We start from the raw sequence: 72089 nt of genomic DNA, 5'->3' as shown, positions 1-72089 counted from the left end.
CCTGACTCCTCGTGAAACTTGATAGGAGTCCCAGGATTCCTGTGGCACGTGGAAAGGGACATTTGGTCTCCCCCCTCAGCTGGAGAGGCGTCCCAATTGCCCTGCCAAGCCTCAAGGAGAATCCAGAGTTGTCCCTTGCAACTAGGCACAGTCCTGACGTCGCTGAACAAACACGTGTGTGGAAGGGCCATCCCCGTCGTAACTCGAGAATATACCCCAGGTTCCCGCCGCAACTCGAGAAAAACCTTGAGACTTCCCGTCGCCGCGAGATGAGGCCAAATTTCCCTGCACTGCGTGCAGAGCAATTCTGTGTTGCACATCACACATGAAAGGAGCCTTGATTTCCTTGATGGCACTCCAGAGAAACCCCAAGAACACTGTTTCAAGGCTAGAGGGAACCTGAGGTCACTGTAGCAACACAAAAGAGCTCCGTGGACGAAAAATCAACTCGAGATGAGAGGTTAGTCCCTGGCTTCGACTCCAGAGGAATACCACCTTACCACAAGCACCTCAAGAGGAGGCTTCTCTCAGCTCTAGGTATGTGAGAGGGACCCTGGGTTTGCGGCCTCAAGTGGAATGGACACCGCGATGCCCTGACTCGAAATAAGGCCGGATATCCCTACAGTGACTTAAATGCAGGCTCGTCTTGCATCTCCCAAGACGAAAGGATGTCTGAATCCCCTGTGGAGACCACAGAGAAAGACCTAGTTCCCCACCTCCTCGCGACCGGAGGCCTCACATCCTTTGAAAACTCCAGAGGTACACGGAGATCAGTGCCTCCAAAGCAGACGATGCCTGACGCCGCGTGAAAATTGATAGGAGTCCCAGGATTCCTTTGGCACGTGGAAAGGGACCCTTGGTCTCCCGCCTCAGCTGGAGAGGCGTCCCAATTGCCCTGCCAAGCCTCGAGGAGAATCCCGAGTTGTCCCTCGCAACTAGGCAGGAGTCCTGACGTGGCTGAACAAACACGTGGGTGGAAGGGCCATCCCCGTCGTAACTCGAGAATATACCCCAGGTTCCCGCCGCAACTCGAGAAAAACCATGAGACTTCCCCCTCGCCGCGAGATGAGGCCCGATTCCCCTGCACTGCGTGCAGAGCAATTCCGTGTTGCACATCACACATGAAAGGAGCCTTGATTTCCTTGATGGCACTCCAGAGAAACCCCAAGAACACTGTTTCAAGGCTAGAGGGAACCTGAGGTCACTGTAGCAATCAGAAAGAGCTCCGTGTACCAAAAATCAACTCAAGATGAGAGGTTAGTCCCTGGCTTCGACTCCAGAGGAATACCACCTTACCACAAGCACCTCAAGAGGAGGCTTCTCTCAGCTCTAGGTATGTGACAGGGACCCTGATTTTGCGGCCTCAAGTGGAATGCACACCACGATGCCCTGACTCGAAATAAGGCCGGATGTCCCTGCAGTGACTTGAATGCAGGCTCGTCTTGCATCTCCCAAGACGAAAGGATGTCTGAATCCCCTGTGGAGACCACAGAGAAAGACCTAGTTCCCGACCTCATCGCGACCGGAGGCCTTACATTCTTTGAAAACTCCAGAGGTACACGGAGATCAGTGCCTCCAAAGGAGACGATGCATGACTCCTCGTGAAACTTGATAGGAGTCCCAGGATTCCTGTGGCACGTTGAAAGGGACCCTTGGTCTCCCCCCTCAGCTGGAGAGGCATCCCAATTGCACTGCCAAGCCTCAAGGAGAATCCCGAGTTGGCCCTTTCAACTAGGCAGGAGTCCTGACGTCGCTGAACAAACACGTGTGTGGAAGGGCCATCCCCGTCGTAACTCGAGAATATACCCCAGGTTCCCGTCGCAACTCGAGAAAAACCATGAGACTTCCCCCTCGCCGTGACATGAGGCCCGATTCCCCTGCACTGCGTGCAGAGCAATTCCGTGTTGCACATCACACAGGAAAGGAGCGTTGATTTCCTTGATGGCACTCCAGAGAAACCCCAAGAACACTGTTTCAAGGCTAGAGGGATCCTGAGGTCACTGTAGCAACACGAAAGAGCTCCGTGGCCCAAAAATCAACTCGAGATGAGAGGTTAGTCCCTGGCTTCGACTCCAGAGGAAACCACCTTACCACAAGCACCTCAAGAGGAGGCTTCTCTCAGCTCTAGGTATGTGACAGGGACCCTGATTTTTCGGCCTCAAGTGGAATGCACACCATGATGCCCTGACTCGAAATAAGGCCGGATATCCCTGCAGTGACTTGAATGCAGGCTCGTCTTGCATCTCCCAAGACGAAAGGATGTCTGAATCCCCTGTGGAGACCACAGAGAAAGACCTAGTTCCCCATCTCATCGCGACCGGAGGCCTCACATCCTTTGAAAACTCCAGAGGTACACGGAGATTAGTGCCTCCAAAGCAGACGATGCCTGACTTCTCGTGAAACTTGATAGGAGTCCCAGGATTCCTGTGGCACATGGAAAGGGACCCTTGGTCTCCCGCCTCAGCTGGAGAGGTGTCCCAATTGCCCTGCCAAGCCTCGAGGAGAATCCCGAGTTGTCCCTCGCAACTAGGCAGGAGTCCTGACGTGGCTGAACAAACACGTGGGTGGAAGGGCCATTCCCGTCGTAACTCGAGAATATACCCCAGGTTCCCGCCGCAACTCGAGAAAAACCATGAGACTTCCCCATCACTGCGAGATGAGGCCCGATTCCCCTGCAGTGCGTGCAGAGCAATTCCGTGTTGCACATCACACATGAAAAGAGCCTTGATTTCCTTGATGGCACTCCAGAGAAACCCCAAGAACACTGTTTCAAGGCTAGAGGGATCCTGAGGTCACTGTAACAACACGAAAGAGCTCGGTGGACGAAAAATCAACTCGAGATGAGAGGTTAGTCCCTGGCTTCGACTCCAGAGGAATACCACCTTACCACAAGCACCTCAAGATGAGGCTTCTGTCAGCTCTAGGTATGTGAGAGGGACCCTGAGTTTGCGGCCTCAAGTGGAATGGACACCGCGATGCCCGGAATCGAAATAAGGCCGGATATCCCTACAGTGACTTGAATGCAGGCTCGTCTTGCATCTTCCAAGACGAAAGGATGTCTGAATCCCCTGTGGAGACCACAGAGAAAGACCTAGTTCCCCACCTCATCGCGACCGGAGGCCTCACATCCTTTGAAAACTCCAGAGGTACGCGGAGATCAGTGCCTCCAAAGGAGACGATGCCTGGCTCCTCGTGAAACTTGATAGGAGTCCCAGGATTCCTGTGGCACGTGGAAAGGGACACTTGGTCTCCCCCCTCAGCTGGAGAGGCATCCCAATTCTCCTGCCAAGCCTTAAGGAGAATCCCGATTTGTCCCTTGCAACTAGGCAGGAGTACTGACGACGCCGAACAAACACGTGTGTGGAAGGGCCATTCCCGTCGTAACTCGAGAATATACCTCAGGTTCCCGGCGCAACTCGAGAAAAACCATGAGACTTCCCCCTCGCCGCAAAATGAGGCCCGATTCCCCTGCACTGCATGCAGAGCAATTCCGTGTTGCACATCACACATGAAAGGAGCCTTGATTTCCTTGATGGCACTCCAGAGAAACCCCAAGAACACTGTTTCAAGGCTAGAGGGATCCTGAGGTCACTGTAGCAACACAAAAGATCTCCGTGGACCAAAAATCAACTCGAGATGAGAGGTTAGTCCCTGGCTTCGACTCCAGAGGAATACCACCTTACCACAAGCACCTCAAGAGGAGGCTTCACTCAGCTCTAGGTATGTGACAGGGACCCTTAGTTTGTGGCCTGAAGTGGAATGGACAGGGTGATACCCTGACTCAAAATAAGGCCGGATATCCCTGCAGGGAGTTGAATGCAGGCTCACCTTGCATCTCCCAAGATGAAAGGATGTCTGAATCCCCTGTGGAGACCACAGAAAGAGACCTAGTTCCCCACCTCATCGCGACCGGAGGCCTCACATCCTTTGAAAACTCCAGAGGTACGCGGAGTTCAGTGCCTCCAAAGCAGACGATGCCTGACTCCTCTTGAAACTTGATAGGAGTCCCAGGATTCCTGTGGCACGTGGAAAGGGACACTTGGTCTTCGACTCAGATTGAGAGGAGTCCCAATTGCCCTGCCAAGCCTCGAAGAGATTCCCGAGTTGTCCCTCGCAACTAGGCAGGAGTCCTGGCGTCGCTAAACAAACACGTGGGTGGAAGGGCCATCCCCGTCGTAACTCGATAATATACCCCAGGTTCCCGCCGCAACTCGAGAAAAACCATGAGACTTCCTCCTCGCTGCGAGATGAGGCCCGATTCCCCTGCACTGCGTGCAGAGCAATTCTGTGTTGCACATCACACATGAAAGGAGCCTTGATTTCCTTGATGGCACTCCAGAGAAACCCCAAGAACACTGTTTCAAGGCTAGAGGGATCCTGAGGTCACTGTAACAACACGAAAGAGCTCCGTGGACGAAAAATCAACTCGAGATGAAACGTTAGTCCCTGGCTTCGACTCCAGAGGAATACTACCTTACCAAAAGCACCTCAAGAGGAGGCTTCTCTCAGCTCTAGGTATGTGACAGGGACCCTTAGTTTGTGGCCTGAAGTGGAATGGACAGGGTGATACCCTGACTCAAAATAAGGCCGGATATCCCTGCAGGGAGTTGAATGCAGGCTCGTCTTGCATCTCCCAAGACAAAAGGATGTCTGAATCCCCTGTGGAGACCACAGAGAAAGACCTAGTTCCCCACCTCATCGCGATCAGAGGCCTCAGATCCTTTGAAACCTCCAGAGGTACACGGAGATCAGTGCCTCCAAAGGAGACGATGCCTGACTCCTCGTGAAATTTGTTAGGAGTCCCAGGATTCCTGTGGCACGTGGAAAGGGACCCTTGGTCTCCCGCCTCAGCTGGAGAGGCGTCCCAATTGCCCTGCCAAGCCTCAAGGAGAATCCCGAGTTTTCCCTTGCAACTAGGCACAGTCCTGACGTCGCTGAACAAACACGTGTGTGGAAGGGCCATCCCCGTCGTAACTCGAGAATATACCCAGGTTCCCGCCGCACCTCGAGAAAAACCATGAGACTTCCCCCTCAGCGCGAGATCACGCGCGATTCCCCTGCACTGCGTGCAGAGCAATTCCGTTTTGCACATCACACATGAAAGGAGCCTTGATTTCCTTGATGGCACTCCAGAGAAACCCCAAGAACACTGCTTCAAGGCTAGAGGGATCCTGAGGTCACTGTAGCAACACGAAAGAGCCCCGTGGACCAAAAATCAACTAGAGATGAGGGGTTAGACCCTGGCTTCGACTCCAGAGGAATGCCACCTTACCACAAGCACCTCAATAGGAGGCTTCTCTCAGCTCTAGGTATGTGAGAGGGACCCTGAGTTTGCGGCCTCAAGTGGAATGGACACCGCGATGCCCTGACTCGAATTAAGGCCGGATATCCCTGCTGTGACTTGAATGCAGGCTCGTCTTGCATCTCCCAAGACGAAAGGATGTCTGAATCCCCTGTGGAGACCACAGAGAAAGACCTAGTTCCCCACCTCATCGCGACCGGAGGCCTCACATCCTTTGAAAACTCCAGAGGTACGCGGAGATCAGTGCCTCCAAAGGAGACGATGCCTGACTCCTCGTGAAACTTGATAGGAGTCCCAGGATTCCTGTGGCACGTGGAAAGGGACCCTTGGTCTCCCGCCTCTGCTGGAGAGGCGTCCCAATTGCCCTGGCAAGCCTCGAGGAGAATCCCGAGTTGTCCCTCGCAACTAGGCAGGAGTCCTGACGTCGCTGAACAAACACGTGTGTGGAAGGGCCATCCCCGTCGTAACTCGAGAATATACCCCAGGTTCCCGCCGCAACTCGAGAAAAACCATGAGACTTCCCCCTCGCCGCGAGATGAGGCCCGATTCCCCTGCACTGCATGCAGAGCAATTCCGTGTTGCACATCACACATGAAAGGAGCCTTGATTTCCTTAATGGCACTCCAGAGAAACCCCAAGAACACTGTTTCAAGGCTTGAGGGATCCTGAGGTCACTGTAGCAACACGAAAGAGCTCCGTGGACCAAAAATCAACTCGAGATGAGAGGTTAGTCCCTGGCTTCGACTCCAGAGGAATACCACCTTACCACAAGCACCTCAAGAGGAGGCTTCTCTCAGCTCTAGGTATGTGAGAGGGACCCTGAGTTTGCGGCCTCAAGTGGAAAGGACACCGCGATGCCCTGACTCGAAATAAGGCCGGATATCAATGCAGTGACTTGAATGCAGGCTCGTCTTGCATCTCCCAAGACGAAAGGATGTCTGAATCCCCTGTGGAGACCACAGAGAAAGACCTAGTTCCCCACCTCATCGCGACCGGAGGCCTCATATCCCTTGAAAACTCCAGAGGTACGCCTAGATCAGTGCCTCCAAAGGAGACGATGCCTGACTCCTCTTGAAACTTGATAGGAGTCCCAGGATTCCTGTGGCACGTGGAAAGGGACACTTGGTCCCCTGCCTCAGCTGGAGAGGCGTCCCAATTGCCCTGCCAAGCCTGGAGGAGAATCCCGAGTTGTCCCTCGCAACTAGGCAGGAGTCCTGACGTCGCTGAACAAACACGAGGGTGGAAGGTCCATCGCGTCAGAACTCGAGAATATACCCCAGGTTCCCGCCGCAACTCGAGAAAAACCATGAGACTTCCCCCTCGCCGCGAGATGAGGCTCGATTCTCCTGCACTGCATGCAGAGCAATTCCGTGTTGCACATCACACATGAAAGGAGCCTTGATTTCCCTGATGGCACTCCAGAGAAACCCCAAGAACACTGTTTCAAGGCTAGAGGGAAACTGAGGTCACTGTAGCAACACGAAAGAGCTCCGTGGACCAAAAATCAACTCGAGATGAGAGGTTAGTCCCTGGCTTCGACTCCAGAGGAATACCACCTTACCACAAGCACCTCAAGAGGAGGCTTCTCTCAGCTCTAGGTATGTGAGAGGGACCCTGACTTTGCGATCTCAAGTGAAATGGACACTGCGATGCCCTGACTCGAAATAAGGCCGGATATCCCTGCAGTGACTTGAATGCAGGCTCGTCTTGCATCTCCCAAGACGAAAGGATGTCTGAATCCCCTGTGGAGACCACAGAGAAAGACCTAGTTCCCCACCTGATCGCGACCGGAGGCCTCACATTCTTTGAAAACTCCAGAGGTACGCCTAGATCAGTGCCTCCAAAGGAGATGATGCCTGACTCCTCGTGAAACTTGATAGGAGTCCCAGGATTCCTGTGGCACGTGGAAAGGGACACTTGGTCTCCTGCCTCAGCTGGAGAGGCGTCCCAATTGCCCTGCCAAGCCTCGAGGAGAATCCCGAGTTGTCCCTCGCAACTAGGCAGGAGTCCTGATGTCGCTGAACAAACACGTGGGTGGAAGGTCCATCCCGTCAGAACTCGAGAATATACCCCAGGTTCCCTCCGCAACTCGAGAAAAACCATGAGACTTCCCCCTCGCCGCGAGATGAGGCCCGATTCCCCTGCACTGCGTGCAGAGCAATTCCGTTTTGCACATCACACATGAAAGGAGCCTTGATTTCCTTGATGGCACTCCAGAGAAACCCCAAGAACACTGTTTCAAAGCTAGAGGGAAACTGAAGTCACTGTAGCAACACGAAAGTGCTCCGTGGACCAAAAATCAACTCGAGATGAGAGGTTAGTCCCTGGCTTCGACTCCAGAGGAATACCACCTTACCACAAGCACCTCAAGAGGAGGCTTCTCTCAGCTCTAGGTATGTGAGAGGGACCCTGAGTTTGCGGCCTCAAGTGGAATGGACACCGCGATGCCCTGACTCGAAATAAGGCCGGATATCCCTGCAGTGACTTGAATGCAGGCTCGTCTTGCATCTCCCAAGATGAAAGGATGTCTGAATCCCCTGTGGAGACCACAGAGAAAGATCTAGTTCCCCACCTCATCGCGACCGGAGGCCTCACATCCTTTGAAAATTCCAGAGGTACGCGGAGATCAGTGTCTCCAAAGGAGACGATGCCTGACTCCTCGTGAAATTTGATAGGAGTCCCCGGATTCCTGTGGCAAGTGGATAGGGACACTTGGTCTCCCGCCTCAGCTGGAGAGGCGTCCCAATTGCCCTGCCAAGCCTCGAGGAGAATCCCGAGTTGTCCCTCGCAACTAGGCAGGAGTCCTGCCGTCGCTGAACAAACACGTGTGTGGAAGGGCCATCCCCGTCGTAACTCGAGAATATACCCCAGGTTCCCGCCGCAACTCGAGAAAAACCATGAGACTTCCCCATCGCCGAGAGATGAGGCTCGATTCTCCTGCACTGCATGCCGAGCAATTCCGTGTTGCACATCACACATGAAAGGAGCCTTGATTTCCTTAATGGCACTCCAGAGAAACCCCAAGAACACTGTTTCAAGGCTTGAGGGATCCTGAGGTCACTGTAGCAACACGAAAGAGCTCCGTGGCCCAAAAATCAACTCGAGATGAGAGGTTAGTCCCTGGCTTCGACTCCAGAGGACTACCACCTTACCACAAGCACCTCAAGAGGAGGCTTCTCTCAGCTCTAGGTATGTGAGAGGGACCCTGAGTTTGCGGCCTCAAGTGGAAAGGACACCGCGATGCCCTGACTCGAAAAAAAGCCAGATATCAATGCAGTGACTTGAATGCAGGCTCGTCTTGCATCTCCCAAGACGAAAGCATGTCTGAATCCCCTGTGGAGACCACAGAGAAAGACCTAGTTCCCCACCTCATCGCGACCGGAGGCCTCATATCCCTTGAAAACTCCAGAGGTTTGCGGAGGTCAGTGCCTCCAAAGGAGACGATGCCTGACTCCTCGTGAAACTTGCTAGGAGTCCCAGGATTCCTGTGGCACGTGGAAAGGGACCCTTGGTCTCCCGACTCAGCTGGAGAGGCGTCCCAATTGCCCTGCCAAGCCTCGAGGAGAATCCCGAGTTGTCCCGCGCAACTAGGCAGGAGTCCTGACATCGCTGAACAAACACGTGGGTGGAAGGGCCATCCCCGTCGTAACTCGAGAATATACCCCAGGTTCCCGCCGCAACTCGAGAAAAACCATGAGAATGCCCCCTCGCCGCGAGATGAGGCCCGATTCCCCTGCACTGCGTGCAGCGCAATTCCGTTTTGCACATCACACATGAAAGAAGCCTTGATTTCCTTGATGGCACTCCAGAGAAACCCCAAGAACACTGTTTCAAGGCTCGAGGGATCCTGAGGTCACTGTAGCAACACGAACGATCTCCGTGGCCCAAAACTCAACTCGAAATGAGTGGTTAGTCCCTGGCTTCGACTCCAGAGGAATACCACCTTACCACAAGCACCACAGGAGCAGGCTTCTCTCAGCTCTAGGTATGTGAGAGGGACCCTTAGTTTGCGGCCTCAAGTGGAATGGACACCGCGATGCCCTGACTCGAAATAAGGCCGGATATCCCTGCAGTGACTTGAATGCAGGCTCGTCTTGCATCTCCCCAGACGAAAGGATGTCTGAATCCCCTGTGGAGACCACAGAGAAAGACCTAGTTCCCCACCTCATCGCGACCGGAGGCCTCATATCCCTTGAAAACTCCAGAGGTATGCGGAGGTCAGTGCCTCCAAAGAAGACGATGCCTGACTCCTCGTGAAACTTGTTAGGAGTCCCAGGATTCCTGTGGCACGTGGAAAGGGACCCTTGGTCTCCCGCCTCAGCTGGAGAGGCGTCCCAATTGCCCTGCCAAGCCTCGAGGAGAATCCCGAGTTGTCCCTCACAACTAGGCAGGAGTCCTGACATCGCTGAACAAACACGTGGGTGGAAGGACCATCCCCGTCGTAACTAGAGAATATACCCCAGGTTCCCGCCGCAACTCGAGAAAAACCATGAGAATGCCTCCTCGCCACGAGATGAGGCCCGATTCCCCTGCACTGCGTGCAGAGCAATTCCGTGTTGCACATCACACATGAAAGGAGCCTTGATTTCCTTGATGACACTCCAGAGAAACCCCAAGAACACTGTTTCAAGGCTAGAGGGATCCTGAGGTCACTGTAGCAACACGAAAGAGCTCCGTGGAACAAAAATCCACTCGAGATGAGAGGTTAGTCCCTGGCTTCGACTCCAGAGGAATACCACCTTACCACAAGCACCTCAAGAGGAGGCTTCTCTCAGCTCTAGGTATGTGAGAGGGACCCTGAGTTTGCGGCCTCAAGTGGAATGGACACCGCGATGCCCTGACTCGAAATAAGGCCGGATATCCCTGCAGTGACTTGAATGCAGGCTCGTCTTGCATCTCCCAAGACGAAAGGATGTCTGAATCCCCTGTGGAGACCACAGAGAAAGACCTAGTTCCCCACCTCATCGCGACCGGAGGCCTCACATCCTTTGAAAACTCCAGAGGTACGCGGAGATCAGTGCCTCCAAAGGAGACGATGCCTGACTCCTCGTGAAACTTGATAGGAGTCCCAGGATTCCTGTGACACGTGGAAAGGGAACCTTGGTCTCCCGCCTCAGCTGGAGAGGCGTCCCAATTGCCCTGCCAAGCCTCGAGGAGAATCCCGAGTTGTCCCTCGCAACTAGGCAGGAGTCCTGACGTCGCTGAACAAACACCTGTGTGGAAGGGCCATCCCCGTCGTAACTCGAGAATATACCCCAGGTTCCCGCCGCAACTCGAGAAAAACCATGAGACTTCCCCATCGCCGAGAGATGAGGCTCGATTCTCCTGCACTGCATGCAGAGCAATTCCGTGTTGCACATCACACATGAAAGGAGCCTTGATTTCCTTAATGGCACTCCAGAGAAACCCCAAGAACACTGTTTCAAGGCTAGAGGGATCCTGAGGTCACTGTAGATACACGAAAGAGCTCCGTGGTCCAAAAATCAACTCCAGATGAGAGGTTAGTCCCTGGCTTCGACTCCAGAGGAATACCACCTTACCGCAAGCACCTCAAGAGGAGGCTTCTCTCAGCTCTAGGTATGTGAGAGGGACGCTGAGTTTGCGGCCTCAAGTGGAATGGACACTGCGATGCCCTGACTCGAAATAAGGCCGGATATCCCTACAGTGACTTGAATGCAGGCTCGTCTTGCATCTCCCAAGACGAAAGGATGTTTGAATCCCCTGTGGAGACCACAGAGAAAGACCTAGTTCCCCACCTCATCGCGACCGGAGGCCTCACATCCTTTGAAAACTCCAGATGTACGCGGAGATCAGTGCCTCCAAAGGAGACGATGCCTGGCACCTCGTGAAACTTGATAGGAGTCCCAGGATTCCTGTGGCACGTGGAAAGGGACACTTGGTCTCCACCCTCAGCTGGAGAGGCATCCCAATTCTCCTGCCAAGCCTTAAGGAGAATCCCGAGTTGTCCCTTGCAACTAGGCAGGAGTCCTGACGACGCCGAACAAACATGTGTGTGGAGGGCCATCCGCATCGTAACTCGAGAATATACCCCAGGTTCCCGCCGCAACTCGAGAAAAACCATGAGACTTCCCCTCGCCGCAAAATGAGGCCCGATTCCCCTACACTGCATGCAACGCAATTCCGTGTTGCACATCACACATAAAATGAGCCTTGATTTCCTTGATGGCACTCCAGAGAAACCCCAAGAACACTGTTTCAAGGCTAGAGGGATCCTGAGGTCACTGGAGCAACAAGAAAGATCTCCGTGGACAAAACTCAACTCGAGATGAAAGGTTAGTCCCTGGCTTCGACTCCAGAGGAATACCACCTTACCACAAGCACATCAAGAGGAGGCTTCTCTCAGCTCTAGGTATGTGAGAGGGACCCTGAGTTTGCGGCCTCAAGTGGAAAGGACACCACGATGCCCTGACTCGAAATAAGGCCGCATATCCCTGCAGTGACTTGAATGCAGGCTCGTCTTCATCTCCAAAGACGAAAGGATGTCTGAATCCCCTGTGGAGACCACAGAGAAAGACCTAGTTCCCCACCTCATCGCGACCGGAGGCCTCACATCCTTTGAAAACTCCAGAGGTACGCCTAGATCAGTGCCTCCAAAGGAGACGATGCCTGACTACTCTTGAAACTTGATAGGAGTCCCAGAATTCCTGTGGCACGTGGAAAGGGACACTTGGTCTCCTGCCTCAGCTGGAGAGGCGTCCCAATTGCCCTGCCAAGCCTCGAGGAGAATCCCGAGTTGTCCCTCGCAACTAGGCAGGAGTCCTGACGTCGCTGAACAAACACGTGGGTGGAAGGTCCATCCCGTCAGAACTCGAGAATATACCCCAGGTTCCCGCCGCAACTCGAGAAAAACCATGAGACTTCCCCCTCGCCGCGAGATGAGGCCCGATTCTCCTGCACTGCATGCAGAGCAATTCCGTGATGCACATCACACATGAAAGGAGACTTGATTTCCTTGATGGCACTCCAGAGAAAACCCAAGAACACTGTTTCAAGGCTAGAGGGATCCTGAGGTCACTGTAGCAACACGAAAGAACTCCATGGACCAAAAATCAACTCGAGATGAGAGGTTAGTCCCTGGCTTCGACTCCAGAGGAATACCACCTTACCACAAGCACCTCAACAGGAGGCTTCTCTCAGCTCTAGCTATGTGAGAGGGACCCTGAGTTTGCGGCCTCAAGTGGAATGAACACCGCGATGCCCTGACTCGAAATAAGGCCGGATATCCCTGCAGTGACTTGAATGCAGGCTCGTCTTGCATCTCCCAAGACGAAAGGAGGTCTGAATCCCCTGTGGAGACCACAGAGAAAGACCTAGTTCCCCACCTCATCCCAACCGGAGGCCTCACATCCTTTGAAAACTCCAGAGGTACGCGGAGATCAGTGCCTCCAAAGGAGTCGATGCCTGACTCCTCGTGAAAATTGATAGGAGTCCTAGGATTCCTGTGGCACGTGGAAAGGAACACTTGGTCTCCCGCCTCAGCTGGAGAGGCGTCCCAATTGCCCTGCCAAGCCTCGAGGAGAATCCCGAGTTGTCCCTCGCAACTAGGCAGGAGTCCTGACGTCGCAGAACAAACACGTGGGTGGAAGGGCCATCCCCGTCGTAACTCGAGAATATGCCCCAGGTTCCTGCCGGAAATCGAGAAAAACCATGAGACTTCCCCCTCGCCGCGAGATGAGGCCCGATTCTCCTGCACTGCATGCAGAGCAATTCCGTCTTGCACATCACACATGAAAGGAGCCTTGATTTCCTTGATGGCACTCCAGAGAAACCCCAAGAACACTACTTCAAGGCTAGAGGGATCCTGAGGTCACTGTAGCAACAAGAAAGAGCTCCGTGGACCAAAAATCAACTCGAGATGAGAGGTTAGTACCTGGCTTCGACTCCAGAGGAATACCACCTTACCACAAGCACCTGAAGAGGAGGCATCTCTCAGCTATAGGTATGTGAGAGGGACCCTGAGTTTGCGGCCTCAAGTGGAATGGACACCGCGATGCCCTGACTCGAAATAAGGCCGGATATCCCTGCAGTGACTTGAATGCAGGCTCGTCTTGCATCTCCCAAGATGAAAGGATGTCTGAATCCCCTGTGGAGACCACAGAGAAAGACCTAGTTCCCCATCTCTTCACGACCGGAGTCCGCACATCCTTTGAAAACTACAGAGGTACGCGGAGATCAGTGCCTCCAAAGGAGACGATGCCTGGCTCCTCGTGAAACTTGATAGGAGTCCCAGGATTCCTGTGGCACGTGGAAAGGGACCCTTGGTCTCCCGCCTCAGCTGGAGAGGCGTCCCAATTGCCCTGCCAAGCCTCGAGGAGAATCCCGAGTTGTCCCTCGCAGCTATGCAGGAGTCCTGCCGTCGCTGAACAAACACGTGTGTGGAAGGGCCATCCCCGTCGTAACTCGACAATATACCCCAGGTTCCCGCCGCAACTCGAGAAAAACAATGAGACTTCCCCCTCGCCGAGAGATGAGGCTCGATTCTCCTGCACTGCATGCAGAGCAATTCCGTGTTGCACATCACACATGAAAGGAGCCTTGATTTCCTTGATGGCACTCCAGAGAAACCCCAAGAACACTGTTTCAAGGCTAGAGGGATCCTGAGGTCACTGTAGCAACACGAAAGAGCTCCGTGGCCCAAAAATCAACTCGAGATGAGAGGTTAGTCCCTGGCTTTGACTCCAGAGGAATACCACCTTACCACAAGCACCTCAAGAGGAGGCTTCTCTCAGCTCTAGGTATGTGAGAGGGACCCTGAGTTTGCGGCCTCAAGTGGAATGGACACCGCGATGCCCTGACTCGATATAAGCCAGGATATCCCTGCACTGACTTGAATGCAGGCTCGTCTTGCATCTCCAAAGACGAAAGGATGTCTGAATCCCCTGTGGAGACCACAGAGAAAGACCTAGTTCCCCACCTGATCGCGACCGGAGGCCTCACATCCTTTGAAAACTCCAGAGGTACGCCTAGATCAGTGCCTCCAAAGGAGATGATGCCTGACTCCTCGTGAAACTTGATAGGAGTCCCAGGATTCCTGTGGCACGTGGAAAGGGACACTTGGTCTCCTGCCTCAGCTGGAGAGGCGTCCCAATTGCCCTGGCAAGCCTCGAGGAGAATCCCGAGTTGTCCCTCGCAACTAGGCAGGAGTCCTGACGTCGCTGAACAAACACGTGGGTGGAAGGGCCATCCCCGTCGTAACTCGAGAATATACCCCAGGTTCCCGCCGCAACTCGAGAAAAACCATGAGACTTCCCCATCGCCGAGAGATGAGGCTCGATTCTCCTGCACTGCATGCAGAGCAATTCCGTGTTGCACATCACACATGAAAGGAGCCTTGATTTCCTTAATGGCACTCCAGAGAAACCCCAAGAACACTGTTTCAAGGCTAGAGGGATCCTGAGGTCACTGTAGATACACGAAAGAGCTCCGTGGACCAAAAATCAACTCCAGATGAGAGGTTAGTCCCTGGCTTCGACTCCAGAGGAATACCACCTTACCGCAAGCACCTCAAGAGGAGGCTTTTCTCAGCTCTAGGTATGTGAGAGGGACGCTGAGTTTGCGGCCTCAAGTGGAATGGACACCACGATGCCCTGACTCGAAATAAGGCCGGATATCCCTACAGTGACTTGAATGCAGGCTCGTCTTGCATCTCCCAAGACGAAAGGATGTTTGAATCCCCTGTGGAGACCACAGAGAAAGACCTAGTTCCCCACCTCATCGCGACCGGAGGCCTCACATCCTTTGAAAACTCCAGAGGTACGCGGAGATCAGTGCCTCCAAAGGAGACGATGCCTGGCACCTCGAGAAACTTGATAGGAGTCCCAGGATTCCTGTGGCACGTGGAAAGGGACACTTGGTCTCCCCCCTCAGCTGGAGAGGCATCCCAATTCTCCTGCCAAGCCTTAAGGAGAATCCCGAGTTGTCCCTTGCAACTAGGCAGGAGTCCTGACGACGCCGAACAAACATGTGTGTGGAGGGCCATACCCGTCGTAACTCGAGTATATACCCCAGGTTCCCGCCGCAACTCGAGAAAAACCATGAGACTTCCCCATCGCCGAGAGATGAGGCTCGATTCTCCTGCACTGCATGCAGAGCAATTCCGTGTTGCACATCACACATGAAAGGAGCCTTGATTTCCTTAATGGCACTCCAGAGAAACCCCAAGAACACTGTTTCAAGGCTTGAGGGATCCTGAGGTCACTGTAGCAACACGAAAGAGCTCCGTGGACCAAAAATCAACTCGAGATGAGAGGTTAGTCCCTGGCTTCGACTCCAGAGGAATACCACCTTACCACAAGCACCTCAAGAGGAGGCTTCTCTCAGCTCTAGGTATGTGAGAGGGACCCTGAGTTTGCGGCCTCAAGTGGAAAGGACACCGCGATGCCCTGACTCGAAAAAAAGCCAGATATCAATGCAGTGACTTGAATGCAGGCTCGTCTTGCATCTCCCAAGACGAAAGGATGTCTGAATCCCCTGTGGAGACCACAGAGAAAGACCTATTTCCCCACCTCATCGCGACCGGAGGCCTCATATCCCTTGAAAACTCCAGAGGTATGCGGAGGTCAGTGCCTCCAAAGGAGAGGATGCCTGACTCCTCGTGAAACTTGTTAGGAGTCCCAGGATTCCTGTGGCACGTGGAAAGGGACCCTTGGTCTCCCGCCTCAGCTGGAGAGGCGTCCCAATTGCCCTGCCAAGCCTCGAGGAGAATCCCGAGTTGTCCCTCGCAACTAGGCAGGAGTCCTGACATCGCTGAACAAACACGTGGGTGGAAGGGCCATCCCCGTCGTAACTCGAGAATATACCCCAGGTTCCCGCCGCAACTCGAGAAAAACCATGAGAATGCCTCCTCGCCACGAGATGAGGCCCGATTCCCCTGCACTGTGTGCAGAGCAATTCCATTTTGCACATCACACATAAAAGAAGCCTTGATTTCCTTGATGGCACTCCAGAGAAACCCTAAGAACACTGTTTCAAGGTTCGAGGGATCCTGAGGTCACTGTAGCAACACGAAAGATCTCCGTGGCCCAAAACTCAACTCGAAATGAGTGGTTAGTCCCTGGCTTCGACTCCAGAGGAATACCACCTTACCACAAGCACATCAAGAGGAGGCTTCTCTCAGCTCTAGGTATGTGAGAGGGACCCTGAGTTTGCGGCCTCAAGTGGAAAGGACACCACGATGCCCTGACTCGAAATAAGGCCGCATATCCCTGCAGTGACTTGAATGCAGGCTCGTCTTCATCTCCAAAGACGAAAGGATGTCTGAATCCCCTGTGGAGACCACAGAGAAAGACCTAGTTCCCCACCTCATCGCGACCGGAGGCCTCACATCCTTTGAAAACTCCAGAGGTACGCCTAGATCAGTGCCTCCAAAGGAGACGATGCCTGACTACTCTTGAAACTTGATAGGAGTCCCAGGATTCCTGTGGCACGTGGAAAGGGCCCCTTGGTCTCCTGCCTCAGCTGGAGAGGCGTCCCAATTGCCCTGCCAAGCCTCGAGGAGAATCCCGAGTTGTCCCTCGCAACTAGGCAGGAGTCCTGACGTCGCTGAACAAACACGTGGGTGGAAGGTCCATCCCGTCAGAACTCGAGAATATACCCCAGGTTCCCGCCGCAACTCGAGAAAAACCATGAGACTTCCCCCTCGCCGCGAGATGAGGCCCGATTCTCCTGCACTGCATGCAAAGTAATTCCGTGTTGCACATCAAACATGAAAGGAGACTTGATTTCCTTGATGGCACTCCAGAGAAACCCCAAGAACACTGTTTCAAGGCTAGAGGGATCCTGAGGTCACTGTAGCAACACGAAAGAACTCCGTGGACCAAAAATCAACTCGAGATGAGAGGTTAGTCCCTGGCTTCGACTCCAGAGGAATACCACCTTACCACAAGCACCTCAAGAGGAGGCTTCTCTCAGCTCTAGGTATGTGAGAGGGACCCTGAGTTTGCGGCCTCAAGTGGAATGGACACCGCGATGCCCTGACTCGAAATAAGGCCGGATATCCCTGCAGTGACTTGAATGCAGGCTCGTCTTGCATCTCCCAAGACGAAAGGATGTCTGAATCCCCTGTGGAGACCACAGAGAAAGACCTAGTTCCCCACCTCTTCGCGACCGGAGGCCTCACATCCTTTGAAAACTCCAGAGGTACGCGGAGATCAGTGCCTCCAAAGGAGTCGATGCCTGACTCCTCGTGAAAATTGATAGGAGTCCTAGGATTCCTGTGGCACGTGGAAAGGAACACTTGGTCTCCCGCCTCAGCTGGAGAGGCGTCCCAATTGCCCTGCCAAGCCTCGAGGAGAATCCCGAGTTGTCCCTCGCAACTAGGCAGGAGTCCTGACGTCGCAGAACAAACACGTGGGTGGAAGGGCCATCCCCGTCGTAACTCGAGAATATGCCCCAGGTTCCTGCCGGAACACGAGAAAAACCATGAGACTTCCCCCTCGCAGCGAGATGAGGCCCGATTCCCCTGCACTGCGTGCAGAGCAATTCCGTCTTGCACATCACACATGAAAGGAGCCTTGATTTCCTTGTTGGCACTCCAGAGAAACCCCAAGAACACTACTTCAAGGCTAGAGGGATCCTGAGGTCAGTGTAGCAACAAGAAAGAGCTCCGTGGACCAAAAATCAACTCGAGATGAGAGGTTAGTACCTGGCTTCAACTCCAGAGGAATACCACCTTACCACAAGCACCTGAAGAGGAGGCATCTCTCAACTATAGGTATGTGAGAGGGACCCTGAGTTTGCGGCCTCAAGTGGAATGGACACCGCGATGCCCTGACTCGAAATAAGGCCGGATATCCCTGCAGTGACTTGAATGCAGGCTCGTCTTGCATTTCCCAAGATGAAAGGATGTCTGAATCCCCTGTGGAGACCACAGAGAAAGACCTAGTTCCCCACCTCTTCGCGACCGGAGGCCTCACATCCTTTGAAAACTCCAGAAGTACGCGGAGATCAGTGTCTCCAAAGGAGACGATGCCTGACTCCTCGTGAAACTTGATAGGAGTCCCAGGATTCCTGTGGCACGTGGAAAGGGACTCTTGTTCTCCCGCCTCAGCTGGAGAGGCGTCCCAATTGCCCTGCCAAGCCTCGAGGAGAATCCCGAGTTGTCCCTCGCAGCTATGCAGGAGTCCTGCCGTCGCTGAACAAACACGTGTGTGGAAGGGCCATCCCCGTCGTAACTCGAGAATATACCCCAGGTTCCCTCCGCAACTCGAGAAAAACCATGAGACTTCCCCCTCGCCGCGAGATGAGGCCCGATTCCCCTGCACTGCGTGCAGAGCAATTCCGTGTTGCACATCACACATGAAAGGAGCCTTGATTTCCTTGATGGCACTCCAGAGAAACCCCAAGAACACTGTTTCAAAGCTAGAGGGAAACTGAGGTCACTGTAGCAACACGAAAGAGCTCCGTGGACCAAAAATCAACTCGAGATGAGAGGTTAGTCCCTGGCTTCGACTCCAGAGGAATACCACCTTACCACAAGCACCTCAAGAGGAGGCTTCTCTCAGCTCTCGGTATGTGAGAGGGACCCTGAGTTTGCGGCCTCAAGTGGAATGGACACCGCGATGCCCTGACTCGAAATAAGGCCGGATATCCCTGCAGTGACTTGAATGCAGGCTCGTCTTGCATCTCCCAAGATGAAAGGATGTCTGAATCCCCTGTGGAGACCACAGAGAAAGACCTAGTTCCCCACCTCATCGCGACCGGAGGCCTCACATCCTTTGAAAATTCCAGAGGTACGCGGAGATCAGTGTCTCCAAAGGAGACGATGCCTGACTCCTCGTGAAACTTGATAGGAGTCCCCGGATTCCTGTGGCACGTGGATAGGGACACTTGGTCTCCCGCCTCAGCTGGAGAGGCGTCCCAATTGCCCTGCCAAGCCTCGAGGAGAATCCCGAGTTGTCCCTCGCAACTAGGCAGGAGTCCTGCCGTCGCTGAACAAACACGTGTGTGGAAGGGCCATCCCCGTCGTAACTCGAGAATATACCCCAGGTTCCCGCCGCAACTCGAGAAAAACCATGAGACTTCCCCATCGCCGAGAGATGAGGCTCGATTCTCCTGCACTGCATGCAGAGCAATTCCGTGTTGCACATCACACATGAAAGGAGCCTTGATTTCCTTAATGGCACTCCAGAGAAACCCCAAGAACACTGTTTCAAGGCTTGAGGGATCCTGAGGTCACTGTAGCAACACGAAAGAGCTCCGTGGACCAAAAATCAACTCGAGATGAGAGGTTAGTCCCTGGCTTCGACTCCAGAGGAATACCACCTTACCACAAGCACCTCAAGAGGAGGCTTCTCTCAGCTCTAGGTATGTGAGAGGGACCCTGAGTTTGCGGCCTCAAGTGGAAAGGACACCGCGATGCCCTGACTCGAAAAAAAGCCAGATATCAATGCAGTGACTTGAATGCAGGCTCGTCTTGCATCTCCCAAGACGAAAGGATGTCTGAATCCCCTGTGGAGACCACAGAGAAAGACCTATTTCCCCACCTCATCGCGACCGGAGGCCTCATATCCCTTGAAAACTCCAGAGGTATGCGGAGGTCAGTGCCTCCAAAGGAGAGGATGCCTGACTCCTCGTGAAACTTGTTAGGAGTCCCAGGATTCCTGTGGCACGTGGAAAGGGACCCTTGGTCTCCCGCCTCAGCTGGAGAGGCGTCCCAATTGCCCTGCCAAGCCTCGAGGAGAATCCCGAGTTGTCCCTCGCAACTAGGCAGGAGTCCTGACATCGCTGAACAAACACGTGGGTGGAAGGGCCATCCCCGTCGTAACTCGAGAATATACCCCAGGTTCCCGCCGCAACTCGAGAAAAACCATGAGAATGCCTCCTCGCCACGAGATGAGGCCCGATTCCCCTGCACTGTGTGCAGAGCAATTCCATTTTGCACATCACACATAAAAGAAGCCTTGATTTCCTTGATGGCACTCCAGAGAAACCCTAAGAACACTGTTTCAAGGTTCGAGGGATCCTGAGGTCACTGTAGCAACACGAAAGATCTCCGTGGCCCAAAACTCAACTCGAAATGAGTGGTTAGTCCCTGGCTTCGACTCCAGAGGAATACCACCTTACCACAAGCACATCAAGAGGAGGCTTCTCTCAGCTCTAGGTATGTGAGAGGGACCCTGAGTTTGCGGCCTCAAGTGGAAAGGACACCACGATGCCCTGACTCGAAATAAGGCCGCATATCCCTGCAGTGACTTGAATGCAGGCTCGTCTTCATCTCCAAAGACGAAAGGATGTCTGAATCCCCTGTGGAGACCACAGAGAAAGACCTAGTTCCCCACCTCATCGCGACCGGAGGCCTCACATCCTTTGAAAACTCCAGAGGTACGCCTAGATCAGTGCCTCCAAAGGAGACGATGCCTGACTACTCTTGAAACTTGATAGGAGTCCCAGGATTCCTGTGGCACGTGGAAAAGGACACTTGGTCTCCTGCCTCAGCTGGAGAGGCGTCCCAATTGCCCTGCCAAGCCTCGAGGAGAATCCCGAGTTGTCCCTCGCAACTAGGCAGGAGTCCTGACGTCGCTGAACAAACACGTGGGTGGAAGGTCCATCCCGTCAGAACTCGAGAATATACCCCAGGTTCCCGCCGCAACTCGAGAAAAACCATGAGACTTCCCCCTCGCCGCGAGATGAGGCCCGATTCTCCTGCACTGCATGCAAAGCAATTCCGTGTTGCACATCAAACATGAAAGGAGACTTGATTTCCTTGATGGCACTCCAGAGAAACCCCAAGAACACTTTTTCAAGGCTAGAGGGATCCTGAGGTCACTGTAGCAACACGAAAGAACTCCGTGGACCAAAAATCAACTCGAGATGAGAGGTTAGTCCCTGGCTTCGACTCCAGAGGAATACCACCTTACCACAAGCACCTCAAGAGGAGGCTTCTCTCAGCTCTAGGTATGTGAGAGGGACCCTGAGTTTGCGGCCTCAAGTGGAATGGACACCGCGATGCCCTGACTCGAAATAAGGCCGGATATCCCTGCAGTGACTTGAATGCAGGCTCGTCTTGCATCTCCCAAGACGAAAGGATGTCTGAATCCCCTGTGGAGACCACAGAGAAAGACCTAGTTCCCCACCTCTTCGCGACCGGAGGCCTCACATCCTTTGAAAACTCCAGAGGTACGCGGAGATCAGTGCCTCCAAAGGAGTCGATGCCTGACTCCTCGTGAAAATTGATAGGAGTCCTAGGATTCCTGTGGCACGTGGAAAGGAACACTTGGTCTCCCGCCTCAGCTGGAGAGGCGTCCCAATTGCCCTGCCAAGCCTCGAGGAGAATCCCGAGTTGTCCCTCGCAACTAGGCAGGAGTCCTGACGTCGCAGAACAAACACGTGGGTGGAAGGGCCATCCCCGTCGTAACTCGAGAATATGCCCCAGGTTCCTGCCGGAACACGAGAAAAACCATGAGACTTCCCCCTCGCAGCGAGATGAGGCCCGATTCCCCTGCACTGCGTGCAGAGCAATTCCGTCTTGCACATCACACATGAAAGGAGCCTTGATTTCCTTGTTGGCACTCCAGAGAAACCCCAAGAACACTACTTCAAGGCTAGAGGGATCCTGAGGTCAGTGTAGCAACAAGAAAGAGCTCCGTGGACCAAAAATCAACTCGAGATGAGAGGTTAGTACCTGGCTTCAACTCCAGAGGAATACCACCTTACCACAAGCACCTGAAGAGGAGGCATCTCTCAACTATAGGTATGTGAGAGGGACCCTGAGTTTGCGGCCTCAAGTGGAATGGACACCGCGATGCCCTGACTCGAAATAAGGCCGGATATCCCTGCAGTGACTTGAATGCAGGCTCGTCTTGCATTTCCCAAGATGAAAGGATGTCTGAATCCCCTGTGGAGACCACAGAGAAAGACCTAGTTCCCCACCTCTTCGCGACCGGAGGCCTCACATCCTTTGAAAACTCCAGAAGTACGCGGAGATCAGTGTCTCCAAAGGAGACGATGCCTGACTCCTCGTGAAACTTGATAGGAGTCCCAGGATTCCTGTGGCACGTGGAAAGGGACTCTTGTTCTCCCGCCTCAGCTGGAGAGGCGTCCCAATTGCCCTGCCAAGCCTCGAGGAGAATCCCGAGTTGTCCCTCGCAGCTATGCAGGAGTCCTGCCGTCGCTGAACAAACACGTGTGTGGAAGGGCCATCCCCGTCGTAACTCGAGAATATACCCCAGGTTCCCTCCGCAACTCGAGAAAAACCATGAGACTTCCCCCTCGCCGCGAGATGAGGCCCGATTCCCCTGCACTGCGTGCAGAGCAATTCCGTGTTGCACATCACACATGAAAGGAGCCTTGATTTCCTTGATGGCACTCCAGAGAAACCCCAAGAACACTGTTTCAAAGCTAGAGGGAAACTGAGGTCACTGTAGCAACACGAAAGAGCTCCGTGGACCAAAAATCAACTCGAGATGAGAGGTTAGTCCCTGGCTTCGACTCCAGAGGAATACCACCTTACCACAAGCACCTCAAGAGGAGGCTTCTCTCAGCTCTCGGTATGTGAGAGGGACCCTGAGTTTGCGGCCTCAAGTGGAATGGACACCGCGATGCCCTGACTCGAAATAAGGCCGGATATCCCTGCAGTGACTTGAATGCAGGCTCGTCTTGCATCTCCCAAGATGAAAGGATGTCTGAATCCCCTGTGGAGACCACAGAGAAAGACCTAGTTCCCCACCTCATCGCGACCGGAGGCCTCACATCCTTTGAAAATTCCAGAGGTACGCGGAGATCAGTGTCTCCAAAGGAGACGATGCCTGACTCCTCGTGAAACTTGATAGGAGTCCCCGGATTCCTGTGGCAAGTGGATAGGGACACTTGGTCTCCCGCCTCAGCTGGAGAGGCGTCCCAATTGCCCTGCCAAGCCTCGAGGAGAATCCCGAGTTGTCCCTCGCAACTAGGCAGGAGTCCTGCCGACGCTGAACAAACACGTGTGTGGAAGGGCCATCCCCGTCGTAACTCGAGAATATACCCCAGGTTCCCGCCGCAACTCGAGAAAAACCATGAGACTTCCCCATCGCCGCGACATGAGGCCTGATTCCCCTGTACTGCATGCAGAGCAATTCCGTGTTGCACATCACACATGAAAGGAGCCTTGATTTCCTTAATGGCACTCCAGAGAAACCCCAAGAACACTGTTTCAAGGCTTGAGGGATCCTGAGGTCACTGTAGCAACACGAAAGAGCTCCGTGGACCAAAAATCAACTCGAGATGAGAGGTTAGTCCCTGGCTTCGACTCCAGAGGAATACCACCTTACCACAAGCACCTCAAGAGGAGGCTTCTCTCAGCTCTAGGTATGTGAGAGGGACCCTGAGTGTGCGGCCTCAAGTGGAAAGGACACCGCGATGCCCTGACTCGAAAAAAAGCCAGATATCAATGCAGTGACTTGAATGCAGGCTCGTCTTGCATCTCCCAAGACGAAAGCATGTCTGAATCCCCTGTGGAGACCACAGAGAAAGACCTAGTTCCCCACCTCATCGCGACCGGAGGCCTCATATCCCTTGAAAACTCCAGAGGTATGCAGAGGTCAGTGCCTCCAAAGGAGACGATGCCTGACTCCTCGTGAAACTTGATAGGAGTCCCAGGATTCCTGTGGCACGTGGAAAGGGACCCTTGGTCTCCCGCCTCAGCTGGAGAGGCGTCCCAATTGCCCTGCCAAGCCTCGAGGAGAATCCCGAGTTGTCCCTCGCAACTAGGCAGGAGTCCTGACATCGCTGAACAAACACGTGGGTGGAAGGGCCATCCCCGACGTAACTCGAGAATATACCTCAGGTTCCCGCCGCAACTCGAGAAAAACCATGAGAATGCCCCCTCGCCACGAGATGAGGCCCGATTCCCCTGCACTGCGTGCAGAGCAATTCCGTTTTGCACATCACACATGAAAGAAGCCTTGATTTCCTTGATGGCACTCCAGAGAAACCCCAAGAACACTGTTTCAAGGCTCGAGGGATCCTGAGGTCACTGTAGCAACACGAAAGATCTCCGTGGCCCAAAACTCAACTCGAAATGAGTGGTTAGTCCCTGGCTTCGACTCCAGAGGAATACCACCTTACAACAAGCACCTCAAGAGGAGGCTTCTCTCAGCTCTAGGTATGTGAGAGGGACCCTGAGTTTGCGGCCTCAAGTGGAAAGAACACCACGATGCCCTGACTTGAAATAAGGCCGCATATCCCTGCAGTGACTTGAATGCAGGCTCGTCTTCATCTCCAAAGACGAAAGGATGTCTGAATCCCCTGTGGAGACCACAGAGAAAGACCTAGTTCCCCACCTGATCGCGACCGGAGGCCTCACATCCTTTGAAAACTCCAGAGGTACGCCTAGATCAGGGCCTCCAAAGGAGATGATGCCTGACTCCTCGTGAAACTTGATAGGAGTCCCAGGATTCCTGTGGCACGTGGAAAGGGACACTTGGTCTCCTGCCTCAGCTGGAGAGGCGTCCCAATTGCCCTGGCAAGCCTCGAGGAGAATCCCGAGTTGTCCCTCGCAACTAGGCAGGAGTCCTGACGTCGCTGAACAAACACGTGGGTGGAAGGTCCTTCCTGTCAGAACTCGAGAATATACCCCAGGTTCCCGCCGCAACTCGAGAAAAACCATGAGACTTCCCCCTCGCCGCGAGATGAGTCTCGATTCTCCTGCACTGCGTGCAGAGCAATTCCGTGTTGCACATCAAACATGAAAGAAGCCTAATTTCCTTGATGGCACTCCAGAGAAACCCCAAGAACACTGTTTCAAGGCTAGAGGGATCCTGAGGTCACTGTAGCAACACGAAAGAACTCCGTGGACCAAAAATCAACTCGAGATGAGAGGTTAGTCCCTGGCTTCGACTCCAGAGGAATACCACCTTACCACAAGCACCTCAAGAGGAGGCTTCTCTCAGCTCTAGGTATGTGAGAGGGACCCTGAGTTTGCGGCCTCAAGTGGAATGGACACCGCGATGCCCTGACTCGAAATAAGGCCGGATATCCCTGCAGTGAGTTGAATGCAGGCTCGTCTTGCATCTCCCAAGATGAAAGGATGTCTGAATCCCCTGTGGAGACCACAGAGAAAGACCTAGTTCCCCACCTCATCCCGACCGGAGGCCTCACATCCTTTGAAAACTCCAGAAGTACGCGGAGATCAGTGCCTCCAAAGGAGTCGATGCCTGACTCCTCGTGAAACTTGATAGGAGTCCTAGGATTCCTGTGGCACGTGGAAAGGAACACTTGGTCTCCCGCCTCAGCTGGAGAGGCGTCCCAATTGCCCTGCCAAGCCTCGAGGAGAATCCCGAGTTGTCCCTCGCAACTAGGCAGGAGTCCTGACGTCGCAGAACAAACACGTGGGTGGAAGGGCCATCCCCGTCGTAACTCGAGAATATACCCCAGGTTCCTGGCGGAACTCGAGAAAAACCATGAGACTTCCCCCTCGCAGCGAGATGAGGCCCGATTCCCCTGCACTGCGTGCAGAGCAATTCCGTCTTACACATCACACAAGAAAGGAGCCTTGATTTCCTTGATGGCACTCCAGAGAAACCCCAAGAACACTGCTTCAAGGCTAGAGGGATCCTGAGGTCACTGTAACAACACGAAAGAGCTCCGTGGATGAAAAATCAACTCGAGATGAGAGGTTAGTCCCTGGCTTCGACTCCAGAGGAATACCACCTTACCACAAGCACCTCAAGAGGAGGCTTCTCTCACCTCTAGGTATGTGAGAGGGACCCTGATTTTGCAGCCTCAAGTGGAATGGACACCGCGATGCCCTGACTCGAAATAAGGCCGGATATCCCTGCAGTGACTTAAATGCAGGCTCGTCTTGCATCTCCTAAGACGAAAGGATGTCTGAATCCCCTGTGGAGACCACAGAGAAAGACCTAGTTCCCCACCTCATCGCGACCGGAGGCCTCACATCCTTTGAAAACTCCAGAGGTACGTGGAGATCAGTGCCTCCAAAGGAGACGATGCCTGACTCCTCTTGAAACTTGATAGGAGTCCCAGGATTCCTGTGGCACGTGGAAAGGGACCCTTGGTCTCCTGCCTCAGCTGGAGAGGCGTCCCAATTGCCCTGGCAAGCCTCGAGGAGAATCCCGAGTTGTCCCTCGCAACTAGGCAGGAATCCTGACGTCGCTGAACAAACACGTGGGTCGAAGGTCCATCCCGTCATAACTCGAGACTATACCCCAGGTTCCCGCCGCAACTCGAGAAAAACCATGAGACTTCCCCCTCGCCGCGAGATGAGGCTCGATTCTCCTGCACTGCATGCAGAGCAATTCCGTGTTGCACATCAAACATGAAAGGAGCCTTGATTTCCTTGATGGCTCTCCAGAGAAACCCCAAGAAAACTGTTTCAAGGCTAGAGGGATCCTGAGGTCACTGTAGCAACAAAAAAGAACTCCGTGGACCAAAAATCAACTCGAGATGAGAGGTTAGTCTCTGGCTTCGACTCCAGAGAAATACCACCTTACCACAAGCACCTCCACAGGAGGCTTATCTCAGCTCTATGTATGTGAGAGGGATCCTGATTTTGCAGCCTCAAGTGGAAAAGACACCGCGATGCCCTGACTCGATATAAGGCCGGATATCCCTGCAGTGACTTGAATGTAGGCTCGTCTTGCATCTCCCAAGACGAAAGGATGTCTGAATCCCCTGTGGAGATCACAGAGAAAGACCTACTTCCCCACCTCATCGCGACCGGAGGCCTCACATCCTTTGAAAACTCCAGAGGTACTTGGAGATCAGTGCCTCCAAAGGAGACGATGCCTGACTCCTCGTGAAACTTGATAGGAGTCCCAGGATTCCTGTGGCACGTGGAAAGGGCCCCTTGGTTTCCCGCCTCAGCTGGAGAGGCGTCCCAATTGCCCTGGCAAGCCTCGAGGAGAATCCCGAGTTGTCCCTCGCAACTAGGCAGGAGTCCTGACGTCGCTGAACAAACACGTGTGTGGAAGGGCCATCCCCGTCGTAACTCGAGAATATACCCCAGGTTACCGCCGCAACTCGAGAAAAACCATGAGACTTCCCCCTCGCCGCGAGATGAGGCCCGATTCCCCTGCACTGCGTGCAGAGCAATTCCGTGTTGCACATCACACATGAAAGGAGCCTTGATTTCCTTGATGGCACTCCAGAGAAACCCCAATAACACTGTTTCAAGGCTAGAGGGAACCTGAGGTCACTGTAGCAACACAAAAGAGCTCCGTGGACCAAAAATCAACTCGAGATGAGAGGTTAGTCCCTGGCTTCGACTCCAGAGGAATACCACCTTACCACAAGCACCTCAAGAGGAGGCTTCTCTCAGCTCTAGGTATGTGACAGGGACCCTCATTTTGCGGCCTCAAGTGGAATGCACACCACGATGCCCTGACTCGAAATAAGGCCGGATATCCCTGCAGTGACTTGAATGCAGGCTCGTCTTGCATCTCCCAAGACGAAAGGATGTCTCAATCCCCTGTGGAGACCACAGAAAAAGACCTAGTTCCCCACCTCATCGCGACCGGAGGCCTCACATCCTTTGAAAACTCAGGAGGTACACGGAGATCAGTGCCTCCAAAGCAGACGATGCCTGACTCCTCGTGAAACTTGATAGGAGTCCCAGGATTCCTGTGGCACGTGGAAAGGGACTCTTGGTCTCCCCCCTCAGCTGGAGAGGCGTCCCAATTGCCCTGCCAAGCCTCGAGGAGAATCCCAAATTGTCCCTCGCAACTAGGCAGGAGTCCTGACGTCGCTGAACAAACTCGTGTGTGGAAGGGCCATCCCCGTCGTAACTCGAGACTATACCCCAGGTTCCCGCCGCAACTCGAGAAAAACCATGAGACTTCCCCTTCGCCGCGACATGAGGCCCGATTCCCCTGCACTGCGTGCAGAGCAATTCCGTGTTGCACATCACACATGAAAGGAGCCTTGATTTCCTTGATGGCACTACAGAGAAACCCCAAGAACACTGTTTCAAGGCTCGAGGGATCCTGAGGTTACTGTAGCAACACGAAAGAGCTCCGTGGACCAAAAATCAACTCGAGATGAGAGGTTAGTCCCTGGCTTCGACTCCAGAGGAATACCACCTTACCACAAGCACCTCAAGAGGAGGCTTCTCTCAGCTCTAGGTATGTGAGAGGGACCCTGAGTTTGCGGCCTCAAGTGGAATGGACACGGGAATTCCCTGACTCGAAATAAGGCCGGATATCCCTGCAGTGACTTGAATGCAGGCTCGTCTTGCATCTCCCAAGACGAAAGATGTCTGAATCCCCAGTGTAGACCACAGAAAAAGACCTAGTTCCCCACCTCATCGCGACCGGAGGCCTCACATCCTTTGAAAACTCCAGAGGTATGCGGAGATCAGTGCCTCCAAAGGAGACGATGCCTGACTACTCGTAAAACTTGATAGGAGTCCCAGGATTCCTGTGGCAAGTTGAAAGGGACCCTTGGTCTCCCCCCTCAGCTGGAGAGGCATCCCAATTGCCCTGCCAAGGTTCAAGGAGAATCCCGATTTGGCCCTTGCAACTAGGCAGGAGTCCTGACGTCGCTGAACAAACATGTGTGTGGAAGGGCCATCCCCGTCGTAACTCGAGAATATACCCCAAGTTCCGGCCGCAACTCGAGAAAAACCATGAGACTTCCCCCTCGCCGCAAAATGAGGCCCGATTCCCCTGCACTGCGTGCAGAGCAATTCCGTGTTGAACATCACACATGAAAAGAGCCTTTATTTCCTTGATGGCACTCCAGAGAAACCCCAAGAACACTGTTTCAAGGCTAGAGGGATCCTGAGGTCACTGTAGCAACACAAAAGATCTCTGTGGAGGAAAAATCAACTCGAGATGAAAGGCTAGTCCCTGGCTTCGACTCCAGAGGAATACCACCTTACCAAAACCACTACAGGAGCTGGCTTCTCTCAGCTCTAGGTGTGTGAGAGGGACCCTCAGTTTGCGGCCTTAAGTGGAATGGACACCGCGATGATCTGACTCCAAATAAGGCCGGATATCCCTGCAGTGACTTGAATGCAGGCTCGTCTTGCATCTCCCAAGACGAAAGGATGTCTGAATCCCCTGTGGAGACCACAGAGAAAGACCTAGTTCCCCACCTCATCGCGACCGGAGGCCTCACATCCTTTGAAAACTCCAGAATTACGCGGAGATCAGTGCCTCCAAAGGAGACGATGCCTGACTCCTCGTGAAACTTGATAGGAGTCCCAGGATTTCTGCGGCTGGAGGAAAGGGCCCCTTGGTCTCCCGCCTTAGCTGGAGAGGCGTCCCAATTGCCCTGCCAAGCCTCGAGGAGAATCCCGAGTTGTCCCTCGCAACTAGGCAGGAGTTCTGACGTCGCTGAACAAACACGTGTGTGGAAGGGCCATCCCCGTCGTAACTCGAGAATATACCCCAGGTTCCCGCCGCAACTCGAGAAAAACCATGAGACTTCCCCCTCGCCGCGACATGAGGCCCGATTCCCCTGCACTGCGTGCAGAGCAATTCCGTGTTGCACATCACACATGAAAGGAGCCTTGATTTCCTTGATGGCACTCCAGAGAAACCCCAAGAACACTGTTTCAAGGCTCGAGGGATCCTGAGGTTACTGTAGCAACACGAAAGAGCTCCGTGGACCAAAAATCAACTCGAGATGAGAGGTTAGTCCATGGCTTCGACTCCAGAGGAATACCACCTTACCACAAGCACCTCAAGAGGAGGCTTCTCTCAGCTCTAGGTATGTGAGAGGGACCCTGAGTTTGCGGCCTCAAGTGGAATGGACACGGGAATTCCCTGACTCGAAATAAGGCCGGATATCCCTGCAGTGACTTGAATGCAGGCTCCTCTTGCATCTCCCAAGACGAAAGGATGTCTGAATCCCCAGTGTAGACCACAGAAAAAGACCTAGTTCCCAACCTCATTGCGACCGGAGGCCTCACATCCTTTGAAAACTCCAGAGGTATGCGGAGATCAGTGCCTCCAAAGGAGACGATGCCTGACTACTCGTAAAACTTGATAGGAGTCCCAGGATTCCTGTGGCAAGTTGAAAGGGACCCTTGGTCTCCCCCCTCAGCTGGAGAGGCATCCCAATTGCCCTGCCAAGGTTCAAGGAGAATCCCGATTTGGCCCTTGCAACTAGGCAGGAGTCCTGACGTCGCTGAACAAACATGTGTGTGGAAGGGCCATCCCCGTCGTAACTCGAGAATATACCCCAAGTTCCGGCCGCAACTCGAGAAAAACCATGAGACTTCCCCCTCGCCGCAAAATGAGGCCCGATTCCCCTGCACTGCGTGCAGAGCAATTCCGTGTTGAACATCACACATGAAAAGAGCCTTTATTTCCTTGATGGCACTCCAGAGAAACCCCAAGAACACTGTTTCAAGGCTAGAGGGATCCTGAGGTCACTGTAGCAACACAAAAGATCTCTGTGGAGGAAAAATCAACTCGAGATGAGAGGCTAGTCCCTGGCTTCGACTCCAGAGGAATACCACCTTACCACAACCACTACAGGAGCTGGCTTCTCTCAGCTCTAGGTGTGTGAGAGGGACCCTCAGTTTGCGGCCTTAAGTGGAATGGACACCGCGATGATCTGACTCCAAATAAGGCCGGATATCCCTGCAGTGACTTGAATGCAGGCTCGTCTTGCATCTCCCAAGACGAAAGGATGTCTGAATCCCCTGTGGAGACCACAGAGAAAGACCTAGTTCCCCACCTCATCGCGACCGGAGGCCTCACATCCTTTGAAAACTCCAGAATTACGCGGAGATCAGTGCCTCCAAAGGAGACGATGCCTGACTCCTCGTGAAACTTGATAGGAGTCCCAGGATTTCTGCGGCTGGAGGAAAGGGCCCCTTGGTCTCCCGCCTTAGCTGGAGAGGCGTCCCAATTGCCCTGCCAAGCCTCGAGGAGAATCCCGAGTTGTCCCTCGCAACTAGGCAGGAGTTCTGACGTCGCTGAACAAACACGTGTGTGGAAGGGCCATCCCCGTCGTAACTCGAGAATATACCCCAGGTTCCCGCCGCAACTCGAGAAAAACCATGAGACTTCCCCCTCGCCGCGACATGAGGCCCGATTCCCCTGCACTGCGTGCAGAGCAATTCCGTGTTGCACATCACACATGAAAGGAGCCTTGATTTCCTTGATGGCACTCCAGAGAAACCCCAAGAACACTGTTTCAAGGCTCGAGGGATCCTGAGGTTACTGTAGCAACACGAAAGAGCTCCGTGGACCAAAAATCAACTCGAGATGAGAGGTTAGTCCCTGGCTTCGACTCCAGAGGAATACCACCTTACCACAAGCACCTCAAGAGGAGGCTTCTCTCAGCTCTAGGTATGTGAGAGGGACCCTGAGTTTGCGGCCTCAAGTGGAATGGACACGGGAATTCCCTGACTCGAAATAAGGCCGGATATCCCTGCAGTGACTTGAATGCAGGCTCGTCTTGCATCTCCCAAGACGAAAGATGTCTGAATCCCCAGTGTAGACCACAGAAAAAGACCTAGTTCCCCACCTCATCGCGACCGGAGGCCTCACATCCTTTGAAAACTCCAGAGGTATGCGGAGATCAGTGCCTCCAAAGGAGACGATGCCTGACTACTCGTAAAACTTGATAGGAGTCCCAGGATTCCTGTGGCAAGTTGAAAGGGACCCTTGGTCTCCCCCCTCAGCTGGAGAGGCATCCCAATTGCCCTGCCAAGGTTCAAGGAGAATCCCGATTTGGCCCTTGCAACTAGGCAGGAGTCCTGACGTCGCTGAACAAACATGTGTGTGGAAGGGCCATCCCCGTCGTAACTCGAGAATATACCCCAAGTTCCCGCCGCAACTCGAGAAAAACCATGAGACTTCCCCCTCGCCGCAAAATGAGGCCCGATTCCCCTGCACTGCGTGCAGAGCAATTCCGTGTTGAACATCACACATGAAAAGAGCCTTTATTTCCTTGATGGCACTCCAGAGAAACCCCAAGAACACTGTTTCAAGGCTAGAGGGATCTTGAGGTCACTGTAGCAACACAAAAGATCTCTGTGGAGGAAAAATCAACTCGAGATGAGAGGCTAGTCCCTGGCTTCGACTCCAGAGGAATACCACCTTACCACAACCACTACAGGAGCTGGCTTCTCTCAGCTCTAGGTGTGTGAGAGGGACCCTCAGTTTGCGGCCTTAAGTGGAATGGACACCGCGATGATCTGACTCCAAATAAGGCCGGATATCCCTGCAGTGACTTGAATGCAGGCTCGTCTTGCATCTCCCAAGACGAAAGGATGTCTGAATCCCCTGTGGAGACCACAGAGAAAGACCTAGTTCCCCACCTCATCGCGACCGGAGGCCTCACATCCTTTGAAAACTCCAGAATTACGCGGAGATCAGTGCCTCCAAAGGAGACGATGCCTGACTCCTCGTGAAACTTGATAGGAGTCCCAGGATTTCTGCGGCTGGAGGAAAGGGCCCCTTGGTCTCCCGCCTTAGCTGGAGAGGCGTCCCAATTGCCCTGCCAAGCCTCGAGGAGAATCCCGAGTTGTCCCTCGCAACTAGGCAGGAGTTCTGACGTCGCTGAACAAACACGTGGGTGGAAGGGCCATCCCCGTCGTAACTCGAGAATATACCCCAGGTTCCCGCCGCAACTCGAGAAAAACCATGAGACTTCCCCCTCGCCGCGACATGAGGCCCGATTCCCCTGCACTGCGTGCAGAGCAATTCCGTGTTGCACATCACACATGAAAGGAGCCTTGATTTCCTTGATGGCACTCCAGAGAAACCCCAAGAACACTGTTTCAAGGCTAGAGGTATCCTGAGGTCACTGTAACAACACGAAAGAGCTCCGTGGACCACAAATCAACTCCAGATGAGAGGTTAGTCCCTGGCTTCGACTCCAGAGGAATACCACCTTACCACAAGCACCTCAAGAGGAGGCTTCTCTCAGTTCTAGGTATTTGACAGGGACCCTGAATTTGTGGCCTCAAGTGGAATAGACAGGGCGATGCCCTGACTCAAAATAAGGCTGTATATCCCTGCAGTGAGTTGAATGCAGGCTCGTCTTGCATCTCCCAAGACGAAAGGATGTCTGAATCCCCTGTGGAGACCACAGAGAAATACCTAGTTCCCCACCTCATCGCGACCGGAGGCCTCACATCCTTTGAAAACTCCAGAGGTACGCGGAGATCAGTGCCTCCAAAGGAGACGATGCCTGACTCCTCGTGAAACTTGATACGAGTCCCAGGATTCCTGTGGCACGTGGAAAGGGACACTTGGTCTCCCCCCTCAGCTGGAGAGGCGTCCCAATTGCCCTGCCAAGCCTCAGGAGAATCCCGAGTTGTCCCTTGCAACTAGGCACAGTCCTGGCGTCGCTGAACAAACACGTGTGTGGAAGGGCCATCCCCGTCGTAACTCGAGAATATACCCCAGGTTCCCGCCGCAACTCGAGAAAAACCATGAGACTTCCCCTTTGCCGCGAGATGAGGCCCGAATCCCCTGCACTGCGTGCAGAGCAATTCCGTGTTGCACATCACACATGAAATGAGCCTTGATTTCCTTGATGGCACTCCAGAGAAACCCCAAGAACACTGTTTCATGGCTGGAGGGATCCTGAGGTCACTGTAGCAACAAGAAAGATCTCCGTGGACAAAAAATCAACTCGAGATGAAAGGTTAGTCCCTGGCTTCGACTCCAGAGGAATACCACCTTACCACAAGCACCACAGGAGCAGGCTTCTCTCAGCTCTAGGTATGTGAGAGGGACGCTGATTTTGCGGCCTCAAGTGGAATGGACACCGCGATGCCCTGACTCGAAATAAGGCCGGATATCCCTGCAGTAGCTTGAATGCAGGCTCGTCTTGCATCTCCCAAGATGAAAGGATGTCTGAATCCCCTGTGGAGACCACAGAAAAGGACCTAGTTCCCCACCTCATCGCGACCGGAGGCCTCACATCCTTTGAAAACTCCAGAGATACACGGAGATCAGTGCCTCCAAAGCAGACGATGCCTAACACCTCGTGAAACTTGATAGGAGTCCCAGGATTCCTGTGGCACGTGAAAAGGCACCCTTGGTCTCCCGCCTCAGATTGAGAGGAGTCCCAATTGCCCTGCCAAGCCTCGAGGAGAATCCCGAGTTGTCCCTCGCAACTAGGCAGGAGTCCTGACGTCGCTGAACAAACACGTGTGTGGAAGGGCCATCCCCGTCGTAACTCGAGAATATACCCCAGGTTCCCGCCGCAACTCGAGAAAAACCATGAGACTTCCCGTCGCCGCAAAATGAGGCCCGATTCCCCTGCACTGCGTGCAGAGCAATTCCGTGTTGCACATCACACATGAAAGGAGCCTTGATTTCCTTGATGGCACTCCAGAGAAACCCCAAGAACACTGTTTCAAGGCTTGAGGGAACCTGAGGTCACTGTAGCAACACAAAAGAGCTCCGTGGACCAAAAATCAACTCGAGATGAGAGGTTAGTCCCTGGCTTCGACTCCAGAGGAATACCACCTTACCACAAGCACCTCAAGAGGAGGCTTCTCTCAGCTCTAGGTATGTGACAGGGACCCTGATTTTGCGGCCTCAAGTGGAATGCACACCACGATGCCCTGACTCGAAATAAGGCCGGATATCCCTGCAGTGACTTGAATGCAGGCTCGTCTTGCATCTCCCAAGACGAAAGGATGTCTAAATCACCTGTGGAGACCACAGAGAAAGACCTAGTTCCCCACCTCATCACGACCGGAGGCCTCACATCCTTTGAAAACTCCAGAGGTAAGCAGAGATCAGTGCCTCCAAAGGAGATGATGCCTGACTCCTCGTGAAACTTGATAGGAGTCCCAGGATTCCTGTGGCACGTGGAGAGGGACACTTGGTCTCCCGCCTCAGCTGGAGAGGCGTCCCAATGGCCCTGCCAAGCCTGGAGGAGAATCCCGAATTCTTCCTCACAACTAGGCACGAGTCTTCCCGTCGCTGAACAAACACGTGAGTGGGAGGGCCATCCCCGTCGTAACTCGAGAATATACCCCAGGTTCCCGCCGCAACACGAGAAAAACCATGAGACTTCCCCCTCGCCGCGAGATGAGGCCCGATTCCCCTGCACTGCGGGCAGAGCAATTCCGTGTTGCACATCACACATGAAAGAAGCCTTGATTTCCTTGATGGCACTCCAGAGAAACCCCAAGAACACTGTTTCAAGGCTCGAGGGATCTTGAGGTTACTGTAGCAAACGAAAGAGCTCCGTGGACCAAAAATCAACTCGAGATGAGAGGTTAGTCCCTGGCTTCGACTCCAAAGGAATACCACCTTACCACAAGCACCTCAAGAGGAGGCTTCTCTCAGCTCTAGGTATGTGAGAGGGACCCTGAGTTTGCGGCCTCAAGTGGAATGGACACTGCGATGCCCTGACTCGAAATAAGGCCGGATATCCCTGCAGTGACTTGAATGCAGGCTCGTCTTGCATCTCCCAAGACGAAAGGATGTCTGAATCCCTTGTGGAGACGACAGAGAAAGACCTAGTTCCCCACCTCATCGCGACCGGAGGCCTCACATCCTTTGAAAACTCCAGAGGTACACGGAGATCAGTGCCTCCAAAGGAGACGATGCCTGACTCCTCGTGAAACTTGATAGGAGTCCCAGGATTCCTGTGGCACGTTGAAAGGGACCCTTGGTCTCCCCCCTCAGCTGGAGAGGCGTCCCAATTGCCCTGCCAAGCCTTAAGGAGAATCCCGATTTGTCCCTTGCAACTAGGCAGGAGTACTGACGACGCCGAACAAACACGTGGGTGGAAGGGCCATCCCCGTCGTAACTCGAGAATATACCCCAGGTTCCCGCCGCAACTCGAGAAAAACCATGAGACTTCCCCCTCGCCGCAAAATGAGGCCCGATTCCCCTGCACTTCGTGTAGAGCAATTCCGTGTTGCACATCACACATGAAAGGAGCCTTGATTTCCTTGATGGCACTCCAGAGAAACCCCAAGAACACTGTTTCAAGGCTAGAGGGATCCTGAGGTCACTGTAGCAACACAAAAGAGCTCCGTGGACGAAAAATCAACTCGAGATGAGAGGTTAGTCCCTGGCTTCGACTCCAGAGGAATACCACCTTACCACAAGCACCTCAAGAGGAGGCTTCTCTCAGCTCTAAGTATGTGAGAGGGACCCTGATTTTGCAGCCTCAAGTGGAATGGACACCGTGATGCCCTGATTCGAAATAAGGCAGGGTATCCCTGCAGTAACTTGAATGCAGGCTCGTCTTGCATCTCCCAAGATGAAAGGATGTCTGAATCCCCTGTGGAGACCATAGAAAAAGACCTAGTTCCCCAACTCATCGTGACCGGAGGCCTCACATCCTTTGAAAACTCCAGAGGTACGCGGAGATCAGTGCCTCCAAAGGAGACGATGCCTGACTCGTCGTGAAACTTGATAGGAGTCCCAGGATTCCTGTGGCACGTGGAAAGGGACACTTGGTCTCCCGACTCAGATTGAGAGGAGTCCCAATTGCCCTGCCAAGCCTCGAAGAGATTCCCGAGTTGTCCCTCGCAACTAGGCAGGAGTCCTGGCGTCGCTGAACAAACACGTGTGTGGAAGGGCCATCCCCGTCGTAACTCGATAATATATCCCAGGTTCCCGCCGCAACTCGAGAAAAACCATGAGACTTCCCCCTCGCTGCGAGATGAGGCCCGATTCCCCTGCACTGCGTGCAGAGCAATTCTGTGTTGCACATCAAACATGAAAGGAGCCTTGATTTCCTTGATGGCACTCCAGAGAAACCCCAGGAACACTGTTTCAAGGCTAGAGGGATCCTGAGGTCACTGTAACAAAACGAAAGAGCTCCGTGGACGAAAAATCAACTCGAGATGAGAGGTTAGTCCCTGGCTTCGACTCCAGAGGAATACTACCTTACCACAAGCACCTCAAGAGGAGGCTTCTCTCAGCTCTAGGTATGTGACAGGGACCCATAGTTTGTGGCCTCAAGTGGAATGGACAGGGTGATGCCCTGACTCAAAATAAGGCCGGATATCCCTGCAGTGACTTGAATGCAGGTTCGTCTTGCATCTCCCAAGACGAAAGGACGTCTGAATCCCCTGTGGAGACCACAGAGAAAGACCTAGTTCCCCACCTCATCGCGACCGGAGGCCTCACATCCTTTGAAAACTCCAGAGGTACGCGGATATCAGTGCCTCCAAAGGAGACGATGCCTGACTCCTCGTGAAACTTTATAGGAGTCCCAGGATTCCTGTGGCACATGGAAAGGGACACTTGGTCTCCCGCCTTAGCTGGAGAGGGGTCCCAATTGCCCTGGCAAGCCTCGAGGAGAATCCCGAGTTGTCCCTCGCAACTAGGCAGGAGTCCTGACGTCGCTGAAGAAACACGTGGGTGGAAGGGCCATCCCTGTCGTAACTCGAGATAATACCCCAGGTTCGCGCCGCAACTCGAGAAAAACCATGAGACTTCCCCCTCGCCCGAGATGAGGCCCGATTCCCTGCACTGCATGCAGAGCAATTCCGTGTTGCACATCACACATGAAAGGAGCCTTGATTTCCTTAGTGGCACTCCAGAGAAACCCCAAGAACACTGTTTCAAGGCTAGAGGGATCCTGAGGTCACTGAAGCAACACGAAAGAACTCCGTGGACCACAAATCAACTCGAGATGAGAGGTTAGTCCCTGGCTTCGACTCCAGAGGAATACCACCTTACCACAAGCACCTCAAGAGGAGGCTTCTCTCAGCTCTAGGTATGTGACAGGGACCCTGAGTTTGCGGCCTCAAGTGGAATGGACACTGCGATGCCCTGACTCGAAATAAGGCCGGATATCCCTGCAGTGAGTTGAATGCAGGCTCGTCTTGCATCTCCCAAGATGACAGGATGTCTGAATCCCCTGTGGAGACCACAGAGAAAGACCTAGTTCCCCACCTCATCGCGACCGGAGGCCTCACATCCTTTGAAAACTCCAGAGGTACGCGGAGATTAGTGCCTCCAAAGGAGACGATGCCTGACTCCTCGTGAAACTTGATAGGCGTCCCAGGATTCCTGTGGCAAGTGGATAGGGACACTTGGTCTCCCGCCTCAGCTGGAGAGGCGTCCCAATTGCCCTACCAAGCCTCGAGGAGAATCCCGAGTTGTCCCTCGCAACTAGGCAGGAGTCCTGCCGTCGCTGAACAAACACGTGGGTGGAAGGGCCATCCCGGTCGTAACTCGAGAATATACCCCAGGTTCCCGCCGCAACTCGAGAAAAACCATGAGACTTCCCCCTCGCCGCGACATGAGGCCTGATTCCCCTGTACTGCATGCAGAGCAATTCCGTGTTGCACATCACACATGAAAGGAGCCTTGATTTCCTTGATGGCACTCCAGAGAAACCCCAAGAACACTGTTTCAAGGCTAGAGGGAACCTGAGGTCACTGTAGCAACACAAAAGAGCTCCGTGGATGAAAAATCAACTCGAGATGAGAGGTTAGTCCCTGGCTTCGACTCCAGAGGAATACCACCTTACCACAAGCACCTCAAGAGGAGGCTTCTCTCAGCTCTAGGTATGTGAGAGGGACCCTGAGTTCGCGGCCTCAAGTGGAATGGACACCGCGATGCCCTGACTCGAAATAAGGCCGGATATCCCTGCAGTGACTTGAATGCAGGCTCGTCTTGCATCTCCCAAGACGAAAGGATGTCTGAATCCCCTGTGGAGACCACAGAGAAAGACCTAGTTCCCCACCTCATCGCGACCGGAGGCCTCACATCCTTTGAACACTCCAGAGGTACACGGAGATCAGTGCCTCCCAAACAGACGATGCCTGACTCCTCGTGAAAATTGTTAGGAGTCCCAGGATTCCTTTGGCACGTGGAAAGGGACCCTTGGTCTCCCGCCTCAGCTGGAGAGGCGTCCCAATTGCCCTGCCAAGCCTCGAGGAGAATCCCGAGTTGTCCCTCGCAACTAGGCAGGAGTCCTGACGTCGCTGAACAAACACGTGGGTGGAAGGGCCATCCCCGTCGTAACTCGAGAATATACCCCAGGTTCCCGCCGCAACTCGAGAAAAACCATGAGACTCCCCCTCGCCGCGAGATGAGGCCCGATTCCCCTGCACTGCGTGCAGAGCAATTCCGTGTTGCACATCACACATGAAAGGAGCCTTGATTTCCTTGATGGCACTCCAGAGAAACCCCAAGAACACTGTTTCAAGGCTAGAGGGATCCTGTGGTCACTGTAGCAACAAAAAAGATCTCCGTGGACAAAAAATCAACTCGAGATGAGAGGTTAGTCCCTGCCTTCGACTCCAGAGGAATACCACCTTACCACAAGCACCACCGGAGCAGGCTTCTCTCAGCTCTAGGTATGTGAGAGGGACCGTGATTTTGCAGCCTCAAGTGGAATGGACACCGCGATGCCCTGACTCGAAATAAGACCGGATATCCCTGCAGTGACTTGAATGCAGGCTCGTCTTGCATCTCCCAAGACGAAAGGATGTCTGAATCCACTGTGGAGATCACAGAGAAAGACCTAGTTCCCCACCTCATCGCGACCGGAGGCCTCACATCTTTGAAAACTGCAGAGGTACGCGGAGATCAGTGCCTCTAAAGGAGACGATGCCTGACTCCTCGTGAAACTTGATAGGAGTCCCAGGATTCCTGTGGCACGTGGAAAGGTCCCCTTGGTCTCCCGCCTCAGCTGGAGAGGCGTCCCAATTGCCCTGGCAAGCCTCTTGGAGAATCACGAGTTGACCCTCGCAACTAGGCAGGAGTCCTGACGTCGCTGAACAAACACGTGTGTGGAAGGGCCATCTCCGTCGTAACTCGAGAATATACCCCAGGGTCCCGCCGCAACTCGAGAAAAACCATGAGACTTCCCCCTCGCCGCGAGATGAGGCCCGATTCCCCTGCACTGCAGGCAGAGCAATTCCGTGTTGCACATCACACATGAAAGGAGCCTTGATTTCCTTGATGGCACTCCAGAGAAACTCCAAGAACACTGTTTCATGGCTGGAGGGAACCTGAGGTCACTGTGGCAACACAAAAGAGCTCCGTGGACCAAAAATCAACTCGAGATGAGAGGTTAGTCCCTGGCTTCGACTCCAGAGGAATACCACCTTACCACAAGCACCTCAAGAGGAGGCTTCTCTCAGCTCTAGGTATGTGAGAGGGACCCTGAGTTTGCGGCCTCAAGTGGAATGCACACTGCGATGCCCTGACTCGAAATAAGGCCGGATATCCCTGCAGTGACTTGAATGCAGGCTCGTCTTGCATCTCCCAAGACGAAAGGATGTCTGAATCCCCTGTGGAGACCACAGAAAAAGACCTAGTTCCCCACCTCATCGCGACCGGAGGCCTCACATCCTTTGAAAACTCCAGAGGTACGCGGAGATCAGTGCCTCCAAAGCAGACGATGCCTGACTCCTCGTGAAAATTTGTTAGGAGTCCCAGGATTCCTGTGGCACGTGGAAAGGGCCCCTTGGTCTCCCGCCTCAGCTGGAGAGGCGTCCCAATTGCCCTGGCAAGCCTCGAGGAGAATCCCGAGGTGTCCCTCGCAACTAGGCAGGAGTCCTGACGTCGCTGAACAAACACGTGTGTGGAAGGGCCATCCCCGTCGTAACTCGAGAATATACCCCAGGTTCCCGCCGCAACTCGAGAAAAACCATGAGACTTCCCCCTCGCCGCGAGATCATGCCCGATTACCCTGCACTGCGTGCAGAGCAATTCCGTGTGGCACAGCACACATGAAAGGAGCGTTGATTTCCTTGATGGCACTCCAGAGAAACCCCAAGAACACTGTTTCAAGGCTAGAGGGATCCTGAGGTCACTGTAGCAACACAAAAGAGCTCCGTGGACCAAAAGTCAACTCGAGATGAGAGGTTAGTCCCTGGCTTCGACTCCAGAGGAATACCACCTTACCACAAGCACCTCAAGAGGAGGCTTCTCTCAGCTCTAGGTATGTGAGAGGGACCCTGAGTTTGCGGCCTCAAGTGGAATGCACACCGCGATGCCCTGACTCGAAATAAGGCCGGATATCCCTGCAGTGTCTTGAATGCAGGCATGTCTTGCATCTCCCAAGACGAAAGGATGTCTGAATCCCCTGTGGAGACCACAGAAAAAGACCTAGTTTCCCACCTCATCGCGACCGGATGCCTCACATCCTTTGAAAACTCCAGAGGTACACGGAGATCAGTGCCTCCAAAGCAGACGATGCCTGACTCCTCGTGAAACTTGATAGGAGTCCCAGGATTCCTGTGGCACGTGGAAAGGGACCCTTGGTCTCCCGCCTCAGCTGGAGAGGCGTCCCAATTTCCCTGCCAAGCCTCGAGGAGCATCCCGAGTTGTCCCTCGCAACTAGGCAGGAGTCCTGACGTCGCTGAATAAACACGTGGGTGGAAGGGCCATCCCCGTTGAAACTCGAGAATATACCCCAGGTTCCTGCCGCAACTCGAGAAAAACCATGAGACTTCCCCCTCGCCGCGAGATGAGGCCCGATTCCCCTGCACTGCGGGCAGAGCAATTCCGTGTTGCACATCACACATGAAAGGAGCCTTGATTTCCTTGATGGCACTCCAGAGAAACCCCAAGAACACTGTTTCAAGGCTAGAGGGATCCTGAGGTCACTGTAATAACACGAAAGAGCTCCGTGGACGAAAAATCAACTCGAGATGGGAGCTTAGTCCCTGGCTTCGACTCCAGAGGAATACCACCTTACCACAAGCACCTCAAGAGGAGGCTTCTCTCAGCTCTAGGTATGTGACAGGGACCCTGAGTTTGTGGCCTCAAGTGGAACGGACACGGCGATGCCCTGACTCTAAATAAGGCCGGATATCCCTTCAGTGAGTTGAATGCAGGCTCGTCTTGCATCTCCCAAGATGAAAGGATGTCTGAATCCCCTGTGGAGACCACAGAGAAAGACCTAGTTCCCCACCTCATCGTGACCGGAGGCCTCACATCCTTTGAAAACTCCAGAGGTACACGGAGATCAGTGCCTCCAAAGCAGACGATGCCTGACTCCTCGTGAAACTTGATAGGAGTCCCAGGATTCCTGTGGCACGTGGAAAGGTCCCCTTGGTCTCCCGCCTCAGCTGGAGAGGCGTCCCAATTGCCCTGCCAAGCCTCAAGGAGAATCCCGAGCTGTCCCTCGCAACTAGGCAGGAGTCCTGACCTGGCTGAACAACACGTGTGTGGAAGGGCCATCCCCGTCGTAACTCGAGAATCTACCCCAGGTTCCCGCCGCAACTCGAGAAAAACCTTGAGACTTCCCCCTCGCCGCGAGATGAGGCCCGATTCCCCTGCACTGCGTGCAGAGCAATTCCGTGTTGCACATCACACATGAAAGGAGCCTTGATTTCCTTGATGGCACTACAGAGAAACCCCAAGAACACTGTTTCAAGGCTAGAGGGATCCTGAGGTCACTGTAGCAACACGAAAGAGCTACGTGGACCAAAAATCAACTCGAGATGAAAGGTTAGTCCTTGGCTTCGACTCCAGAGGAATACCACCTTACCACAAGCACCTCAAGAGGAGGCTTCTCTCAGCTCTAGGTATGTGACAGGGACCCTGAGTTTGTGGCCTCAAGTGGAACGGACACCGCGATGCCTTGACTCGAAATAAGGCCGGATATCCCTTCAGTGAGTTGAATGCAGGCTCGTCTTGCATCTCCCAAGACGAAAGGATGTCTGAATCCCCTGTGGAGACCACAGAGAAAGACCTAGTTCCCCACCTCATCGTGACCGGAGGCCTCACATCATTTGAAAACTCCAGAGGTACACGGAGATCAGTGCCTCCAAAGTAGACGATGCCTGACTCCTCGTGAAACTTGATAGGAGTCCCAGGATTCCTGTGGCACGTGGAAAGGGACCCTTGGTCTCCCGCCTCAGCTGGAGAGGCGTCCCAATTGCCCTGCCAAGCCTCAAGGAGAATCCCGAGTTGTCCCTTGCAACTAGGCACAGTCCTGACGTCGCTGAACAAAGACGTGTGTGGAAGGGCCTACCCCGTCGTAACTCGAGAATATACCCCAGGTTCCCGGCGCAACTCGAGAAAAACCATGAGACTTCCCACTCGCCACAAAATGAGGCACGATTCCCCTGCACTGCGTGCAGAGCAATTTCGTGTTGCACATCACACATGAAATGAGCCTTGATTTCCTTGATGGCACTCCAGAGAAACCCCAAGAACACTGTTTCAAGGCTAAAGGGATCCTGAGGTCACTGTAGCATCAAGAAAGGTCTCCGTGGACAAAAAATCTACTTGAGATGAGAGGTTAGTCCCTGGCTTCGACTCCAGAGGAATACCACCTTACCACAAGCACCACAGGAGCAGGCTTCTCTCAGCTCTAGGTATGTGAGAGGGACCCTGATTTTGCAGCCTCAAGTGGAATGGACACCGCGATGCCCTGACTCGAAATAAGACCGGATATCCCTGCAGTGAGTTGAATGCAGGCTCGTCTTGCATCTCCCAAGACGAAAGGATGTCTGAATCCCCTGTGGAGACCACAGAGAAAGACCTAGTTCCCCACCTCATCGCGACCGGAGGCCTCACATCCTTTGAAAACTCCAGAGGTACGCGGAGATCAGTGCCTCCAAAGGAGACGATGCCTGACTCCTCGTGAAACTTGATAGGAGTCCCAGGATTCCTGTGGCACGTGGAAAGGGACCCTTGGTCTCCCTCCTCAGCTGGAGAAGCATCCCAATTGCCCTGCCAAGCCTCGAGGAGAATCCCGAGTTGTACCTCGCAACTCGGCAGAAATCCTGACGTCGCTGAACAAACACGTGTGTGGAAGGGCCATCCCCGTCGTAACTCGAGAATATACCCCAGGTTCCCGCCGCAACTCGAGAAAAACCATGAGACTTCCCCCTCGCCGCGAGATGAGGCCCAATTCCCCTGCACTGCGTGCAGAGCAATTCCGTGTTGCACATCACACATGAAAGGAGCCTTGATTTCCTTCATGGCACTCCAGAGAAACCCTAAGAACACTGTTTCAAGGCTAGAGGGATCCTGAGGTCAATGTAGCAACACGAAAGAGCTACGTGGACCAAAAATCAACTCGAGATGAGAGGTTAGTCCTTGGCTTCGACTCCAGAGGAATACCACCTTACCACAAGCACCTCAACAGGAGGCTTCTCTCAGCTCTAGGTATGTGACAGGGACCCTGAGTTAGTGGCCTCAAGTGGAATGGACACGGCGATGCCCTGACTCGAAATAAGGCCAGATATCCCTGCAGTGAGTTGAATGCAGGGTCGTCTTGCATCTCCCAAGACGAAAGGATGTCTGAATCCCCTGTGGAGACCACAGAGAAAGACCTACTTCCCCACCTCATCGCGACCGGAGGCCTCACATCCTTTGAAAACTCCAGAGGTACGCGGAGATCAGTGCCTCCAAAGGAGACGAAGCCTGACTCCTCGTGAAACTTGATAGGAGTCCCAGGATTCCTGTGGCACGTGGAAAGGGACAATTGGTCTCCCCCCTCAGCTGGAGAGGCGTCCCAATGGCCCTGCCAAGCCTCAAGGAGAATCCCGAGTTGTCCCTTGCAACTAGGCACAGTGCTGACGTCGCTGAACAAACACGTGTGTGGAAGGGCCATCCCCGTCGTAACTCGAGAATATACCCCAGGTTCCCGGCGCAACTCGAGAAAAACCATGAGACTTCCCCCTCGCCGCAAAATGAGGCACGATTCCCCTGCACTTCGTGCAGAGCAATTTCGTGTTGCACATCACACATGAAATGAGCCTTGATTTCCTTGATGGCACTCCAGAGAAACCCCAAGAACACTGTTTCAAGGCTAGAGGGATCCTGTGGTCACTGTAGCAACAAAAAAGATCTCCGTGGACAAAAAATCAACTCGAGATGAGAGGTTAGTCCCTGCCTTCGACTCCAGAGGAATACCACCTTACCACAAGCACCACAGGAGCAGGCTTCTCCAGCTCTAGGTATGTGAGAGGGACCCTGATTTTGCAGCCTCAAGTGGAATGGACACCGCGATGCCCTGACTCTAAATAAGGAGGGATATCCCTGCAGTGACTTGAATGCAGGCTCGTCTTGCATCTCCCAAGACGAAAGGATGTCTGAATCCCCTGTGGAGATCACAGAGAAAGACCTAGTTCCCCACCTCATCGCGACCGGAGGCCTCACATCTTTGAAAACTCCAGAGGTACTAGGAAATCAGTGCCTCTAAAGGAGACGATGCCTGACTCCTCGTGAAACTTGATAGGAGTCCCAGGATTCCTGTGGCACGTGGAAAGGGCCCCTTGGTCTCCCGCCTCAGCTGGAGAGGCGTCCCAATTGCCCTGGCAAGCCTCGAGGAGAATCACGAGTTGACCCTTGCATTTAGGCAGGAGTCCTGACGTCGCTGAACAAACACGTGTGTGGAAGGGCCATCTCCGTCGTAACTCGAGAATATACCCCAGGTTCCCGCCGCAACTCGAGAAAAACCATGAGACTTCCCCCTCGCCGCGAGATCATGCCCGATTACCCTGCACTGCGTGCAGAGCAATTCCGTGTTGCACATCACACATGAAAGGAGCGTTGATTTCCTTGATGGCACTCCAGAGAAACCCCAAGAACACTGTTTTAAGGCTAGAGGGAACCTGAGGTCACTGTAGCAACACAAAAGAGCTCCGTGGACCAAAAATCAACTCGAGATGAGAGGTTAGTCCCTGGCTTCGACTCCAGAGGAATACCACCTTACCACAAGCACCTCAAGAGGAGGCTTCTCTCAGCTCTAGGTATGTGAGAGGGACCCTGAGTTTGCGGCCTCAAGTGGAATGCACACCGCGATGCCCTGACTCGAAATAAGGCCGGATATCCCTGCAGTGTCTTGAATGCAGGCATGTCTTGGATCTCCCAAGACGAAAGGATGTCTGAATCCCCTGTGGAGACCACAGAAAAAGACCTAGTTCCCCACCTCATCGTGACCGGAGGCCTCACATCCTTTGAAAACTCCAGAGGTACACGGAGATCAGTGCCTCCAAAGCAGACGATGCCTGACTCCTCGTGAAACTTGATAGGAGTCCCAGGATTCCTGTGGCACGTGGAAAGGGACCCTTGGTCTCCCGCCTCAGCTGGAGAGGCGTCCCAATTTCCCTGCCAAGCCTCGAGGAGAATCCCGAGGTGTCCCTCGCAACTAGGCAGGAGTCCTGACGTCGCTGAATAAACACGTGTGTGGAAGGGCCATCCCCGTCGTAACTCGAGAATATACCCCAGGTTCCCACCGCAATTCGAGAAAAACCATGAGACTTCCCCCTCGCCGCGAGATGAGGCCCGATTCCCCTGCACTGCGTGCAGAGCAATTCCGTGTTGCACATCACACATGAAAGGAGCCTTGATTTCCTTGATGGCACTCCAGAGAAACCCCAAGAACACTGTTTCAAGGCTAGAGGGATCCTGAGGTCACTGTTGCAACACAAAAGAGCTCCGTGGACGAAAAATCAACTCGAGATGGGAGCTTAGTCCCTGGCTTCGACTCCAGAGGAATACCACCTTACCACAAGCACCTCAAGAGGAGGCTTCTCTCAGCTCTAGGTATGTGAGAGGGACCCTGAGTTTGCGGCCTCAAGTGGAATGCACACCGCGATGCCCTGACTCGAAATAAGGCCGGATATCCCTGCAGTGACTTGAATGCAGGCTCGTCTTGCATCTCCCAAGACGAAAGGATGTCTGAATCCACTGTGGAGATCACAGAGAAAGACCTAGTTCCCCACCTCATCGCGACCGGAGGCCTCACATCCTTTGAAAACTCCAGAGGTACGCGGAGATCAGTGCCTCTAAAGGAGAAGATGCCTGACTCCTCGTGAAGCTTGATAGGAGTCCCAGGATTCCTGTGGCACGTGGAAAGGTCCCCTTGGTCTCCCGCCTCAGCTGGAGAGGCGTCCCAATTGCCCTGGCAAGCCTCGAGAAGAATCACGAGTTGACCCTTGCAACTAGGCAGGAGTCCTGACGTCGCTGAACAAACACGTGTGTGGAAGGGCCATCTCCGTCGTAACTTGAGAATATACCCCAGGTTCCCGCCGCAACTCGAGAAAAACCATGAGACTTCCCCCTCGCCGCGAGATGAGGCCCGATTCCCCTGCACTGCGTGCAGAGCAATTCCGTGTTGCACATCACACATGAAAGGAGCCTTGATTTCCTTGATGGCACTCCAGAGAAACTCCAAAAACACTGTTTCATGGCTGGAGGGAACCTGAGGTCACTGTAGCAACACAAAAGAGCTCCGTGGACCAAAAATCAACTCGAGATGAGAGCTTAGTCCCTGGCTTCGACTCCAGAGGAATACCACCTTACAACAAGCACCTCAAGAGGAGGCTTCTCTCAGCTCTAGGTATGTGAGAAGGACCCTGAGTTTGCGGCCTCAAGTGGAATGCACACTGCGATGCCCTGACTCGAAATAAGGCCGGATATCCCTGCAGTGACTTGAATGCAGGCTCGTCTTGCATCTCCCAAGACGAAAGGATGTCTGAATCCCCTGTGGAGACCACAGAGAAAGACCTAGTTCCCCACCTCATCGCGACCGGAGGCCTCACATCCTTTGAAAACTCCAGAGGGATGCGGAGATAAGTGCCTCCAAAGGAGACGATGCCTGACTCCTCGTGAAACTTGATAGGAGTCCCAGGATTCCTGTGGCACTTGGAAAGGGACCCATGGTCTCCCTCCTCAGCTGGAGAAGCATCCCAATTGCCCTACCAAGCGTCGAGGAGAATGCCGAGTTGTACCTCGCAACTAGGCAGAAATCCTGACGTCGCTGAACAAACACGTGTGTGGAAGGGCCATCCCCGTCGTAACTCGAGAATATACCGCAGGTTCCCGCCGCAACTCGAGAAAAACCATGAGACTTCCCCCTCGCCGCGAGATGAGGCCCAATTCCCCTGCACTGCGTGCAGAGCAATTCCGTGTTGCACATCACACATGAAAGGAGCCTTGATTTCCTTCATGGCACTCCAGAGAAACCCTAAGAACACTGTTTCAAGGCTAGAGGGATCCTGAGGTCACTGTAGCAACACGAAAGAGCTACGTGGACCAAAAATCAACTCGAGATGAGAGGTTAGTCCTTGGCTTCGACTCCAGAGGAATCCCGCCTTACCACAAGCTCCTCAAGAGGAGGCTTCTCTCAGCTCTAGATATGTGAGAGGGACCCTGAGTTTGCGGCCTCAAGTGGAAGGGACACCGCGATGCCCTGACTCGAAATAAGGCCGGATATCCCTGCAGTGACTTGAATGTAGGCTCTTCTTGCAGCTCCCAAGACGAAAGGATGTCTGAATCCCCTGTGGAGACCACATAGAAAGACCTAGTTCCCCACCTCATCGTGACCGGAGGCCTCACATCCTTTGAAAATTCCAGAGGTACGAGGAGACCAGTGCCTCCAAAGGAGACGATGCCTGACTCCTCCTGAAACTTGATAGGAGTCCCAGGATTCCTGTGGCACGTGGAAAGGGAACCTTGGTCCTCCACCTCAGATGGAAAGGCGTCCCAATTGCCCTGGCAAGCCTCGAGGAGAATCCCGAGCTGTCCCTCGGAACTAGGCAGGAGTCCTGACCTGGCTGAACAACACGTGTGTGGAAGGGCCATCCCCGTCGTAACTCGAGAATATACCCCAGGTTCCTGCCGCAACTCGAGAAAAACCATGAGACTTCCCCCTCGCAGCGAGATGAGGCCCGATTCCCCTCTACTGCGTGCAGAGCAATTCCGTGTTGCACATCACACATGAAAGGAGCCTTGATTTCCTTGATGGCACTACAGAGAATCCCCAAGAACACTGTTTCAAGGCTAGAGGGATCCTGAGGTCACTGTAGCAACACGAAAGAGCTACGTGGACCAAAAATCAACTCGAGATGAGAGGTTAGTCCCTGGCTTCGACTCCAGAGGAATACCACCTTACCACAAGCACCTCAACAGGAGGCTTCTCTCAGCTCTAGGTATGTGACAGGGACCCTGAGTTAGTGGCCTTAAGTGGAATGGACACGGCGATGCCCTGACTCGAAATAAGGCCGGATATCCCTGCAGTGAGTTGAATGCAGGGTCGTCTTGCATCTCCCAAGACGAAAGGATGTCTGAATCCCCTGTGGAGACCACAGAGAAAGACCTAGTTCCCCACCTCATCGCGACCGGAGGCCTCACATCCTTTGAAAACTCCAGAGGTACGCGGAGATCAGTGCCTCCAAAGGAGACGATGCCTGACTCCTCGTGAAACTTGATAGGAGTCCCAGGATTCCTGTGGCACGTGGAAAGGGACAATTGGTCTCCCCCCTCAGCTGGAGAGGCGTCCCAATGGCCCTGCCAAGCCTCAAGGAGAATCCCGAGTTGTCCCTTGCAACTAGGCACAGTCCTGACGTCGCTGAACAAACACGTGTGTGGAAGGGCCATCCCCGTCGTAACTCGAGAATATACCCCAGGTTCCCACCGCAACTCGAGAAAAACCATGAGACTTCCCCCTCGCCGCGAGATCATGCCCGATTACCCTGCACTGCGTGCAGAGCAATTCCGTGTTGCACATCACACATGAAAGGAGCGTTGATTTCCATGATGGCACTCCAGAGAAACCCCAAGAACACTGTTTCAAGGCTAGAGGGAACCTGAGGTCACTGTAGCAACACAAAAGAGCTCCGTGGACCAAAAGTCATCTCGAGATGAGAGGTTAGTCCCTGGCTTCGACTCCAGAGGAATACCACCTTACCACAAGCACCTCAAGAGGAGGCTTCTCTCAGCTCTAGGTATGTGAGATGGACCCTGAGTATGCGGCCTCAAGTGGAATGCACACCGCGATGCCCTGACTCGAAATAAGGCCGGATATCCCTGCAGTGTCTTGAATGCAGGCATGTCTTGCATCTCCCAAGACGAAAGGATGTCTGAATCCCCTGTGGAGACCACAGAAAAAGACCTAGTTCCCCACCTCATCGCGACCGGATGCCTCACATCCTTTGAAAACTCCAGAGGTACGCGGAGATCAGTGCCTCCAAAGCAGACGATGCCTGACTCCTCGTGAAACTTGATAGGAGTCCCAGGATTCCTGTGGCACGTGGAAAGGTCCCCTTGGTCTCCCGCCTCAGCTGGAGAGGCGTCCCAATTGCCCTGGCAAGCCTCGAGGAGAATCACGAGTTGACCCTCGCAACTAGGCAGGAGTCCTGACGTCGCTGAACAAACACGTGTGTGGAAGGGCCATCCCCGTCGTAACTCGAGAATATACCCCAGGTTCCCGCCGCAACTCGAGAAAAACCATGAGACTTCCCCCTCGCCGCGACATGAGGCCCGATTCCCCTGCACTGCGTGCAGAGCAATTCCGTGTTGCACATCACACATGAAAGGAGCCTTGATTTCCTTGATGGCACTCCAGAGAAACTCCAAGAACACTGTTTCATGGCTGGAGGGAACCTGAGGTCAATGTAGCAACACAAAAGAGCTCCGTGGACCAAAAATCAACTCGAGATGAGAGGTTAGTCCCTGGCTTCGACTCCAGAGGAATACCACCTTACCACAAGCACCTCAAGAGGAGGCTTCTCTCAGCTCTAGGTATGTGAGAGGGACCCTGAGTTTGCGGCCTCAAGTGGAATGCACACTGCGATGCCCTGCCTCGAAATAAGGCCGGATATCCCTGCAGTGACTTGAATGCAGGCTCGTCTTGCATCTCCCAAGACGAAAGGATGTCTGAATCCCCTGTGGAGACCACAGAAAAAGACCTAGTTCCCCACCTCATCGCGACCGGAGGCCTCACATCCTTTGAAAACTCCAGAGGTACGCGGAGATCAGTGCCTCCAAAGCAGACGATGCCTGACTCCTCGTGAAAATTTGTTAGGAGTCCCAGGATTCCTGTGGCACGTGGAAAGGGCCCCTTGGTCTCCCGCCTCAGCTGGAGAGGCGTCCCAATTGCCCTGGCAAGCCTCGAGGAGAATCCCGAGGTGTCCCTCGCAACTAGGCAGGAGTCCTGACGTCGCTGAACAAACACGTGTGTGGAAGGGCCATCCCCGTCGTAACTCGAGAATATACCCCAGGTTCCCGCCGCAACTCGAGAAAAACCATGAGACTTCCCCCTCGCCGCGAGATCATGCCCGATTACCCTGCACTGCGTGCAGAGCAATTCCGTGTTGCACATCACACATGAAAGGAGCGTTGATTTCCTTGATGGCACTCCAGAGAAACCCCAAGAACACTGTTTCAAGGCTAGAGGGATCCTGAGGTCACTGTAGCAACACGAAAGAGCTTCGTGGACCAAAAATCAACTCGAGATGAGAGGTTAGTCCCTGGCTTCGACTCCAGAAGAATACCACCTTACCACAAGCACCTCAAGAGGAGGCTTCTCTCAGCTCTAGGTATGTGAGAGGGACCCTGAGTTTGCGGCCTCAAGTGGAATGCACACCGCGATGCCCTGACTCGAAATAAGGCCGGATATCCCTGCAGTGACTTGAATGCAGGCTCGTCTTGCATCTCCCAAGACGAAAGGATGTCTGAATCCCCTGTGGAGATCACAGAGAAAGACCTAGTTCCCCACCTCATCGCGACCGGAGGCCTCACATCTTTGAAAACTCCAGAGGTACTAGGAAATCAGTGCCTCTAAAGGAGACGATGCCTGACTCCTCGTGAAACTTGATAGGAGTCCCAGGATTCCTGTGGCACGTGGAAAGGGCCCCTTGGTCTCCCGCCTCAGCTGGAGAGGCGTCCCAATTGCCCTGGCAAGCCTCGAGGAGAATCACGAGTTGACCCTTGCATTTAGGCAGGAGTCCTGACGTCGCTGAACAAACACGTGTGTGGAAGGGCCATCTCCGTCGTAACTCGAGAATATACCCCAGGTTCCCGCCGCAACTCGAGAAAAACCATGAGACTTGCCCCTCGCCGCGAGATGAGGCCGGATTCCCCTGCACTGCGTGCAGAGCAATTCCGTGTTGCACATCACACATGAAAGGAGCCTTGATTTCCTTGATGGCACTCCAGAGAAACTCCAAGAACACTGTTTCATGGCTGGAGGGAACCTGAGGTCACTGTAGCAACACAAAAGAGCTCCGTGGACCAAAAATCAACTCGAGATGAGAGGTTAGTCCCTGGCTTCGACTCCAGCGGAATACCACCTTACCACAAGCACCTCAAGAGGAGGCTTCTCTCAGCTCTAGGTATGTGAGAGGGACCCTGAGTTTGCGGCCTCAAGTGGAATGCACACTGCGATGCCCTGACTCGAAATAAGGCCGGATATCCCTGCAGTGACTTGAATGCAGGCTCGTCTTGCATCTCCCAAGACGAAAGGATGTCTGAATCCCCTGTGGAGACCACAGAAAAAGACCTAGTTCCCCACCTCATCGCGACCGGAGGCCTCACATCCTTTGAAAACTCCAGAGGTACGCGGAGATCAGTGCCTCCAAAGGAGACGATGCCTGACTCCTCGTGAAAATTTGTTAGGAGTCCCAGGATTCCTGTGGCACGTCGAAAGGGCCCCTTGGTCTCCCGCCTCAGCTGGAGAGGCGTCCCAATTGCCCTGGCAAGCCTCGAGGAGAATCCCGAGGTGTCCCTCGCAACTAGGCAGGAGTCCTGACGTCGCTGAACAAACACGTGTGTGGAAGGGCCATCCCCGTCGTAACTCGAGAATATACCCCAGGTTCCCGCCGCAACTCGAGAAAAACCATGAGACTTCCCCCTCGCCGCGAGATCATGCCCGATTACCCTGCACTGCGTGCAGAGCAATTCCGTGTTGCACATCACACATGAAAGGAGCGTTGATTTCCTTGATGGCACTCCAGAGAAACCCCAAGAACACTGTTTCAAGGCTAGAGGGAACCTGAGGTCACTGTAGCAACACAAAAGAGCTCCGTGGACCAAAAGTCAACTCGAGATGAGAGGTTAGTCCCTGGCTTCGACTCCAGAGGAATACCACCTTACCACAAGCACCTCAAGAGGAGGCTTCTCTCAGCTCTAGGTATGTGAGAGGGACCCTGAGTTTGCGGCCTCAAGTGGAATGCACACCGCGATGCCCTGACTCAAAATAAGGCCGGATATCCCTGCAGTGTCTTGAATGCAGGCATGTCTTGGATCTCCCAAGACGAAAGGATGTCTGAATCCCCTGTGGAGACCACAGAAAAAGACCTAGTTCCCCACCTCATCGTGACCGGAGGCCTCACATCCTTTGAAAACTCCAGAGGTACACGGAGATCAGTGCCTCCAAAGCAGACGATGCCTGACTCCTCGTGAAACTTGATAGGAGTCCCAGGATTCCTGTGGCACGTGGAAAGGGACCCTTGGTCTCCCGCCTCAGCTGGAGAGGCGTCCCAATTTCCCTGCCAAGCCTCGAGGAGAATCCCGAGGTGTCCCTCGCAACTAGGCAGGAGTCCTGACGTCGCTGAATAAACACGTGTGTGGAAGGGCCATCCCCGTCGTAACTCGAGAATATACCCCAGGTTCCCACCGCAATTCGAGAAAAACCATGAGACTTCCCCCTCGCCGCGAGATGAGGCCCGATTCCCCTGCACTGCGTGCAGAGCAATTCCGTGTTGCACATCACACATGAAAGGAGCCTTGATTTCCTTGATGGCACTCCAGAGAAACCCCAAGAACACTGTTTCAAGGCTAGAGGGATCCTGAGGTCACTGTTGCAACACAAAAGAGCTCCGTGGACGAAAAATCAACTCGAGATGGGAGCTTAGTCCCTGGCTTCGACTCCAGAGGAATACCACCTTACCACAAGCACCTCAAGAGGAGGCTTCTCTCAGCTCTAGGTATGTGAGAGGGACCCTGAGTTTGCGGCCTCAAGTGGAATGCACACCGCGATGCCCTGACTCGAAATAAGGCCGGATATCCCTGCAGTGACTTGAATGCAGGCTCGTCTTGCATCTCCCAAGACGAAAGGATGTCTGAATCCACTGTGGAGATCACAGAGAAAGACCTAGTTCCCCACCTCATCGCGACCGGAGGCCTCACATCCTTTGAAAACTCCAGAGGTACGCGGAGATCAGTGCCTCTAAAGGAGAAGATGCCTGACTCCTCGTGAAGCTTGATAGGAGTCCCAGGATTCCTGTGGCACGTGGAAAGGTCCCCTTGGTCTCCCGCCTCAGCTGGAGAGGCGTCCCAATTGCCCTGGCAAGCCTCGAGAAGAATCACGAGTTGACCCTTGCAACTAGGCAGGAGTCCTGACGTCGCTGAACAAACACGTGTGTGGAAGGGCCATCTCCGTCGTAACTTGAGAATATACCCCAGGTTCCCGCCGCAACTCGAGAAAAACCATGAGACTTCCCCCTCGCCGCGAGATGAGGCCCGATTCCCCTGCACTGCGTGCAGAACAATTCCGTGTTGCACATCACACATGAAAGGAGCCTTGATTTCCTTGATGGCACTCCAGAGAAACTCCAAGAACACTGTTTCATGGCTGGAGGGAACCTGAGGTCACTGTAGCAACACAAAAGAGCTCCGTGGACCAAAAATCAACTCGAGATGAGAGCTTAGTCCCTGGCTTCGACTCCAGAGGAATACCACCTTACCACAAGCACCTCAAGAGGAGGCTTCTCTCAGCTCTAGGTATGTGAGAAGGACCCTGAGTTTGCGGCCTCAAGTGGAATGCACACTGCGATGCCCTGACTCGAAATAAGGCCGGATATCCCTGCAGTGACTTGAATGCAGGCTCGTCTTGCATCTCCCAAGACGAAAGGATGTCTTAATCCCCTGTGGAGACCACAGAGAAAGACCTAGTTCCCCACCTCATCGCGACCGGAGGCCTCACATCCTTTGAAAACTCCAGAGGGATGCGGAGATCAGTGCCTCCAAAGGAGACGATGCCTGACTCCTCGTGAAACTTGATAGGAGTCCCAGGATTCCTGTGGCACTTGGAAAGGGACCCTTGGTCTCCCTCCTCAGCTGGAGAAGCATCCCAATTGCCCTACCAAGCGTCGAGGAGAATGCCGAGTTGTACCTCGCAACTAGGCAGAAATCCTGACGTCGCTGAACAAACACGTGTGTGGAAGGGCCATCCCCGTCGTAACTCGAGAATATACCGCAGGTTCCCGCCGCAACTCGAGAAAAACCATGAGACTTCCCCCTCGCCGCGAGATGAGGCCCAATTCCCCTGCACTGCGTGCAGAGCAATTCCGTGTTGCACATCACACATGAAAGGAGCCTTGATTTCCTTCATGGCACTCCAGAGAAACCCTAAGAACACTGTTTCAAGGCTAGAGGGATCCTGAGGTCACTGTAGCAACACGAAAGAGCTACGTGGACCAAAAATCAACTCGAGATGAGAGGTTAGTCCTTGGCTTCGACTCCAGAGGAATCCCGCCTTACCACAAGCTCCTCAAGAGGAGGCTTCTCTCAGCTCTAGATATGTGAGAGGGACCCTGAGTTTGCGGCCTCAAGTGGAAGGGACACCGCGATGCCCTGACTCGAAATAAGGCCGGATATCCCTGCAGTGACTTGAATGCAGGCTCGTCTTGCAGCTCCCAAGACGAAAGGATGTCTGAATCCCCTGTGGAGACCACATAGAAAGACCTAGTTCCCCACCTCATCGTGACCGGAGGCCTCACATCCTTTGAAAATTCCAGAGGTACGAGGAGACCAGTGCCTCCAAAGGAGACGATGCCTGACTCCTCGTGAAACTTGATAGGAGTCCCAGGATTTCTGTGGCACGTGGAAAGGGAACCTTGGTCCTCCACCTCAGATGGAAAGGCGTCCCAATTGCCCTGCCAAGCCTCGACGAGAATCCCGAGCTGTCCCTCGGAACTAGGCAGGAGTCCTGACCTGGCTGAACAACACGTGTGTGGAAGGGCCATCCCCGTCGTAACTCGAGAATATACCCCAGGTTCCTGCCGCAACTCGAGAAAAACCATGAGACTTCCCCCTCGCAGCGAGATGAGGCCCGATTCCCCTGCACTGCGTGCAGAGCAATTCCGTGTTGCACATCACACATGAAAGGAGCCTTGATTTCCTTGATGGCACTACAGAGAATCCCCAAGAACACTGTTTCAAGGCTAGAGGGATCCTGAGGTCACTGTAGCAACACGAAAGAGCTACGTGGACCAAAAATCAACTCGAGATGAGAGGTTAGTCCCTGGCTTCGACTCCAGAGGAATACCACCTTACCACAAGCACCTCAACAGGAGGCTTCTCTCAGCTCTAGGTATGTGACAGGGACCCTGAGTTAGTGGCCTTAAGTGGAATGGACACGGCGATGCCCTGACTCGAAATAAGGCCGGATATCCCTGCAGTGAGTTGAATGCAGGGTCGTCTTGCATCTCCCAAGACGAAAGGATGTCTGAATCCCCTGTGGAGACCACAGAGAAAGACCTAGTTCCCCACCTCATCGCGACCGGAGGCCTCACATCCTTTGAAAACTCCAGAGGTACGCGGAGATCAGTGTCTCCAAAGGAGACGATGCCTGACTCCTCGTGAAACTTGATAGGAGTCCCAGGATTCCTGTGGCACGTGGAAAGGTCCCCTTGGTCTCCCGCCTCAGCTGGAGAGGCGTCCCAATGGCCCTGCCAAGCCTCAAGGAGAATCCCGAGTTGTCCCTTGCAACTAGGCACAGTCCTGACGTCGCTGAACAAACACGTGTGTGGAAGGGCCATCCCCGTCGTAACTCGAGAATATACCCCAGGTTCCCACCGCAACTCGAGAAAAACCATGAGACTTCCCCCTCGCCGCGAGATCATGCCCGATTACCCTGCACTGCGTGCAGAGCAATTCCGTGTTGCACATCACACATGAAAGGAGCGTTGATTTCCTTGATGGCACTCCAGAGAAACCCCAAGAACACTGTTTCAAGGCTAGAGGGAACCTGAGGTCACTGTAGCAACACAAAAGAGCTCCGTGGACCAAAAGTCAACTCGAGATGAGAGGTTAGTCCCTGGCTTCGACTCCAGAGGAATACCACCTTACCACAAGCACCTCAAGAGGAGGCTTCTCTCAGCTCTAGGTATGTGAGATGGACCCTGAGTTTGCGGCCTCAAGTGGAATGCACACCGCGATGCCCTGACTCGAAATAAGGCCGGATATCCCTGCAGTGTCTTGAATGCAGGCATGTCTTGCATCTCCCAAGACGAAAGGATGTCTGAATCCCCTGTGGAGACCACAGAAAAAGACCTAGTTCCCCACCTCATCGCAACCGGATGCCTCACATCCTTTGAAAACTCCAGAGGTACACGGAGATCAGTGCCTCCAAAGCAGACGATGCCTGACTCCTCGTGAAACTTGATAGGAGTCCCAGGATTCCTGTGGCACGTGGAAAGGTCCCCTTGGTCTCCCGCCTCAGCTGGAGAGGCGTCCCAATTGCCCTGGCAAGCCTCGAGGAGAATCACGAGATGACCCTCGCAACTAGGCAGGAGTCCTGACGTCGCTGAACAAACACGTGTGTGGAAGGGCCATCCCCGTCGTAACTCGAGAATATACCCCAGGTTCCCGCCGCAACTCGAGAAAAACCATGAGACTTCCCCCTCGCCGCGAGATGAGGCCCGATTCCCCTGCACTGCGTGCAGAGCAATTCCGTGTTGCACATCACACATGAAAGGAGCCTTGATTTCCTTGATGGCACTCCAGAGAAACTCCAAGAACACTGTTTCATGGCTGGAGGGAACCTGAGGTCAATGTAGCAACACAAAAGAGCTCCGTGGACCAAAAATCAACTCGAGATGAGAGGTTAGTCCCTGGCTTCGACTCCAGAGGAATACCACCTTACCACAAGCACCTCAAGAGGAGGCTTCTCTCAGCTCTAGGTATGTGAGAGGGACCCTGAGTTTGCGGCCTCAAGTGGAATGCACACTGCGATGCCCTGACTCAAAAAAAGGCCGGATATCCCTGCAGTGACTTGAATGCAGGCTCGTCTTGCATCTCCCAAGACGAAAGGATGTCTGAATCCCCTGTGGAGACCACAGAAAAAGACCTAGTTCCCCACCTCATCGCGACCGGAGGCCTCACATCCTTTGAAAACTCCAGAGGTACGCGGAGATCAGTGCCTCCAAAGCAGACGATGCCTGACTCCTCGTGAAAATTTGTTAGGAGTCCCAGGATTCCTGTGGCACGTGGAAAGGGCCCCTTGGTCTCCCGCCTCAGCTGGAGAGGCGTCCCAATTGCCCTGGCAAGCCTCGAGGAGAATCCCGAGGTGTCCCTCGCAACTAGGCAGGAGTCCTGACGTCGCTGAACAAACACGTGTGTGGAAGGGCCATCCCCGTCGTAACTCGAGAATATACCCCAGGTTCCCGCCGCAACTCGAGAAAAACCATGAGACTTCCCCCTCGCCGCGAGATCATGCCCGATTACCCTGCACTGCGTGCAGAGCAATTCCGTGTTGCACATCACACATGAAAGGAGCCTTGATTTCCTTGATGGCACTCCAGAGAAACCCCAAGAACACTGTTTCAAGGCTAGAGGGATCCTGAGGTCACTGTTGCAACACAAAAGAGCTCCGTGGACCAAAAGTCAACTCGAGATGAGAGGTTAGTCCCTGGCTTCGACTCCAGAGGAATACCACCTTACCACAAGCACCTCAAGAGGAGGCTTCTCTCAGCTCTAGGTATGTGAGAGGGACCCTGAGTTTGCGGCCTCAAGTGGAATGCACACCGCGATGCCCTGACTCGAAATAAGGCCGGATATCCCTGCAGTGTCTTGAATGCAGGCATGTCTTGCATCTCCGAAGACGAAAGGATGTCTGAATCCCCTGTGGAGACCACAGAAAAAGACCTAGTTCCCCACCTCATCGCGACCGGAGGCCTCACATCCTTTGAAAACTCCAGAGGTACACGGAGATCAGTGCCTCCAAAGCAGACGATGCCTGACTCCTCGTGAAACTTGATAGGAGTCCCAGGATTCCTGTGGCACGTGGAAAGGTCCCCTTGGTCTCCCGCCTCAGCTGGAGAGGCGTCCCAATTGCCCTGGCAAGCCTCGAGGAGAATCACGAGTTGACCCTCGCAAATAGGCAGGAGTCCTGACGTCGCTGAACAAACACGTGTGTGGAAGGGCCATCTCAGTCGTAACTCGAGAATATACCCCAGGTTCCCGCCGCAACTCGAGAAAAACCATGACACTTCCCCCTCGCCGCGAGATGAGGCCCGATTCCCCTGCACTGCGTGCAGAGCAATTCCGTGTTGCACATCACACATGAAAGGAGCCTTGATTTCCTTGATGGCACTCCAGAGAAACTCCAAGAACACTGTTTCATGGCTGGAGGGAACCTGAGGTCAATGTAGCACCACAAAAGAGCTCCGTGGACCAAAAATCAACTCGAGATGAGAGGTTAGTCCCTGGCTTCGACTCCAGCGGAATACCACCTTACCACAAGCACCTCAAGAGGAGGCTTCTCTCAGCTCTAGGTATGTGAGAGGGACCCTGAGTTTGCGGCCTCAAGTGGAATGCACACTGCGATGCCCTGACTCGAAATAAGGCCGGATATCCCTGCAGTGACTTGAATGCAGGCTCGTCTTGCATCTCCCAAGACGAAAGGATGTCTGAATCCCCTGTGGAGACCACAGAAAAAGACCTAGTTCCCCACCTCATCGCGACCGGAGGCCTCACATCCTTTGAAAACTCCAGAGGTACGCGGAGATCAGTGCCTCCAAAGGAGACGATGCCTGACTCCTCGTGAAAATTTGTTAGGAGTCCCAGGATTCCTGTGGCACGTGGAAAGGGCCCCTTGGTCTCCCGCCTCAGCTGGAGAGGCGTCCCAATTGCCCTGGCAAGCCTCGAGGAGAATCCCGAGTTGTCCCTCGCAACTAGGCAGGAGTCCTGACGTCGCTGAACAAACACGTGTGTGGAAGGGCCATCCCCGTCGTAACTCGAGAATATACCCCAGGTTCCCGCCGCAACTCGAGAAAAACCATGAGACTTCCCCCTCGCCGCGAGATCATGCCCGATTACCCTGCACTGCGTGCAGAGCAATTCCGTGTTGCACATCACACATGAAAGGAGCGTTGATTTCCTTGATGGCACTCCAGAGAAACCCCAAGAACACTGTTTCAAGGCTAGAGGGAACCTGAGGTCACTGTAGCAACACAAAAGAGCTCCGTGGATCAAAAGTCAACTCGAGATGAGAGGTTAGTCCCTGGCTTCGACTCCAGAGGAATACCACCTTACCACAAGCACCTCAAGAGGAGGCTTCTCTCAGCTCTAGGTATGTGAGAGGGACCCTGAGTTTGCGGCCTGAAGTGGAATGCACACCGCGATGCCCTGACTCGAAATAAGGCCGGATATCCCTGCAGTGTCTTGAATGCAGGCATGTCTTGCATCTCCCAAGAAGAAAGGATGTCTGAATCCCCTGTGGAGACCACAGAAAAAGACCTAGTTCCCCACCTCATCGCGACCGGAGGCCTCACATCCTTTGAAAACTCCAGAGGTACACGGAGATCAGTTCCTCCAAAGCAGACGATGCCTGACTCCTCGTGAAACTTGATAGGAGTCGCAGGATTCCTGTGGCACGTGGAAAGGGACCCTTGGTCTCCCGCCTCAGCTGGAGAGGCGTCCCAATTTCCCTGCCAAGCCTCGAGGAGAATCCCGAGTTGTCCCTCGCAACTAGGCAGGAGTCCTGACGTCGCTGAATAAACACGTGGGTGGAAGGGCCATCCCCGTCGTAACTCGAGAATATACCTCAGGTTCCCGCCTCAACTCGAGAAAAACCATGAAACTTCCCCCTCGCCGCGATATGAGGTCCGATTCCCCTGCACTGCGTGCAGAGCAATTCCGTGTTGCACATCACACATGAAAGGAGCCTTGATTTCCTTGATGGCACTCCAGAGAAACCCTAAGAACACTGTTTCAAGGCTAGAGGGATCCTGAAGTCACTGTTGCAACACAAAAGAGCTCCGTGGACGAAAAATCAACTCGAGATGGGAGCTTAGTCCCTGGCTTCGACTCCAGAGGAATACCACCTTACCACAAGCACCTCAAGAGGAGGCTTCTCTCAGCTCTAGGTATGTGAGAGGGACCCTGAGTTTGCGGACTCAAGTGGAATGCACACCGCGATGCCCTGACTCGAAATAAGGCCGGATATCTCTGCAGTGACTTGAATACAGGCTCGTCTTGCATCTCCCAAGACGAAAGGATGTCTGAATCCCCTGTGGAGACAACAAAAAAAGACCTAGTTCCCCAGCTCATCGCGACCGGAGGCCTCACACCCTTTGAAAACACCAGAGGTACACGGAGATCAGTGCCTCCAAAGCAGACGGTGCCTGACTCCTCGTGAAACTTGATAGGAGTCCCAGGATTCCTGTGGCACGTGGAAAGGGACACTTGGTCTCCCGCCTCAGCTGGAGAGGCGTCCCAATTGCCCTGCCAAGCCTCGAGGAGAATCCAGAGTTGTCCCTCGCAACTAGGCAGGAGTCCTGAAGTCGCTGAACAAACACGTGGGTGGAAGGGCCATCCCCGTCGTAACTCGAGAATATACCCTAGGTTCCCGCCGCAACTCGAGAAAAACCATGAGACTTCCCCCTCGCCACGAGATGAGGCCCGATTCCCCTGCACTGCGTGCAGAGCAATTCCGTGTTGCACATCACACATGAAAGGAGCCTTGATTTCCTTGATGGCACTCCAGAGAAAACCCAAGAACACTGTTTCAAGGCTAGAGGGATCCTGAGGTCACTGAAACAACACGAAAGAGCTTCGTGGACGAAAAACCAACTCGAGATGAGAGGTTAGTCCCTGGCTTTGACTCCAGAGGAATACCACCTTACCACAAGCACCTCAAGAGGAGGCTTCTCTCAGCTCTAGGTATGTGACAGGGACCCTGAGTTTGCGGCCTCAAGTGGAATGCACACGGCGATGCCCTGACTCGAAATAAGGCCGGATATCCCTGCAGTGAGTTGAATGCAGGCTCGTCTTGCATCTCCCAAGACGAAAGGATGCCTGAATCCCCTGTGGAGACCACAGAGAAAGACCTAGTTCCCCACCTCATCGCGACCGGAGGCCTCACATCCTTTGAAAACTCCAGAGGTACGCGGAGATCAGTGCCTCCAAAGGAAACGATGCCTGACTCCTCGTGAAACTTGATAGGAGTCGTCCCAGGATTCCTGTGGCACGTGGATAGGGACACTTGGTCTCCCCCCTCAACAGGAGAGGCGTCCCAATTGCCCTGCCAAGCCTCAAGGAGAATCCCGAGTTGTCCCTTGCAACTAGGCACAGTCCTGACGTCGCTGAACAAACACGTGTGTGGAAGGGCCATCCCCGTTGTAACTCGAGAATATACCCCAGCTTCCCGCCGCAACTCGAGAAAAACCATGAGACTTCCCCCTCGCCGCGAGATCATGCCCGATTCCCCTGCACTGCGTGCAGAGCAATTCCGTGTTGCACATCACACAGGAAAGGAGCGTTGAGTTCCTTGATGGCACTCCAGAGAAACCCCAAGAACACTGTTTCAAGGCTAGAGGGATCCAGAGGTCACTGTAGCAACACGAAAGAGCTCCGTGGACTAAAAATCAACTCGAGATAAGAGGTTAGTCCCTGGCTTCGACTCCAGAGGAATACCACCTTACCACAAGTACCTCCAGAGGAGGCTTCTCTCAGGTCTAGGAATGAGAGAGGGACCCTGAGTTTGCGGCCTCAAGTGGAATGGACACCGCGACTCTCTGACTCAAAATAAGTCCAGATATATCTGAAGTGACTTGAATTCCGGCTCGTCTTGCATCTCCCAAGATGAAAGGATGTTTGAACCCCTTGTGGAGACCACAGAGAAAGACCTAGTTCCCCACCTCATCGCGACCGGAGGTCTCAAATTCTTTGAAAAATCCAGAGGTACGCGGAGATCAGTGCCACCAAAGGGGACGATGCCTCACTCCTCGTGAAACATGATAGGAGTCCCAGGATTCCTGTGGTACGTGGAAAGGGACACTTGGTCTCCCGCTTCAGCTGGATAGGCGTCCCAATTGCCTGGCCAAGCCTCGAGGAGAATCCCGAGTTGTCCCTCGCAACTAGGCAGGAGTCCTGACGTCTCTGAACAAACACGTGTGTGGAAGGGCCATCCCCGTCATAACTCGAGAATATAGCCTAGGTTCCCACCGCAACTCGAGAAAAACCATGAGACTTCCCCCTCGGCGCAAAATGAGGCCCGATACCCTGCACTGCGTGCAGAGCAATTTCGTGTTGCACATCACACATGAAAGGAGCCTTGATTTCCTTTATGGCACTCCAGAGAAAGCCCAAGAACACTGTTTCAAGGTTAGAGGGAACCTGAGGTCACTGTAGTAACACGAAAGAGCTCCGTGGACCAAAATCAACTCGAGATGAGAGGTTAGTCCCTGGCTTCGACTCCAGAGGAATACCACCTTACCACAAGCACCTCAAGAGGAGGCTTCTCTCAGCTCTAGGTATGTGAGAGGGACCCTGAGTTTGCGGCCTCATGTGGAATGGACACCGCGATGCCCTGACTCGAAATAAGGCCGGATATCCCTGCAGTGACTTGAATGCAGGCTCGTCTTGCATTTCCCATGACAAAAGGATGTCTTAATACCCTGTGGAGACCACAGAGAAAGACCTAGTTCCCCACCTCATCGCGACCGGAGGCCTCACATCCTTTGAAAACTCCAGAGGTACACGGAGATCAGTGCCTCCAAAGGAGACGATGCCTGGCTCCTCGTGAAACTTGATAGGAGTCCCAAGATTCCTGTGGCACGTGGAAAGGGACCCTTGGTCTCCCGCCTCAGCTGGAGAGGCGTCCCAATTGCCCTGCCAAGCCTCGAGGAGAATCCCGAGTTGTCCCTCGCAACTAGGCAGGAGTCCTGACGTCACTGAACAAACACGTGTGTGGAAGGGCCATCCCTGTCGTAACTCGAGAATATACCCCAGGTTCCCGCCGCAACTCGAGAAAAACCTTGAGACTTCCCCCTCGCCGCGAGATGAGGCCCGATTCCCCTGCACTGTGTGCAGAGCAATTCCGTGTTGCACATCACACATGAAAGGAGCCTTGATTTCCTTGATGGCACTCCAGAGAAACCCCCAGAACACTCTTTCAAAGCTAGAGGGATCCTGACGTCACTGTAGAAACACGAAAGAGCTCCGTGGCCCAAAAATCAACTCGAGATGAGAGGTTAGTCCCTGGCTTCGACTCCAGAGGAATACCACCTTATCACGAGCACCTCAAGAGGAGGCTTCTCTCAGCTCTAGGTATGTAAGAGGGACCCTGAGTTTGCGGCCTCAAGTGGAATGGACACCGCGATTCCCTGACTCGAAATAAGGCCGGATATCCCTGCAGTGACTTGAATGCAGTCTCGTCCTGCTTCTCCCAAGGCGAAAGGATGTCTGAATCCCCTGTGGAGACCACAGAGAAAGAACTAGTTCCCCACCTCATCGCGACCGGAGGCCTCACATCCTTTGAAAACTCCAGAGGTACGCGGAGATCAGTGCCTTCAAATGAGACGATGCCTGACTCCTCATGAAACTTGATAGGAGTTCCAGGATTCCTGTGGCACATGGAAAGGGACCCTTGGTCTCCCGCCTCAGCTGGAGAGGCGTCCCAATTGCACTGCCAAGCCTCGAGGAGAATCCCGAGTTGTTCCTCGCAACTAGGCAGGAGTCCTGACGTCACTAAACAAACACGTGGCTGGAAGGGCCATCCCCGTCATAACTCGAAAATATACCCCAGGGTCCCGCCGCAAATTGAGAAAAACAATGAGACTTCCCCCTCGCCGCGAGATGAGGCTCGATTCTCCTGCACTGCATGCAGAGCAATATCGTGTTGCACATCAAACATGAAAGGAGCCTTGATTTCCTTGATGGCACTCCGGAGAAACCCCAAGAACACTGTTTCAAGGCTAGAGGAATCCTGAGGTCACTGTAGCAACACGAAAGAGCTCCGTGGACCGAAAATCAACTCGAGATGAGAGGTTAGTCCCTGGCTTCGACTCCAGAGGAATACCACCTTACCTGAAGCACCTAAAGAGGAGGCTTCTCTCAGCTCTAGGTATGTGAGAGGGACCCTGAGTTTGCGGCCTGAAGTGGAATGGACACCGCGATGCCCTGACTCGAAATCAGGCCGGATATCCCTGCAGTGACTTGAATTCAGGCTCGTCTTGCATCTCCCAAGACGAAAGGATGTCTGAATCCCCTGTGGAGACCACAGAGAAAGACCTAGTTCCCCACCTCATCGCGACCGGAGGCCTCACATCCTTTGAAAACTCCAGAGGTATGCGGAGATCAGTGCCTCCAAAGGAGACGATGCCTGACTCCTCGTGAAACTTGATAGGAGTCCCAGGATTCCTGTGGCACGTGGAAAGGGACCCTTGGTCTCCCACCTCAGCTGGAGAGGCGTCCCAATTGCCCTGCCAAGCCTCGAGCAGAATCCCAAGTTGTCCCTCGCAACTAGGCAGGAGTCCTGACGTCACTGAACAAACACGTGGGTGGAAGGGCCATCCCCGTCTTAACTCGAGAATATACCCCAGGTTTCCGCCGCAACTCGAGAAAAACCATGAGACTTCCCCCTCGCCGCGAGACGAGGCCCGATTCCCCTGCACTGCGTGCAGAGCAATTCCGTGTTGCACATCAAACATGAAAGGAGCCTTGATTTCCTTGATGGCACTGCAGAGAAAACCCAAGAACACTGTTTCAAGGCTAGAGGGATCCTGAGGTCACTGTAGCCACACGAAAGAGCTCCGTGGACCAAAAATCAACTCGAGATGAGAGGTTAGTCCCTGGCTTCGACTCCAGAGGAATACCACCTTACCTGAAGCACCTAAAGAGGAGGCTTCTCTCAGCTCTAGGTATGTGAGAGGGACCATGAGTTTGCGGCCTCAAGTGGAATGGACACCGCGATGCCCTGTCTCGAAATAAGGCCGGATATCCCTGCAGTGACTTGAATGCAGGCTCCTCTTGCATTTCCCAAGACGAAAGGATGTCTGAATCCCCTGTGGAGACCTCAGAGAAAGATCTAGTTCCCAACCTTATCGCGCTCGGAGGCCTCACATCCTTTGAAAACTCCAGAGGTACTTGGAGATCAGTGCCTCCAAAGAAGACGATGCCTGACTCCTCGTCAAACTTGATAGGAGTCCCAGGATTCCTGTGGCACATGGAAAGGGACCCTTGGTCTCCCGCCTCAGCTTGAGAGGCGTCCCAATTGCCCTGCCAAGCATCGAGGAGAATCCCGAGTTGTCCCTCGCAACTAGGCAGGAGTCCTGACGTCGCTGAACAAACACGTGGCTGGAAGGGCCATCCCCGTCATAACTCGAAAATATACCCCAGGGTCCCGCCGCAACTCGAGAAAAACCATGAGACTTCCCCCTCGCCGCGAGATGAGGCTCGATTCTCCTGCACTGCATGCAGAGCAATTTCGTGTTGCACATCAAACATGCAAGGAGCCTTAATTTCCTTGATGGCACTCCAGAGAAACCCCAAGAACACTGTTTCAAGGCTAGAGGGATCCTGAGGTCACTGTAGCAACACGAAAGAGCTCCGTGGACCAAAAATCCACTCGAGATGAGAGGTTAGTCCCTGCCTTCGACTCCAGAGGAATACCACCTTAAAACAAGCACCTCAAGAGGAGGCTTCTCTCAGCTTTAGGTATGTGAGAGGGACCCTGAGTTTGCGGCCTCAAGTGGAATGGACACTGCGATGCCCTGACTCGAAATAAGGCCGGATATCCCTGCAGTGACTTGAATGCAGGCACGTCTTGCATCTCCCAAGACGAAAGGATGTCTGAATCCCCTGTGGAGACCACAGAGAAAGACGTAGTTCCCCACCTCATCGCGACCGGAGGCCTCACATCCTTTGAAAACTCCAGAGGTACGCGGAGATCAGTGCCTTCAAATGAGACGATGCCTGACTCCTCATGAAACTTGATAGGAGTTCCAGGATTCCTGTGGCACATGGAAAGGGACCCTTGGTCTCCCGCCTCAGCTGGAGAGGCGTCCCAATTGCACTGCCAAGCCTCGAGGAGAATCCCGAGTTGTTCCTCGCAACTAGGCAGGAGTCCTGACGTCACTAAACAAACACGTGGCTGGAAGGGCCATCCCCGTCATAACTCGAAAATATACCCCAGGGTCCCTCCGCAAATTGAGAAAAACAATGAGACTTCCCCCTCGCCGCGAGATGAGGCTCGATTCTCCTGCACTGCATGCAGAGCAATATCGTGTTGCACATCAAACATGAAAGGAGCCTTGATTTCCTTGATGGCACTCCGGAGAAACCCCAAGAACACTGTTTCAAGGCTAGAGGAATCCTGAGGTCACTGTAGCAACACGAAAGAGCTCCGTGGACCGAAAATCAACTCGAGATGAGAGGTTAGTCCCTGGCTTCGACTCCAGAGGAATACCACCTTACCTGAAGCACCTAAAGAGGAGGCTTCTCTCAGCTCTAGGTATGTGAGAGGGACCCTGAGTTTGCGGCCTGAAGTGGAATGGACACCGCGATGCCCTGACTCGAAATCAGGCCGGATATCCCTGCAGTGACTTGAATTCAGGCTCGTCTTGCATCTCCCAAGACGAAAGGATGTCTGAATCCCCTGTGGAGACCACAGAGAAAGACCTAGTTCCCCACCTCATCGCGACCGGAGGCCTCACATCCTTTGAAAACTCCAGAGGTATGCGGAGATCAGTGCCTCCAAAGGAGACGATGCCTGACTCCTCGTGAAACTTGATAGGAGTCCCAGGATTCCTGTGGCACGTGGAAAGGGACCCTTGGTCTCCCACCTCAGCTGGAGAGGCGTCCCAATTGCCCTGCCAAGCCTCGAGCAGAATCCCAAGTTGTCCCTCGCAACTAGGCAGGAGTCCTGACGTCACTGAACAAACACGTGGGTGGAAGGGCCATCCCCGTCTTAACTCGAGAATATACCCCAGGTTTCCGCCGCAACTCGAGAAAAACCATGAGACTTCCCCCTCGCCGCGAGACGAGGCCCGATTCCCCTGCACTGCGTGCAGAGCAATTCCGTGTTGCACATCACACATGAAATGAGCCTTGATTTCCTTGATGGCACTGCAGAGAAAACCCAAGAACACTGTTTCAAGGCTAGAGGGATCCTGAGGTCACTGTAGCCACACGAAAGAGCTCCGTGGACCAAAAATCAACTCGAGATGAGAGGTTAGTCCCTGGCTTCGACTCCAGAGGAATACCACCTTACCTGAAGCACCTAAAGAGGAGGCTTCTCTCAGCTCTAGGTATGTGAGAGGGACCATGAGTTTGCGGCCTCAAGTGGAATGGACACCGCGATGCCCTGTCTCGAAATAAGGCCGGATATCCCTGCAGTGACTTGAATGCAGGCTCCTCTTGCATTTCCCAAGACGAAAGGATGTCTGAATCCCCTGTGGAGACCTCAGAGAAAGATCTAGTTCCCAACCTTATCGCGCTCGGAGGCCTCACATCCTTTGAAAACTCCAGAGGTACTTGGAGATCAGTGCCTCCAAAGAAGACGATGCCTGACTCCTCGTCAAACTTGATAGGAGTCCCAGGATTCCTGTGGCACATGGAAAGGGACCCTTGGTCTCCCGCCTCAGCTAGAGAGGCGTCCCAATTGCCCTGCCAAGCATCGAGGAGAATCCCGAGTTGTCCCTCGCAACTAGGCAGGAGTCCTGACGTCGCTGAACAAACACGTGGCTGGAAGGGCCATCCCCGTCATAACTCGAAAATATAACCCAGGGTCCCGCCGCAACTCGAGAAAAACCATGAGACTTCCCCCTCGCCGCGAGATGAGGCTCGATTCTCCTGCACTGCATGCAGAGCAATTTCGTGTTGCACATCAAACATGCAAGGAGCCTTAATTTCCTTGATGGCACTCCAGAGAAACCCCAAGAACACTGTTTCAAGGCTAGAGGGATCCTGAGGTCACTGTAGCAACACGAAAGAGCTCCGTGGACCAAAAATCCACTCGAGATGAGAGGTTAGTCCCTGCCTTCGACTCCAGAGGAATACCACCTTAAAACAAGCACCTCAAGAGGAGGCTTCTCTCAGCTTTAGGTATGTGAGAGGGACCCTGAGTTTGCGGCCTCAAGTGGAATGGACACCGCGATGCCCTGACTCGAAATAAGGCCGGATATCCCTGCAGTGACTTGAATGCAGGCACGTCTTGCATCTCCCAAGACGAAAGGATGTCTGAATCCCCTGTGGAGACCACAGAGAAAGACGTAGTTCCCCACCTCATCGCGACCGGAGGCCTCACATCCTTTGAAAACTCCAGAGGTACGCGGAGATCAGTGCCTCCAAAGGAGACGATGCCTGACTCCTCGTGAAACTTGATAGGAGTCCCAGGATTCCTGTGGCACGTGGAAAGGGACCCTTGGTCTCCCGCCTCAGCTGGAGAGGCGTCCCAATTGCCCTGCCAAGCCTCGAGGAGAATCCCGAGTTGTCCCTCGCAACTAGGCAGGAGTCCTGACGTCGCTGAACAAAAACGTGGGTGGAAGGGCCACCCCGTCGTATCTCGAGAATATACCCCAGGTTCCCGCCGCAACTGGAGAAAAACCATGAGACTTCCCCCTCGCCGCGAGATGAGGCCCGATTCCCCTGCACTGCGTTCAGAGCAATTCCGTGTTGCACATCACACATGAAAGGAGCCTTGATTTCCTTGATGGCACTCCAGAGAAACCCCAAGAACACTGTTTCAAGGCTAGAGGGATCCTGAGGTCACTGTAGCAACACGAAATAGCTCCGTGGACCAAAAATCAACTCGAAATGAGAGGTTAGTCCCTGATTTCGACTCCAGAGGAATACCACCTTACCACAATCACCTTAAGAGGAGGCTTCTCTCAGCTCTAGGTATGTGAGAGGGACCCTGAGTTTGCGGCCTCAAATGGAATGGACACTGAGATGCCCTGACTCGAAATAAGGCCGGATATCCCTGCAGTGACTTGAATGCAGGCTCGTCTTGCATCTCCCAAGATGAAAGGATGTCTGAATCCCCTGTGGAGACCACAGAGAAAGACCTAGTTCCCCACCTCATCGCGACCGGAGGCCTCACATCCTGTGAAAACTCCAGAGGTACACGGAGATCAGTGCCTCCAAAGGAGACGATGCCTGACTCCTCGTGAAACTTGTTAGCAGTCCCAGGATTCCTGTGGCACGTGGAAAGGGACCCTTGGTCTCCCGCCTCAGCTGGAGAGGCGTCCCAATTGCCCTGCCAAGCCTCGAGGAGAATCCCGAGTTATCTCTCGCAACTAGGCAGGAGTCCTGCCGTCGCTGAACAAACACGTGGGTGGAAGGGCCATTCCCGTCGTAACTCGAGAATATAACCCAGGTTCCCGCCGCAACTCGAGAAAAACCATGAGACTTCCCCCTCGCTGCGAGATGAGGCTCGATTCTCCTACACTGCATGCAGAGCAATTCCGTGTTACACATCTCACATGAAAGGAGCCTTGATTTTCTTGATGGCACTCTAGAGAAACCCCAAGAACACTGTTTCCAGGCTAGAGGGAACCTGAGGTCACTGTAGCAGCAAGAAATAGCTCTGTGGACCAAGAATCAACTCGAGATGAGAGGTTAGTCCCTTGCTTCGACTCCAGAGGAATACCACCTTACCACAAGCACCTCAAGAGGAGGCTTCTCTCAGCTCTAGGTATGTGAGAGGGACCCTGAGTTTGCGGCCTCAAATGGAATGGACACTGAGATGCCCTGACTCGAAATAAGGCCGGATATCCCTGCAGTGACTTGAATGCAGGCTCGTCTTGCATCTCCCAAGACGAAAGGATGTCTGAATCCCCTGTGGAGACCACAGAGAAGGACCTAGTTCCCCACCTCATCACCACCGGAGGCCTCACATCCTTTGAAAACTCCAGAGGTACGCGGAGATCATTGCCTCCAAAGGAGACGATGCCTTACTCCTCGTGAAACTTGATAGGAGTCCCAGGATTCCTGTGGCACGTGGAAAGGGACCCTTGGTCTACCGCCTCAGATGGAGAGGCGTCCCAATTGCCCTGCCAAGCCTCGAGGAGAATCCCGATTTTTCTCTCGCAACTAGGCAGGAGTCCTGACGTGCCTGAACAAACACGTGGGTGGAAGGGCCATCGCCGTCATAACTCGAGAATATACCCAGGTTCCCACCACAACTCGAGAAAAAGCATGAGACTTCCCCCTCGCCGCAAAATGAGGCCCGATATCCTGCACTGCGTGCAGAGCAATTCCGTGTTGCACATCACACATGAAAGGAGCCTTGATTTCCTTGATGGCACTTCAGAGAAACCCCAAGAACACTGTTTCAAGGCTAGAGGGCACCTGAGGTCACTGTAGCAACACGAAAGAGCTCCGTGGACCAAAAATCAACTCAAGATGAGAGGTTAGTCCCTAACTTCGACTCCAGAGGAATACCACCTTATCACAAGCACCTCAAGAGCAGGATTCTCGCAGCTTTAGGTATGTGAGAGGGACCCTGAGTTTGCGGCCTCAAGTGGAATGGACACCGCGATGCCCTGACTCGAAATAAGGCCGGATATCCCTGCAGTGACTTGAATGCAGGCTCGTCTTGCATCTCCCAAGAGGAAAGGATGTCTGAATCCCCTGTGGAGACCACAGAAGAAGACCTAATTCCCCACCTCATCGCGACCGGAGGCCTCACATCCTTTGAAAACTCCAGAGGTACGCGGAGATCAGTGCCTCCAAAGGAGACGATGCCTGACTCCTCGTGAAACTTGATAGGAGTCCCAGGATTCCTGTGGCACGTGGAAAGGGACACTTGGTCTCCCGCCTCCGCTGGAGAGGCATCCCAATTGCCCTGCCAAGCCTCGAGGAGAATCCCGAGTTGTCCCTCGCAACTAGGCAGGAGTCCTGACGTCGCTGAACAAACACGTGGGTGGAAGGGCCATCCCCGTCGTAACTCGAGAATATACCCCAGGTTCCCGCCGCAACATGAGAAAAACCATGAGACTGCCCCCAAGCCGCGAGATGAGGCCCGATTCCCCTGCACTGCGTGCAGAGCAATTCCGTGTTGCACATCACACATGAAAGGAGCCTTGATTTCCTTGATGGCACTCCAGAGAAACCCCAAGAACACTGTTTCAAGGCTAGAGGGATCCTGAGGTCACTGTAGCAACACGAAAGAGATCCGTGGACCAAGAATCCACTCGAGATGAGAGGTTAGTCCCTGGCTTCGACTCCAGAGG

Source organism: Cervus elaphus, chromosome 20, assembly GCF_910594005.1.
Source record: "Cervus elaphus chromosome 20, mCerEla1.1, whole genome shotgun sequence".
Taxonomy (NCBI): Eukaryota; Metazoa; Chordata; class Mammalia; order Artiodactyla; family Cervidae; genus Cervus; species Cervus elaphus.
The sequence above is the reverse complement of the archived record's forward strand: the minus strand, read 5'-3'. Positions refer to the sequence as shown.